Below are 70,854 nucleotides of genomic sequence, written 5' to 3' on the forward strand. Positions count from 1 at the left end.
GTCTGATACTCATCTCAGAATCACAATAACAGGCAATTGGAAACCCGTAAGTACTAAACAATACAATTACCCAAGACACAAGCAACAGCAACAACAATCACTAAATACACAAACGACACAATCACTAAGGGTAAGAAAAAAACAATAAGCACTAAAGTTACCTTTACCAAACTACTGTTTTTTCATTTTTCTCTTTTAATTACTGTTTTCTCGGTCTTCCTTTTTTTTTTTTTTTTTAATTTTTATTTTTATTTTTCTATTTTTCTTCTCTTTTTCTTTACTTTTTTAATTTTTGAAAGTCACCAAGGTAGCCAAGCACCCAAGCGCTGGTGTCCCCCCATGAGGCAGACAGTTCCACATGTCTCACTTGGGTCACAAGTATCGACACACCCAGTTCCAGAAACTACTACACACCCGCAGTGCTGGGGTCTCCACACATCCACGTGGGCAGCATGCAAACCAAACCAAACCAACGAAAAAGTGCCTTATCTCTATTGATGGGGTCTTACCCACATCCAGGGCTGGTCTAAGGATCTGTGGTCTCTCCCAGGAATTCCCTGGTGCTGGCGTAAGGTTCCAGAGATCCTGGGATCCATGGGACAACAGGAGATTGTCCCATCCTGAGTCGTCAGAAAATCATACCAGAAAGTCATCAAAATGACTCCTTAGCACAGTTTTGAAAGTGTTAAAAAGCAGGAATTTCTATTGCAGTGTCCCAGACGCTCGGAGGATGGTTCTTCTAACTGAGTGTGCGCAGGACTCGCACTTCTTGGTGTTTATTACACACACCTATTGCATATTCCTTTCATGCATTAAACATAAAAGATTTACATAACCCCACCCTTTGCCGGAAGTCCATCTTTGGCATTCCAGGGTCTTCATCGAGGGTCTCTGGTGTCCCCGGTGTCTTTGCAGCTGCTGCCCCCAGTGTCGGCTCCTGGGCCTGATCTCTTGAGCGTGCGTGGTGTCGTTTTGTGCTGCTACTCAGCAAAAGTCACGCAGCTCTTTCTTCATTCGGTGGAATATTCCGCTTTCCCAGCTTGCCAACCAAGGACATCCCGCTGTGCCTCACGTCCAGTCTCTACAGAGCTGGTGTTTCTCCATTCAGTTCCTGTTATGTCAGTGCGCTGGTTCGGGGCCCACACGCCCCTGGGGGTTCTCTTTGATTGGTTGCCTAAGGTGTCACTCTGCCAGGCACAGTGTCCACCCTTCCCTGAGGTGATGTTTCCTCTGATTGGCTGCCTGGGATTGCCCCCTTGCTCCTCCCATCAAATGATTGGTCAGAAATCCTGTCAATCACTCATGTCCCAATATCTTTCCAGGCGTGACTGGTGGAGCCAGCATGGCCCGCCCTTCACGGTGCCCACCTGTTCAACCCTTGCCACCATCCCTGCAGCCCAAAAGCTTTATTGGTTGGATACATATCCATCACGGACCTTCTCCTGCCTCCTCAAATGTGATTGGCCGTCCTGACTCCTCCACCAGCTTCTGGGCGGTTGTTGCCAGGCAACGAGCTCCATTGAAAAATGAAACTGGAGGCTCTAAACAAAGGCCACAGGTAATGAAAGACATGTCGGGACCCTAAACATGAGGATTTGGCCCCAAGAAGGAGGCTCTGGGCACTCAAAAGGATGGGCAGATGCTACAGATGGCGCTTTGGGCCCTGAACACGAGGGGACCCTCTTGGTTCCCACCCGAGCTGGGTTTGGTGCCCATGACCCCACGGAACAGACACCTGTGCTGCCCGGAGTGGCCACGGAACAGGCGGAGCCCAAAGCCACGGACTCCGTGAGCTCAACGGGCTGTTGTGACATTTCACAGACTTAGGAGGAACATGATGGGTGTTAGGCCAAAGCAAGGTCAGGCCTTGCTGATCCCAAACTGCTGTCGGTGTGTAGAAGGAGTCGGGGAGGCTCGGGATGTTTCTGTGGGCAGGACGCAGCAGTGCTGCATGGAGGAACTCCTGGGTCCCTTCCTGTGGCTTTTGTTCCCCTGCTTTCCTCTGGGATTAAAATCCCTGCCTGAAAGGGCGAGTATGTGGGAAGGGGCTAGCAGAAATGCTGGAGGGGACGGAGTGATTGAGGAGCAGAAGGTGTGCTAAGGAGGAGAGAAACAGTGGGGTGTTTGAATGCAGACACCTCAAGAGCAGAGATGACCATTGCATCCAGTTCTGGTCCTGGGCTGAGCTCTGCTGAGCATGGGACTGTCCTTAAAGCAGGTTTGGGTGAGGGTGCAAGGGACTGTCCCTGATGCAGACTCTCACATGCTGCCTTTTCCTTTGTCCTGGTGCAGTTCTGGAGCAATGGTCGAAAGGTATCACTATCTACTTGTGCCAGCGGGAGCAAGGGCCCTTCCCTCACAAGGGGCCAGCACAGTTCTGTGAAGCCATTTACCCCATCTTCTGCTATGCACTGACAAATTGGCTGGACTGCAAGGAGGAAGAGGTGAGAAGTGCTGCTTTCCACCCTGGGGCTGCAGCGGGAATGTTCACATTGGTGTGTTTGTCTGTTCCCAGGGGGTGCGAGCAGAGGGATGAGGGGAACGGGCTCCCTGGCGAGAAGCAGCTGAGTCCTGTGGCCCTTCTGCAGGGAGGGCTGGGGTGCCAGCGTGGGGAAATGCTCTCTGTTCTGCGGAGTGAAGGCCTCTCCTGTAGGGAAGAAGGGAAAGGGAACCCCCTCCCAGTGGGAAGGCCAGACTGGTGTCCAGGGGATGCTGAGTGCTAGGCAGACCTTCGGCCATCCAAGCAGAGCCTCTCCCTTCCCTCTCCAGGACAACCAGGCTGTGCTCAGGGCAGTGGCTGCCATGATGGGTGTCCTTCTGCATGAGGAGCAGCACCGAGAGCATGTCCAGGAGCAGCTCCTCCGGCCCCTGCACCAAGATCAGGAGGTCCCAGACACGTCCCGGGTCACCAAGGTGAGGTTTTGTGCAGAGCCTGGTATGGTTTCTGCGCTGGGTCTGTGCCAGTGCCATGAGGTGCTGGGGAGCTGCGGGGTGCCAGGAGGAGCTGGGAAGCCCTTAGAGAAGGAAGAGGAGACCTGAGGAGACCTGAGGTGACCTGGGTTCTTTGGGCAAGAAAAGAGCAACCCAGAGGAGGCCAGGGGGAGGCAACAGCTCCTGTGCATCATCTTCTCAGGAAGGGAGGCGCTGCCACCTCCCCGGCGCTCCGTGTGTGGGAAGAGCTTTGCACTAATGCCCAGGCCCATGTCCAGTGCCGTCCAGTGAGGGACTATGTCTGATGAGTGAGAAGTGCTGGGAAATGGAGTTGTCAACAGCGTGCCCTGTTCAAAGGAAAGAGCCCCTGATGCTGCTCTGAGGAGGAGCAAATGAGGACCCCCATGCAGGAGGGTTTGGGGATTTTCCTGGCAGCCAGTGCTAGGGACTCCCCTTCTCCCAGATTGCTGGGTTTCTCCTTTCCCTCATGCCTTTCAGTGGCTTTAGCCTCCTCTTCCTGCCCCATTCTCTTGCAGATCCTCAACCATGTCCTGGAGATGCTGGAGGGAGTTCAGACACAATTACCACAGGGCATGGACCTGTTTCCTCCGCACAAGATTTGCATGGTCTGGCAGCAAACACGCAGTGTTGGAGGAGGCCTCTACAACCTGGGCAATACCTGCTTCCACAATTCCGTCCTGCAGTGTTTGATGTGCACCCCACTGCTGGCCAACTACTTGCTCTCTTGCCAGCACAGCCAGTCCTGTGAGTCCTTTCTACGCATTCTTTTATACCTCTTGGGCAGCTCTAAATGATGAAAAAAACACTGTGACTCTGGGAAGACAGCTCTGACTTTTCCTCTAGAAGCTGCCTTCAAACATCACCCTCAGAGCGGGCTCAGCACCAAGTAGGGAGCCCGTCGGTTTGATGCCAAACACCGTGGTTGTACTCCCAGGGAAGATCATTGCTCACTTCCTGTGGTTAACAAAGTGCATTCAAAAGGCGTGCCTGTAGAAAGCCTTTGGCATTTGGCGTTCCTGCTGCTGCCCAAAGATACCAAAATGGAGCATGTGGGCACCTGGGATTCTCAGAGTTGCATCACAGCTTGTTTGTGCAGTGCCCTCCTGCTGTGGTAAATGGTACGGTCACTGGTGAAGCATGAGGAGGGAACAACCCCTAGCAAGGCGAATGAGGTGGCGTTGTATGAACATGATCAGAAATGTGTGTGGGATTGTATTAGAAGTGGGAATTTTATGGGGGAGAAAAATCATTCCTTGTTTGTCAAACCCTTTGAGTCTTCTTTCTTTTCCTCCCCGCTTAGGTGTGGAGAAAGGCTTCTGCATGATGTGTACCATGGAGGAGCACAATGAGGAGGTCCTGTCTTGCTCGGGCAGTGCCATCGCACCTGTGGCTGTTGTCAGTGAGCTGCCACGTGAGTCATTTCAGATGGTTTCATTTGGAGGTATTTTACATTTCTGAAGACCCCTGTGTGTAACTGCTTTCTGTGGGTTCATGTTAAGGAGGAGAGCTTTTAGAAGGGTCCGTTTTCTGTCTTTTTTCACTGAGATGAACATAAAAACCTTCTTCTTGCTCAGGAATAGGAGAACAGTTCCAGCTTGGCGCCCAGGAAGACACACATGAAGTCTTTGGCTGTGCCGTGGGTGCCATGCAGAGAGCTTGTTTGAGCAGCAGCAGCAGCGAGTAAGCATGAGCACATGACCATGGAAATGTTCTCTAGCCCTTTTGACTCCTTCCTTTAAATCATCAGTGAAACTCTCTCTCTGGGGGTCTCCTAACAAGGAAATTCTTGGAAGACCAAACTCTCTGCCTTCCACCTTCTGAGCCGTGATTACCATTTCTTTCCAGCCAGGTCACATCTTCTCAATCCAGCACAGTCATTGATCAGGTCTTTGGAGGGTTTCTAAGATCCAGAGGTAATTTTTTTAAAATATCACTGTCCTTAGAACGGTCTGTGGCTCTTTTGCTGTTTGTGTTAAACTGCTTTTGGCACACGGCAGCATCTCCAGAGTGTATTGGTCATTGAAATGGGCAGAGTCTCCTTCCCAACCTGAGAAGCTTTTCTCTTTGCCTTCCAGTAACGTCCTTGAGCTGCAAAGCCGTTTCAGACACCTACGAGGCATTCCTTGATATTCCTTTGGATATCAAGGTAAGATATTTGGAAATGGTGGTGCAAAAGGTTTCAAGGTCCTTGCAGGGGCCTCGTTTATCTCCAGCAAACTCTTTTGAATTCAAACTGTGGGCTGTTACCAGGCAAGAGCGTGGTGGTGGATGGGAAGGGAACTGGACTTGTGTGCTCCTTCCATAAAGGCCCTGTAAATGGGACTGTGTGCTGGGTGCCAGCTGGGCAAAGAGCAAGGACGGTATCGACAGCCATGATGACGCTGTCCTACCACCCCGCTTTGGACTCCTCAGGACGCATGTGATCACTGGACAGGTGGCTTTTGCTATTTTTGACCAGGCAGAGCATGGGACACTCTGGTGCTGCCCAGGGGTAGCTGTTTATTGGGATAACACTGGCACCACACGGGAAGCTGTTTCTTGAGATTTTGGGTTTCCAGGAGCTCAGTGCTCTCCCTTCTTTCTCGTCCAGGCAGCCTCATCTGTCACCAGAGCTCTGGAAGACTTTGTCAGATCTGAGCAGCTGGATGGCCAAAACAACTATCAATATAGCAAGTAAGATCTTTACTAATGGCAACTTCACAGTAGATACCGGCTTATGGTTTTGCATGTCTGGGAGCACTAGTTAGGTTTTGACTTCACTGAGAAACCCAATTGTGACACAGCTTGGGCATTTGTGTTTTTGTTTTTCTTCCCCGTACAACTAAACCACCTGAATCATCCACAACTTGGAAAATAATTGGGCAAAACAAGCCTTAACACAACCCTACCTGGATGGCGGGTGGAGCGTGGAGATGACAGGTCGCAAGTGTTGGGTCTGTGTTTGTTTTCAAGGTGTGAACAGCTGGTCAGTGCATCCAAGAGGCTTACAGTCCATCAGTCCTCCAATGTCCTGACAGTTTGCTTGAAGAGATTTAATCCTTTCTCTGGCAGAAAGATTGGCAAAGTATGTAAACAAGTGCGCGGCCACCTTGTCTGCTTGGAAGAAGTCCTTTCCCGAAGCAGAATGCTTGTTTTGGAAGTTGTTCGTGTCTGCACACGATGGCTCTGGAGTGCAGCTGCCTGAGAAAAAGCAATGCCATAGCTCTGCCTTGCACTTTCCCTTGTGGCAAGGGGAAAGTTCCAGGGTGAAGATAAGCATCTGGGTGCTTATAAAGAGTTGGTTTGGCCAAGAAGAGTTTTCTGACACTTTGGTGATGAAATGGCAACACCTGTTTCTGATGAACTGAGAAGATCTCTTTCTATTCCTCTGGCCATTGTTTGGCGACAAGATTTTCTCAGGCTGCTTCGTAAAGACTCTCAGGATTATTTTGAAATCCTCTTGATTTCTCCTTAGGTTGTGCAGTACCCGGAATATTTGGATCTTGGCACGCACACATCTCAAGCGGCTGGAGGAGCACTCCTCTATTCCTTGTATGCCGTCCTGGTCCATGGTGGTTACAGCAGGTCAGGTCAGGTCAGGCAGGACACTATTACTGCTTCATAAAGGTAAAGGCCAACTGTGTGATTTGTGTTGGTCTATTGTGTCCTTCAGTGACATCCTGCCTGTGTTTTTGTTTTTAAAACCCTGTTGTGCATCTGAAGATAGAATTGCCAAACTTGAAAAGCAAATGCTAGAAAGGGAAGAAGATAAAGAAATCCAAAGAGAACACTGGAGAGGAGGACTACAAAGGAAGCAGCACTTGCAGCCTCCCCTGGAAATGTTGCCGACCTCTCTGCCAGGTGTTCCAGGTGCACGGCTTATGGACAGAAGCCTTGTGACTGAAATTACCATCGCAACCAGCAAGGGGCCAACAAAGGCCACAGACAAACATGCTCAAGAGAATGCTGACCACTGAACTTGACATTTATGACAGAAATAATAAAAATACTGTCATAACCAAACCCAGTCCTCAGTGGTGCATCTAATTTCTGTAGAGACTGACCATGCAGCAAAGAACAGAGCAGCTTTGGGTTTGGCTTGTGTTTGGGGTTGGTTTGTTTGTTTCTTTCTTTAATTTATTTTTAACTTCAGACTTCCTCTATGAAAGCACCCTTGTGATCCATAAGGTGGAAGCTTTCTACAGGTGCTGAGCATCTTAAATTAGCATGTAGAGATCTCAAAGCAAAAATGCCCAGGAACAGAGCATCTCCAGAGTTGCTTGATTAGAGGCTCGGGTTGCATATGTGGGATTCATCGTGTCTTCTCCCATGTGCGACATTTGATACTAGAGAGACACAGCAACTTCAGTTCAACCCATGCTGATACTTTTTCTAATTCCTTAAATCAAACATCAGGTATCTGTGGCCTCAAGGTAAGAAATGCTAAACATCTTCCAGTTTCCAGACTTGAAACATTGCAGCTGCCTTACCTGTAGAAAATTTTACTGTTAGTGTACCAGGGATCTCAGTGCTACTGTCACATGGCATTTTCACTAAGAAATACACTGATTGTCAATTCACAAAACATTGAACAACTCCCTCTCCTAAAGATCCAATTCTAAGTAATTTGCAAAATATTTTAGTTATCGTATTTTTCAATTCCTTATCTGGACACAAAATTACAGCCACAAACTATTCAGTTTTATTTTTTTAACAGCCTTAGGATTTCTCTCGACAGCTGTCAGTGACATGAGAAATCACATTATTGTCAACTTCCATTCAAGCTGTACTGGAACTATTCCTACGGATGTGCTTTGGCCTATGAGAAAGACCTACAGATGTAAACATAATGGAATAAACTAAACAATCCTGCAAAACAAATATTTAATTTCTGAATGTTAATCGTCTGATACTTATGAGCACAAGCTGTTCAAGGCTTCTGTCTTCCCTTCACCATCAGGTGCTCCCTGTGTCAACAGACCAAAGGTTTTGATTGGCACTGACCAGCTGAAAGAGCTAGTACAAGGCATGTTTTATCTACCTTGCAAGTGATTGTCACACTTCCACAATTTATTGTTTCTCCTACAATTCTCTCCTATATTTGGCCAGTTTGCAAATTTCACTTTGGAAGGTAAAGTCTTGCTGGATTTTACACCCTTGTTCATCTCCCAGAGCAATATGAATTTGGCAGGCTACAATGTGTACTGCAATGAAAGCCTTCGAAGTCGCTCTGCTGTGATCGGTGAAAACACACTTGAATTTAAGAATATAAAGAATTGCGTTGAAGTCAATAGAATTGTCATGGGTCATGTCAGAGTATGTTGTGCTTGGTGCACACTCCTTTAAGGCAGTATAATATTCAAAATCTGCTCTGCAGATTCTCCTGGAGGGCAGAAGGAGTTGTGAGGATGTAAGAAGCACATTCTGTCCTTACAGTGGAAAGTCATGAATAAGCCTTCATCATGTATGAACAGCAACAACCTTTGAAGACATTGTTTTTGTCCAGAGGAAACAAACTGTGTCGTAAAAAACCCGAAGGTGCTTTTCGTGTATGTGTTCTTAAACTGAGTAAAGAGTCTTGGATGTTCACCTTACCTTCCCAAATGTCCTGTAAATTTTAATATTTAGTTCTGCCTAAGTGCCTTTTTCTTAGGAAATAAAAAGAGGAAAGAAGCAGCAGGACTTTCCTTGTATTTTAAGCATAATAGTTACACTCTCAGGTGCCTCAAATATTACATACCACAGTGGCATTTTTCTGTTCTTCTCACCTCTAAAAATAAAAAATAAAATGTGAAAAGCAAAGGCATTTAAAATTATCTGAAAGGTTTCCAGACTGGAAAGGTTAAAGGAGACTCTCAGTCTGGTAACAACTCTTTTCAAAGACTGTTCCCTGAGAAGAAGCTGTGGTGAGGTCTGCCCAGCTCAGGAGATAACGGAAATGCCTTTTGGAAAACGTAGGATGAGGGAGAATAGGGTTACCTCGTCACTGTGTTTGAAAAGACAAAGAATAGCTATTTAGCGATTTTGAATGTAGGCTGTTGTACCTCTTCCTTGAGTTGGCCATAAGGCAGCATAACAAGCCTACTGGGCTCCTTTCTCTTAATTTAAAGCTGCTACAGAACACTGCAGAGAGGCTTCGGCTCTGGAGAGCTGGAATGGAGTGCACTGTAATGAAGGTTCATTCCAGGGCGTTGTTCATGCCCTTTTCTGCGACTGCACTGACCCCTCGTGACTGCAGAGCCAGATAAATACTTTACAGACTCATTCGAAAACAAAGCAAATATATATATATTTACATAACATGTCAATGCTGGTTTTATCAGCAACTGTCGTAATGAGGAGGAAATTGTAAAAATCCTTTTTTAAGCAATTTCTACAATGCCTAGGGAAGTTACATTCAGTTTTTATTTAGCAACCACCATTTTTTTTTTATTTTATTTTTTTTTTTTTTTTTTATTCCAGTGTTGACTACAGATGAACTTTTCTACCATACTTATTAAACAGCTTATTTAAAATATCAGTGCTTCTAAGATTCTGGGAATTAGAGGTTTTAATTTAGCCATATAAGTTTGTTCAGGAATGCAGAATCTCAGGATGGAAGCTTTTCAAACTTATAATAAAACACAGGTGGTATCACTGTTAATCTGTTTACTATCTAATATGATTCACCTACACTAGATGTCTGATGTGCTTTTAGAAGTATTATCTGGAAAAATATTAGCATATTTTAATAGGTATGAGATGAAAGCAAAAAATCATTTCTATCCTCTGGGCCTTTCAATTCAGCTGGAAATTATGTATATGCAGATATAATACCAGGTCAAGTGCAACTCTCTTTCAGTAGTCCTCTGTCTCTGATGTTTGGCTCATTATTTCAGGGTTTATTTTCAAGCACTGTTGACTTAAAGTAGTGTGGGAGCTGTGTGCTGCAGCGAGCATGTGAAAACACAGAAATGTGATCTTCAGAGCCACGCTGCCTGAAATGCTGAATATCTGCAATTTCCTTTGACTCCTCTTTGACTGCCTAAGGACAGAGACAACCAGGCGTAAGGGGGTGAAATAATACAATAGGGGGTGCATCTGTGATCCAGAAGACATGCACACGGTTTTATTCTTTTCATGGATCTTAACGCCTTTGAAGCTGTGAAAGGGAAATCTGAAATAAGGATTTGATCACACAAAGCAGTGATCACTTTCCATTCCTCTTGTTTCAGTCAAAAGTAGATAACACCTCACAGGAACTATTCATAGCTCATTGAGCCATGTATCTGTCGTACCATGATGTGGTATTTCTCAGTATCTGTGGCTTGCTGGGTTGAGCAAGTGATGAGTAAGAGAACAGTAGTTGTCATTTTTCTAGAGGAAGCTCCAGTGAAAAGAGACAATATACCGAGGCCACAGTTCCACAACAATCCAGGATCAGCCAGGCATTGCCCTCATGGCTGTGGCCTTCTCCTCCTCCATTTCTTCTTCTTTCCCTTTAGCTGGGCCCAACACTTAGCCCGATCATCTGCTGGGAATATTGGCACGTTAAGATGCTAGACGACAATTTTGTTTCAGCTTTGGCTTGTTGGGTTGGCTTGTCAGGGTGGGGAGGTGGGAGGTGCTACTTCTTTATGATTCCAGTCAGAAAAGTGTTCAGATTCTATAAAGCATCTCTTAAGATGCAGTTTTTTTGAGATCACGCTAAAAAGAAAAGGATAATGTAGATAATCATGTGACCCTTCAAATGCTGCGAGTGAGAAGGCCCCCTGGAAGGTATCTGATCCCTTCGAATATTTAAACAGTCACAATGAAGAAAAGGCTCCAAGGCAGCAAAACACTTTTATATTCACAGTTACAGGTGCCTTTGAGATAATTCCTGGATCTGCACATTCAGAAAGAAGTCTGAAGGGCTCCTCCAAACTGCTTAGGTAAGCGACATCTCAGTAAGAGGTTTGTTTCTTCAGATATTAATAGTCAAGTATCCTTCCCATCAGTCTTCCTCTCTGTCTTTACCCAACCTTTTATGCTTTAAAGTGTGTGTAAAGCATATTTCAGTTAATTCTGAAAGTTTTGTTGCACAGTTCATTTTGTTCATCAAATAGTTCTGCTGCCCTGCTAAAGTGGCAAAACTCAGACGGAGCCCTCAAACATCCAGCAAACAGCTGAACCATCGTAGAATCTGGCTTTCACACTGAAACAATGACTTTCTAGAATGCATTAGTGTTGCTGTTGACATTAAAAGTCCTCTGAAAGTCCAAAGTAAAACTGATAGTATCTATTCCTTTTAGTAATTATACATTAAAAAATAGTCTGTAAAAATAATTTCAATTATCAAATTTTCATAACAGATAAAACTTAATGAATATATTGAAGACCTTTATATGTGACCATACAGAGCATACTTTTTAAATTTCCATTTCTATCAGTTTTGAAATGTTACAGTGTACTTCCCGCATCTTGTTTTTTGAATTTGCCACTTTTTCATCTTTAGATTTTCCAGTTGATTTTTCCTGTAAACTAACACACTCATTTCATCTCTTTCTCATGTCTACCTATCATTCTCCTTTGTTATTTGCTTCCAAGTCTTCTTGGCTCCGCTGTCAAAATAGATACACATGACATTTTGTGCATAATTTATTAGAGCAAAACTATATTCTTTTTCAGAAACATTTTAAAAATTAAACTTTCAGCAGTTCTAGAAGCAATAGGGAAAAAAAAAAAAAAATCATCCTACTATGATTCACCCATGCTTGAAAATGTCCTGCTCAAGTTTTTTTTCTCTAAAACCTTCCCAAGCAGATATGGTACTTGCACAAAGAACCCAAATACAGCAGCAAACCTGGTGGAGGGACTTCACAAGATGGTTTTAGGTTGTTTGTATCTATATGGTGCCTCAACAGAATTTGTATCTCAGACTGGAATCAGAAGGCCTAGTAGAGAATATGGAACTGCCCTGGGTAAACTCATCCTGACAGCTGGGTCACCTGGGCTTTGAAACACAAAGTCACAAAGCTGCACTTTTCTGAGCCATCTGCTTTGGACTGATCTCCTAGAGGAAGCTCATACTCTCCAAAAACTAATGGGACTATCCGAAAAAAAGTGCTACTGACCATCTGCTAGAGACCAGAGTACCAGCAAAACGATGAGCTCAAGAAAGGGCCGTGCTCAACAGTGTTCAAACTTCACCTCTTTTCCCTTGCAGGGGAGAACTTTCAGTGAAAGCTAGAAGGCTGAGCTTGCAAGAACTATAAGGACCTGCTGCTAGTCCACATTTCAAACTGTGCAACTGCAGAGCAAAGTCCCTGTAACATCTGTGGGGAACACGACCATGGGAGATAAGAAGGAAAGGTCTCAATGAAGCACAGACTGCAGACCAAGGCTCTGGCCATTCCTACAAGGGACATGAGATAGAGACTCTAATGCTTTGCTTTCATCTCAGTAATACTGTAAAACATCAGACATCACGGGTTAGTTATACGGTCAAAATTACATGTCTGCAAACAAACGGAACTATTCTCTGTTCTTTCAAATGACTCAGCATTGCTTAGAATCTTGTGAATTCTGGCAGCAAAAGCTTTAAGATCAATTTTACATTTTCTAGGTGGGGAGAGATGTTGCTTTTGCAAAAAAAGAATTAATTGTAAAAATATCTATCAAACAGTTACCTGAATGGTTGTTTTAAACTTACAGTATGTATTTTCATGTGGATTTCTTTTCCTCCAACGTGGTGCATTGTAAAATCCTGAAGTATATTTGTCTGCCGAATAAACATAAACATTTTTTCTTAATTTCAGCTACAACTTCAGGAAAGACTCTCTACGTCTAATATGTGAATTAAATACTATATCAGTTGAAGTATCAATGAAAGCATCAAGTGAATCATACATCATTTCTGAAATACAAGCCAGTGTTAAATACAGACTGTATTCTGTATTCTGTGAAATTTGGCTAAAAATATTAATTATCTTGTTTTCTATTAATTCCATCTTAATTACATTAATTCAAATCATTAATTACAAAACAATCCTACGATTTTCAGTTTAAACACAACATGTAAGCATTACCATAGTTTTCCGTTTGGGTCGAAAATCTTCTATTTGTGTCAAGCTGATTCTTTGGTTTGGAGTATTTCCGACCATATGGTGCTGCTGAAAAGCAAATTGGCAACAACGGTAATGGTGGTTGTTATGACAAAAATTAAGAATGTTTTCTCTGTAATCTCTATACCAATTTGTCCACATTTAGCCAAAACAAACATTAAAAGAAAACAAACAAACAAAGAGACAAATGAACAAACCCAAACCAAACACACACAATTATTAATGCCAAGATGTGGCAGTGATGTTGAGATTCATTTAACTTAACTGTATTCACATTAACATAGCAGATAACCTCTCATAAGGAGGTTCCTTTTATTGAAAATTCGAGATAGGGAGGCATTTCAAGATGGAGATTCAACTCAAGCGAGATGACTGAAACTGGTAAGATGAAATAACTTTATTCACTTATGATTATTGAAATTATTTACCACTAAATTTCTACATGAACTGACAGATTAGACAGTTAAAAATAAAGTGAAATACGTAAAATTATGGTTACATCTGAAACAGGTTTCCAAAAAGAAAGATAAAGGACTTGGAATCCCACCTGTAGGCTCTTGTCAAATTTATGACATAATACATCCTATCAAGAGGACAGTAGAAAGACGGAAAAAAGATGAATTAAAATATCACCATAAATGAATGGAAATAGAATTAATTCAGTCCCCTGTCCAACATAAAAAATATAATAATGATAAAAATAACAAAAATTGACACTAAATAGATATCAAGTTTGGATAAGACCAAACTCCATTATTTTCCAAGATAAAAATAATAATAAATGTTCAAAATAATAAATCTGTCACAATCAAACCCACCTGTAGATCCATTGAACTTTGGTTCTTGGGTGACATTCACAGTGTGGTAGAAAACATATGTTGATCTTCGAGGTTCCAAAGAATCAAAATCAGTCTTTCTGCTAGTAGCTTTCACATAAGGAACAGAAGAAGCAGTTTCACCATCCTTATTTTTACGCCTTTGTTGGTAACTTGGTTTTCCGTTGGGATCTGAAGGGTGAATTTCTGAAAGTGAAAAAGCAAACAGAAATACAGAAATGTTGTGCTGTTACTCAGAATTTGACATATTACGAGGTCCTAGAGGCTGAAAACAAGATTGACCAAAAAAAAAATTGTTTTTTTGTGGACAGCCCAATTCAAATCTATTCAGTTATTTTATTACAATACGGTGTTCAGCAATGAGAAGCTGATGCCAAAGTATATTACCTCCATTGTCAAAGGATCGACAATTTCTTCTGGGAATACGCTCCGTTGGAACTCTCCTTCCTGAACTCTCTCCTCCTTTCTTTGTATTGTTAAGTGTTGCAGAAGTATTACCATCCCCTGGAAAGGCAACAGAAAGAATGTGTGCCCTGCTGGTGTGTAAGCACAGGGAATGGCACTGCGTTTCTCTTCCTCCCGCCTCTGTGAGATAGTGATACTAAAATGTCCTTTAACCTCTCGTTTTATGTTCTTCTTTCTCTTTTGTTAGTTGTTTGGGTCCTGTCTAGTGTAACTTGAGCACCTGACGTATAACTCTGATGATCTCTAAGAAAATTAAATAATAGGTTAAGGACGACTATGGCTCCAAAGGAAAGAACCAGCTACAAATTACCTGCTCTAGCTTCTTACTTTTCGTTAATGATATTGGTGAATCCTATCTGATCAAATTGATGGTGTTTTCAAGACGCATGTCATCATAGTACCTAAAACCTCAAAGAACTCAATGGAAGAGTTGCTTTGGGAAAACATCTCTATCCTTTTCTCTGAATGGATCTCTATTTTCAGATTGTCTGGAGTGCAGCTGTGAACACAACCCCCTTATCCACCACTGTCCTCTAAGTGCTGACTACCTGCCCTTTCTCGCAGAGTTTTTGGCTCATTCCTGAGTGAGCAAGGTGCTTGTTACCTGCACCTCGGCAGGTACCAAGAGACACACAGAGATGGTTGAACGTCTAAATGGGTATGTTTGAAAAATCTTCCTCCCCTTTACCCAGGTGTGTTTTCCACCTCATCAGCTGGGGTGGGTGGAGGGTGGACAGGAGAGGAACACGAGGGCAGCCTGAGAGCTCGGTCTGGAGCTGCTGGAAGGCAGCAGCCGCCTTTCAGTCTCTTCATGAACGCAAGGGCTGGGCCCAGAAAGCCTTTGATCTCTGCAGAATGAGGGACAGCTCCATTTTGGATCACATAGAGGGAGTCCCAGGGAGTGACCCAGATACAGCCTGCCATAGTAATTGTGAAGTGTGGCCAAAGCTCTTGTTGCAACTCCTGCTCTTAGTCCGGAGTCAATCTTGCACCCTTTGTCCCTAAGGAAATAATCGCTGCCATGACAAATTCCCCACTGGTGCAGCTGGTGACAACTCCAACAGTGACTCGAGCTGGTGCAGGACCAAGCCAATGCACACACCAGGAATGCCAGGCTCAAGGGCTGCAGTCCCTGGTGCTGCTCTCCAGTCTGCTGCTGATCTGCACGGGTACCGCCAGCTTCACCAGCCTTTTCCTTTATCTGCTCTGCAGGAAGATGAAGACGCTGAAGGCAACGATGCTGGTGCTGCTTCTTGGTCTATTCTCTTTCGGTAAGTCTCTGTAGAGCTCCGACCTGAGGATGGTGCTTTAGGAGGTACTCAGGGCTCCATCCTGCCCTTTTCCACTTCCCCCGCTGTGACCAGAGGAGCTCAGCTAAGAGCAGAAAGTCCCTGACAGAGCTGTGCCAGTCCCTGTTCCAGCGGGATGGGTGGGGGGTGAGGAAGGGCTGAGTTGCCTTCCCCAGGAGGGCTGAGCCAGTTCTCTTCAGCTGAGGGAGAGGCCGTGGCTGAGCTCTCCTGCCCCAGGGAGCTGAGAATCTTCTGCAGGACAAGGAGCACAGTCCAGGGCAGGGAACGTCTGTTGCAGAGCCCGTAGGCCATGATGGCCACTGTCAAAGACAACAAGATGAGAGACAACTGCAGCACCTGGGAGAGACACATAAAGGGGAATGGACAGCCCGAGGCATAACCCAGCCTTAGACCAAGTTCTAATCCCTGGTGTGTGTCTTACAGGTGTTTACCACGTGGGAGGACTTGGCACCTTAACCTGGAGCACCACAGGAGAGTTAGGAGAGCTGAGCGAAACCCTGTCCCTGCCCGTCCAGCTCCGCAAGCTCCAGGAACAACTTTACCATCTGCGCTGGAGCGCAAAGGATGTTGCTGAGCTGGCTTTGCAGGAAGGAGTGAAGCAGGCAAAGCTCCCAGGCTTTACCGGACAGATAAGGGCACGAGGCAGAAGGATCTACTCAGGGGTTTTATCCTCCCTCCAGCATGTATCCTACTTCATTCCCTGTCATAGCCAACAGGGTGGTGCTGCTGGAACAAGTGCTGTCATGGCCACGCTTCATTTTCCTGTTGCTCCACACTTCCTTATGGGGAAGAGAGAGCGTGATGACAGCTGTCTGAATCATACCTTCCTCTGCGTCCAGATCTCAGGTCCTCCTCAAGCAGGGACTGGAAAGAAAGAATAGTCTCAGAGGTCCAAAGTTAAGCCTGTCCTATCTCATGCCCAGAAAGCTTGTCTGTCTGTGCTGTCTGGCCTGGGGCCTCTCCACAGGAAAAGCCCCTTCCCGCAGCTCCAGCATTCAGAGCAGTGGAGTGAGCAGCCCCCTCTTTCTGATCCCATCAATTACAGCAGAGCAAACTTGGGAGGCTTCCAGGCAATTTGGGTGTTCCTTCCATCTGAGATGGGCCTTGTCCCCATTCAACTTGGCTGGCCTTGCAGAGGAGCTGCTTGCCTCATTCCTTTTCCTTCTAACAGGCTTTCCTTTGTGTTCCTTCCCAGGCTGTTCAGGAGATCATCAATCAAGCCCTGGAGAAGCTGGAAGAAATCCAGGCCCTGATGCCGGATTACGCCCTCAAATCAGCAGGTGCCATGACATTGTGCATACAAACCAGTTCAAAAGCACTTCCTGTCCAGATTGATAAGATGGGCATTGGAACATGCCGAGGGACCGGAGAGAAGGGGAGAGAAGTCAAGGGTCAATTTGTGCCACTGGCAGAGCCTGTAATTGGCCAGACCCCATGGGAAGCACAGAAAGGCTGCTTCACAGTCTTGTCTTTTGCCATGGCCAAATATGACAATTTGATGAGTCCCCGCAACGTGTTCCAGAGGGGTCGAGCCAGTAAGAATAAGGGGAACACACTAGGACATGGATGACAACAAAGAAGCTTTTTTCAAGTCAAGAGTGTAATATTCCTCCTGACACTGGCTGATGACCATGCTCATGTTTTAATTTCCAGGGGCAGCTGCCATTCGTTCCAAGACTTCTCCATCCTTCTGTTAGCAATCAGGACACATAACCATGGGTGTAGTTATATGCGGTGCTTTATTTCAGCACTGGGAAACCAGGGGTTAGCACCCAAAGCTGGCTTCGCTCGTCAGTTTAAGTTGCACAGTATTTATGCAGTCCATTCACATACATATTCATATATTAATTAAGATACATAACGGTTACTCAATATTGATTGCAACATCGATTGCAACATCTTGGAACTATTTTGATCATGTGCAGTGTCCTCTGGTGGACTTTCAGGGGGTCTTCAGGATGAAGTAAGTAGTCATCATCACTTCTGTCCATTTCACCTTTGGGTACTGCACAGGCGTACTACTTCTGTAGCTAGACACTGCTGACTTGCTCAACCTCCGGAGACACTGCATGTACTTCTCCTCACTCTATGCGTATTTAGGCTAAGATAAAAGCTAGGTTGTTAAGATAAGAGTATACTTGAACACGATATGCTTGAACATCCTTTCAGGGACAGTTTACAAAACTGATTAATCCTTTCAGGAACATTTTGTAAAACTGGTTCTGTTACTAACACTTCCGGACTGGCAAAGCAAAGGTGTTCTTGTATTCGCTGCCAGTGATGGATTACATGAGGTCCCCTGAGCTTATTCTGGAGGTTGGAGCACCAAGAAGCAGTAAAACAAGTGTCGGGAGAATGAACCACACACACTGCTCCGAGTGTCCTTCCCCTCTTTGTTCCTCGAAGCTTCTTTTCCTGCCCCCTTCTCACACGGACCTGCTCTCCTCCTGTGTCTCCCTGCTGAGTATTTCTTGTCCTTGCAGCCAGAAAATCATCCTGGAAACTGCTGGCCCTTCCCAGGAAGTAAGGATCACGTCTTCATCAAGTTGCCTGTGCCAGTCAATCCCAGAGCCATCACCATGGACCATGGCTCAGGGACAGCGTTCTATGGAGAAAGTATCTCTGGACCTCCAAAGGACTTTGCTCTCTATGTAAGTGACTTCTCAAGAGTGGTAGGCAGGGGGTTGCACAGCATTTCTAAGCAGGGAGTGAAGATAGGTCAAAGATTCTGGTGGCCTGAAGCTTCCTCCTGTCTCTCAGAAGAAACAGGCTCCTTGGTGTTGCTTCCTTCCCATTGTATTTCACTTTTATTCAATGTATCACTCAAAAACAAAAAAAAAACCTTTTGGAGTAAGATGCTACTCCAGGAGCCACAAGGAAAAGGAGCTGGACAGTGCATGGTCCTAAATCTTCTTGGCTTCAAACCCCAGTGGCATTTGTGATCCTCAGGTTACCTCCCTCTCACTGGGAGTGTCTGCTCCTTTGCTGACTGCCAGCTTGGACTCATTGAGTAGGCAAGTGTGTCATGCTGTCCACCTGCAGCTTCAAGTTTTTTCCTTGTGCTCATCATCCTTGGACTACGTAGCTGAAATAACCCCGTACTTCACCGACTGAAGTTCAGTCTTCCATGGTGCACCAGACGCTCTTGTTTTCTCCACCCCTGTTTTTTTGTAGGGCTTCAAGGAAGAACATGAGGAGCAGGGACAGTTCACTTTCCTGGCGGCGCTGAATCCCAGTCAGACCTTCCAGCTGAAGGTATGGGGACAAAGAGGGAGGAGAACTGTGGGAGAGGAGGAGAAATGCGGTTGGATGGGGAGAGGCTTCCCTGCCAATGGGCTACAGGCAGCCCTGTCCTTGAGTGTGTGCCACACTGGCCTTTCTTCTGCTTTAACTTCCTGGTGGCAGATGCCTGGACTGCCAGTCATCTCTTTCATTTTGGGTTTAAACTTACAAGCGCCACATTTGAAGCTGGAATCAGCTTGACTGTCTAGACCCCAAGTGCACACAAGCGGCCACATCTGGTAGGATGCAGGACTGCTGTTCTGCCAGTTGAAGAGCAGAAATACTCGGTGTCGAGGGTTAAGATTGCGGGGTGACAATAAAACCCTGGCAGATGTATTGTTAACCCCCTCTCCCCCCCTCCCCACACTTCCCCCTCCCTCTCCCCCCTTTTCACTAAGGAGAGGCGATTGGGAGGAAAAGAAGCACAGAGTGAAGAGAGTTGGAAAAAATTAAAGATGTTTTACTAATGCTACTAATAAGAATAGAGAAAATAATACAAAATATACAAAACCAATCTTGAAATTCTCAGCAACTGCAGAGCCGGCAACCAAAGTCCTGGATTAGACTCCGCAGCCAATAGGAGCTGGATTCAGTCTGTCACTGGCCTCAGTTCGCAGGGACGACTAGCAAGGTCCTCTCCTAATGTCAGCCATAAGCAGAAGGGAAAAGGGAAAAGCACACGAGATCCTCGTGATCTCCCACTTTTATATGAAGTATTCACGTGAATGGAATGTTATACACAGTTGGTCAGTTTCTTGCTCACTTGCTTCTCGTCGCCCCTCTCGCGAGATGTCCATCCGTGCTTATCAATAAGTTTGCATTCCATTGCTAGGTTTACCAAAACATGTGTCTGGTGCTCCAGGAAAATGCAGTTAATATGAAGGCTTTAGCTGACAGGCAAAATTCACTGAAAGAGAAACTTGTTTTTAGCAAAACCAGGACACTGGGCTTCCTGAGGATTTTGTTGGTGCTGGCAGTGAGTAGTGACAGGGAGGCCATTCTGTTTCTGTGGCTTCCTAGAGAAGGGAACGAGACATTATACTGACACCAGTACTGGGTCTTCTGACTGTGGAATCCTGTGCAGGCGAGAACTTTCCAGTGTATTTGCTGAGGCATCTGGTCACTGCTTCTTCCTTTGCTGTTCTCATGGCCCAATGAGGGAACATCTTGACCATGACAGGTCAAAAGTCCCCGCAGGGCAGCAGGAAGGAAGCTGTTGAATGAGGCCATTGCTGTGGCACGTCTGTCAGCGCTCACGTGCCAGAGAGGAAAAAGCAACTAATTTCTTCTTGTCATTGCAGAATGAGCTCCCTGGGGTCGTGAATTACATCAGGCTGCAAGTGCTGAGCAACTGGGGCCACCCGGACTACACCTGCCTGTATCGGTTCAGGGTGCACGGTGATCCGCCCAAAGATGGGGGAGACGTTCTTGCTTCATCTGTCAATTAATTCCATTAATGTTCACCAAGTCGAGTTCCAGTCTGCTTTGCCTGTGATGCTGCCTGGTCCTCCCTGAGCTCACTGGAGCTCCCCGTCCTTCTCTAAACCCACCAGCTTATGGGAGACTCCAGGAGTACACAGCAAGATTTTCCTTATTAAGAGAAACAGGAAAACTCAGCTACAAATCTGCAGAAAGCCTGACATCCACACACTTGCTGCCTACTCAGGAACATCAGCAAGGCCCTGCCTGGACACCAAAGATTAAATTAATCGACACGTTTCCTGTGCAGGAAGCAACCAAGGATCAACTGAGTGTTTTCAGAAGAGGCAGATGCTGCTTCAGCTTACACCTGTCAGTCTGTTGCCAATGAGAAAATGGAAGGCTGTTTGTTTTGGTTTTTTTTTTTGTGAGATGGAAACCTTAACTGGAAAGTTGGTTCATGAACTTATTTGGCTCTCTGGGCACATATCGTGTTTATATCCCAGGAAACATTACAGAGTGATTAGCAAAGCAATCCCAGGACACTTAAGAGATCCCATAACCACACGAGTCTGTCTTTCTTTTTCACCACATGATGCTGAAAGCAGAAGTTGCGTGTGTGTGTGTGTGTGTGTGTGTGTGTCTGGGAAGCCTCGTGCTGTGAAAGCTGTCAGACACCCATGTGTTCTCTTAGGTCGAGGATGGGCAAGGGACTGGAGATACAGCAGAGGAAGGGAGAAAATGACAGACAGACACAGACAGGAGGGCCTGAGCTCCACAGCTTGCCTGGCTGTGCAGAGAGCAGGAGCTCTGGTGAGTCCTGGGCCCTTGGGGTCATGTCACCTCTTCTGTGTCCCCATCCCTCCCTGCCCCCTCCCCTTTCCTCCTGCTCCCTCTCCCTCTTTCTGCCTTTCTTCCTCTTTCCCGGCTGATTCTTCTTCCATCTCTTTCCACATCCCTGTCCCTATTTCCCTCTTGCTGTTCTGTCCTTTTTTTTTATTGTCTGTCTTTCTATCCTATTCTCAGTCCTGTCCTTTCTCACTACATCCCCCTGTCCAGCTGGCAGCCCCTTCTTCCCTCATTCTCTTACTCTTTTTTCCTCTCACCATCTCTTTGTCCTGCTGCCCACCACAGCTGTTTTATTCCCTTCAGTGCTGTCCTGCCCCCTGTTCCTTTGCCTGTCCCCGTTCCTTGTTCTGTCACTCTGTCCCAGTCACAGTGTATTTTAAATATTTTTTTCATTTAATTTTCTTCTTCTTCAAACCCTTTTGTCCTGCTCCCTGCCCCCGTCTTTCTCTCCTTCTCTTTGTTCTTCTGCCCATCTCATTTTCCCTTCTTCCTCCAGCTCTCTGTCCTGCTCCCTGCCCCTCTCATTCCCTCTCTGTTTCTCTGCCCTTCTCCCTGTCTGTTCCCCACTCTGGTTTTCTGTCCTGCTCCCTCTGTAGTTTTTCCACTCTCTCTGTCACTCTCTCCTGCTCCCTGTCACTTTCATTTCTCACTCCATCTCTGTCCTGCAGCCCAGCCCAGGCTTTTTAACTTCTACCTGTGCCCTGCTGCCTGTCTCTCACTTTTACCTCTCTTTCCCTATGTGCTGCCTCCCTGACCATTTTTCTCTGTCTGTTTGTGTTTCTCTGACAATTCATGTCCTGCTCCCTTTCCTTCTCTCTTAGTCTCTCCCAAGTCCTTCATCCAATCAATTTTCTTTCACAGTCACAGATGTCACAGAGTCACAGTCATAGCCACAGAGTCAGAGTCACAGAGTCACAATCACAATCACAGAGACACATAGTCACAGTCACAGAGTCACAGTCACAGAGTCACAGTCACAGTGTCACAAAGTCACAGTCACACAGTCTGATTCACAGGCACAGAGTCACAGAGTCACAATCACAGAGTAACAGTCACAGAGACACAAACACACAAAGTCACAGAGTCACAGTCACATAGTCATAGGGTCACAGTCAGAATCACAGAGTCACAGAATCACAGTCACAGCCACAGAGTCACAGTCACATAGTCAAAGAGTCACAATCACAGAGTCACAGTCACATACTCTCAGAGTCATAGAGTCAGGGTCACAGTCACATAGTCACAGAGTCAAAGATGTCACAGAGTCACAGTCATAGTCACATAGTCACAGCCACAGAGTCACAGTCAGAGAATCACATAGTCAGAGTCGCATAGTCACAGAGTCACAGTCACTTAGTTACAGAGTCACAAAGTCTCAGGTGTCACAGAGTCACGTCACAGCCACAGAGTCATAGAGTCACAGACACTGAATCACAGTCACAGCCACATAATCACAGAGTCATAGAGTCACAGTCATAGTCACAGAGTCACAGTCACAGTCACAGAGTCACAGTCACATAGACACAGAGTCACAGTAACACAGTCATAGTCACAGAGTGACAGATGTCACAGAATCACAGAAGCAAAGACACGAAGTCACAGAGTCACAGTCACATAGTCAAAGAGTCACCATCACAGAATCAAAGTCACAGAGTCCCAGTCACAGATTAACGGTCACATAGTCTCAGAGTCACACAGTCAGGGTCACAGTTACAGAGTCACAGTGTCACAGAGTCAGAGTCACATACTCACAGAGTCACAGTCACAGAGTCACATGGTCACACAGTCACGGTCACAGAGGCATAGTCACAATCAAAGAGTCACAGTCACTTAGTTACAAAGAGTCTCAGATGTCACAGAGTCACGTCACAGACACAGAGTCATAGAGTCACAGACACTGAATCACAGTCACAGCCACATAATCACAGAGTCACAGAGTCACAGTCACAGTCACAGAATCACAGTCACAATCACAGAGTCACAGTCATATAGACACAGAGTCACAGTAACACAGTCATAGTCACAGAGTGACAGATGTCACAGAATTGCAGAAGCAAAGACAAGGAGTCACAGAGTCACAGTCACATAGTCAAAGAGTCACCATCACAGAGTCAGAGTCACAGAGTCCCAGTCACAGAGTAACGGTCACATAGTCTCAGAGTCACACAGTCAGGGTCACAGAATCACAGTCAAAGAGTCACAGTCACAGAGTCACAGCTGACACAGAGTTACAAAGTCACGGAGTCACAGAGTCACAGAGTCACAGTCACAGAGTTACAAAATCAGAGTCACACAGTCACACAGTCACACAGTCACACAGTCACACTGTCAGAGTCACAAAGATATGGAGTCACAGATGTCACAGAGGCAGAGTCACAGTCAAAGAGTCACAGTGTCACAGTAACACAGTCATAGTCACAGAGTTACAGATGTCACAGAATCACAGAAGCAAAGACACAGAGTCACAGAGTCACAAAGTCACAGAATCACAGTCACAGAGACACAGTCATAATCACAGAGTCACACAGTCACATAGTCAGAGAGCCACAGTCACACAGTCTCATTCACACAATCACAGTCACACAGTCACAGAGTCACAGGCACAGAGTCACAGAGTCAGGGTCACAGTCAGGGTCACAGAGTCACAGTTACAGTCACAGAGTCACAGTGTCACAGTCACAGAGTCACAGTCACACAGTCATAGTCAAAGAGTCATAGATGTGACAGAGTCACAGTCATAACAACAGAGTTACAAACACGGAGTCACAGTCACAGCCACAGAGTCACAGAGTCCAAGTCACAGAGTCACAATCAGAGAGCCACATTGTCACATAATCACAGAGTCACAGACACACAGTCACAGAGTTACAATCAGATAGCCATAGATTCACAGTCACAATCACAGAGTCGTAGAGTCACAGAGTCGTAGAGTCACAGAGTCACAGTCACAGAGTCACAGTGTCAAAGTCACAGTGTCACAGAGTCACAGTCATAACCACAGAGTCACAGAGTCACAGAGTCACAGAATCACGGAGTCACAGAGTCACAGAGTCACAGTCATGGAGTCACAGATGTCATGGAGTCACAGATGTCACAGAGTCACAGTCACAGTCACAGAGTCACAGAGTCACAATCACAGATTCACAGAGTCAGAGTCACAGAGGCAGAGTCACAGTGTCACAGTCACAGAGTCCAGAGTCACAGAGTAACAGGCATAGCCACAGAATCACATAGTCACAAAATCAGAGTCACATAGGCACAGTCACAGAGTCACAGAGTCACAGAGTCACCAAGTCACAGAGTCACAGAGTCATAGTCACAATCACATAGTCATACAGTCACAGTCACAGAGTCACACACACAGTCACAGACTGACAGTCACATAGTCGTGGAGTCACAGTCACGGTCACAGAGTCACACATTCACAGAATCAGTCACAGAGTCACAGTAACAATCACAGAGTCAGAGTCACAGAGTCAGATTCACAGAGTCAAAGCGTCACAGAGACTGTGTCATAGTCACAGAGTCACAGTCACACAATCACAGTCACATACAGAGTCACAGTCACAGAGTCACGGATTCACTGTCACAGAGTCACAGAGTCACTGTCATAGCCACAGAGTCACAGACAGAGTAACAATGTCACTGTCACAGTCACAGTGTCACAGTCACAGAGTTACAGTAATAGCTACAGAGTCACAGAGTCACAGAGTCACAGAGTCACAGTGTCACAGTCACAGTGTCACAGAGTCACAGTCATAGCCACAGAGTCACAGTCACAGCCACAGAGTCAGTGTCACAATCACAGTCACAGAGTCACAGAGTCACAATCACAATCACATGTTCGCAGAGTCAGACTCACAGAGTCACAGTGTCACAGTCACAGAGTTACAGTCATAGTCACAGAGTCACATTCACAGAGTCACTGAGTCACAGTGACAGAGGCACAGTATCGCAGTCACAGAATCACAGAGTCACAGTCACAGAGTCACAGAGTCACAGAGTCACGGAGTCACAAAGTCACAGCTACAGACTCTCAGTGTCATACAGTCAAAGTCTCACAGTCACAGAGTTAGATTCAGAGAATCTCATTCTCTGAGTTACAGGGTCTAAGTCACAGAGTCACTGTCACAGTCATATTCACAATGTCACAGATTCACAGAGTCAGAGTCACAGAGTCTCTGTCACTGTCACAGTCACAATGTCACAGATTCACAGAGTCAGAGTCACAGTTACAGAGTCACAGAATCACAATTACAGTCACAGAGTTAGTGTCATAGTCACAGAGTCACGGTCGGAGATATAGAGTCAGAGTCACAGTCACAAAGTCACAGTCACAGAATCACAGAGTCACAGATTCACAGAGAGTCTCAGTCACAAAGTCACAGAGTCACAGTCACAGAGTCAGAGAATCACAATGTCACAGAATCACAATGTCCCAGTCATAGAGTCTCAGTCAGAGATTCATAGAGTCACAGGGTAACATAGTCACAGTCACAGAATCACATTCACAAAGTCACACAGTCACAGAGTCAGGGTCACAGAATCACAATCATCATTTTGTAGACTCACAGAGTCAGAGTAACAGTCAGAGTGTCACAGTCTCAGAGTCACAGAGTCACAGCACCGAGGTGCTCCCTTCTGCAGGACTGGCTGTTCCGTGTGACTGGAGTTACACGAGGGTTTACACTGAGTATATATTCTTAATTTAATTTACTTTGATTTTTTATATTTCATTTTAGTTTTTTAATTTCGTTTCATTTTATTATATACAAAGTAGTAGTAGCATGTTAGTAGTAGTAGTATATTATACTATACTATTTTTATTGTCTTATTAAAATGCTTTTTCTGAACCCACAGGTTTCTCCCTTCCCATCGGTTATCCCACTTCATAGGTTGAGGGAGTACGTGAGCAACTATTGTGATCTTAGTTGCTGGCTGGGGTAAAACATTGACAGGGAAGAATAGCAGTGGCTCAAGAATTCTTGAAAATCGCTTTCCAAGACGATGGCACTTTTTTTTTTTTGGTAGAGGGAAACAGCATGAGAAAGGAAAACCATGAGAAACTGCAGCTCTGGAGTTCCAGAGTGCAGCTCAGGATCAATAAATGTCATTCTGAGCACAGTGCTGTGGTCATTCAGAAGGACTATGGATCAGCCATGACTTTGTGTTTCAAGGAACAGCAGATGAGGATGGAGAGACAGCAGCACAGGTGGGGACACACTGGGGTGAGAACAAGGTGGGGAAGTGCATGGGGTGTCTGCAGCCTGTAGGGAAACAGCCGCAGGCCTGGGACAGTTTAGGACAGCCTGTGGTGGAGATGGCCAAGGTGTTGGGAAGGGCAAACGTCCAGACAGTCTGCTGGAAGTTGTCCTTTGACATGGACATATAATCAGGAGAGGTGGAAACTCCTGAATTACAAGAGAGATGAAATAATAAAGTGTTGGTAATAGAAGTACAGGGGAAGACCAATATTTCTTCTCCTATCCTTAGTAAACTTCCCAGTAATTCACTTTTTGGCTTTTTTTTTATTTAATTTTAATATGTTAAAAAAAACAACCAAACAAAATTCTCCAATCAAACAAACAAACCGAACAAACAAAAGAAACAAAAAACCACACAAAACCAAAGCAAAAAACAAACAAACAAACCCGGACCAACCAAACAACAACCAAAACCAAACACAAACAAACAAAACCCCAAACAAAACAAAACAAAAACAAAACAAAACAAAACAAAACCCAAAAACAAACAAACAAAACAAAACAAAAAAAAACAACAACAACAAAAGAAAACAAAACCCACACAACAAAAAGTGCACCTTTCCCGGCAGACATCAGTTGTGTCACCATAAACAGCCAGTGCCATTTTAAGGGACCCAGTGTACCTGAGGTGCTGGCCTGGGATTGGCATCTGTTACACAGGACCTGGGGGAGACCAGAGCACCTTGCAGTGCAGATGGAGACTGGGCAGGGGTTCCCAGGGCATCTACACTGGCACCAGGGGTTTGTATCCCTGGAGCTGAAGACATTTGTGTCCTAAATCCATGCCCAGTTCTGGAAAACTCCTTCGTTTTCAAAGAAAACAACCCTCCCCAAAGAAAAATAAAGAAAAGTACGTTGACACCTTCCTTTGCTTTGGATCTTTGTCTTCAGTTCTTCTTATTTTAATTTTCATTGACATTAACTGACATCTGATGGGCCTACAGGCATTAAGCCACGATCATTTTGTGTCTTGCATAGCGCCCCATGCCCTCTAAACCTTCCCTGCCCAGGACTCCTCGCACTTTGCCCAGAGCGAGTCACACTGAGGTGTTGGCTGACTCACTGAAATGTTGGTTTAGGTGGTCACCTACAGCACAGGTGGATTCATGTCCCATAATCGTCTGCTCTGCTCCAGTTAGAAACAGAGCCCAACATCACAATGGGATCATAAGAGAACTGAGGTTAAAGGGAGCTCAGGAGTCTGCAGTCCAACCTGTCACAAACTGGATCACACCAAGGTGTTCAAGCTTTGATTCAATCAGAGACTGACAACCTGCAAAGACAGAGACTGTGCAGCCTCTCTGGGTGACCTGAGACAGCACTTGGCTGAGCTCCTGGGGAAAAAGCTTTTCCTTGTGTCCTGGCTGAACCTTTCCTTTTTCACCTTCCACCCATTCTCTTTTGCTCTTCTACCACACATCATGGTGAAGAGCCTGGCTGTGTGTTCTCCATGACCTCCTCGCTGGTACTGACAGGCTGTGATGAGGTCCCTGTCAGCCTTCCCTTCTTTGGGCTGGACAAGACCAGCTCCCTCAGCCTCTCCCCACAGGCAAAGTGCTTCAGTCCCTGGCTGCCCTGAGGCCTTTTGCTCAACCCACTCCAGCTTGCCAATATCTTTCCTGAATTGGGATCTGAGATCTCAATGGAGTATTCCAGAGAATCCCTTCCCTCCATCTCCTGGCCGTGCTCCTGATGGCACAGCCCAGGGTACTCCTGGCCTCCCTTGCACCAGGGCACACACTGCCTCCTGTCCAGCTCCCTGCCCACCCAGACCTTTCCCACAGCAGCTCCCAGCCAGGCAGCCCCAGCCTGTGCCATTGCCAGGGTGAGGCCCCTGCAGGGACAGACACTGGTGTTTGTCCTGCTGGGGTTTCCTGAGGGTCCTGCCAAGATGTGCTCTCCTCCTTGAACCCCTTCATTAAGCACAGAGGCCTGGGAGGGTGTTTCAGTAAAGACCGAGGCACAGAAGGCATTGAGTTGCTCAACACTAGCATCACTGCTGTTATTAAATTCCCCTCAGCAGCACCCCCACATTTCCCTTGTACAGTCGTGGTCTCTGACGAAGTTGTTGAAGCTCTTGGTTTTGCTCTTGACTTTTCTCACAGCCACCAACTCCATGTGAGCTTTGCCTTTCCTGAAGTCACACCTGCACAGCAAAGGTGATGCACATGGACTCCTTGTCTGCACCTGTCCTTGCTGTCACCCCTGACAGCTGCTTTGTGGCCCCTGTCTGCACTTTGCGCTGTGACAGCCCAGCCCTGCTGCCCCTTCAGATGATCCCACAGCCCCACGGTGCAGGCTCAGCACAGGACAGGGTGCATTCAGGGTGGCGAATGGTCTCCCGACATGATGCCCACATCAGTCCTTGGTGCTTTGTCACCCCATGGCCTTCCTGTTAGGCAGCCTCTCCAAGCTCCTGGAGAGGCTGTGTCAGCTGTGGGGTCACAGACAGCCCTGCTCCAGGCTCTGCCAGGATCTCGGCCAGGAGAGAGGCTGGGCAGGGCTGGCCATTCCCTGAGACAGGCCCTGAGCCCAGCAGGAGGTTGGACATGGCCTCACAGGGAACCTCACCCATAAACCTGGGCTGAGCGGCCAGTGCTGGAAATGGCCCATGAGAGATGGTGAGTGGTTGGATGGTGACAAAGGCCCTGGGCCACCTTCCCAGTCTTCCCATGTCACCAAGGGCACAGAGCAGCCTCCTCTCTCCTGCACCTGCATGTCTTTGATCTGTTCCACAAGCCCTGGCTCTGCACCACAAACCCCTGGTGTGAGTCTTCACCCTGCATGGCCATGCAGCATGAAATACACACTGATGTTTTTCTCTCCCAGGTCCTTTCCAGCCCAGCCCAAGTCGTCGAGTCTCTCCCACCTCCCCTGCCCTCTCTCCACCCCCAATGCCCCCTCTCCAGCAAAGCCCAGTTGGGGCTGGTCCCACAGCAGTGCCCATTGCAGGTGCTCTGGGCAGTCACCCCACAGCCTCTGCTCCTCTAAAGGGCACAGCAGCTCCTGGGGCTCAGAAAGGAGTCACCCCAGAGGTGGGTGAACATGCATAGTGAAAGGAAAGAAGGTGCTCTGTGTGTCCTTTGCTCTCCTCTCCAGGTGATCCTGAGAGGTCCTCAGCCGCTCCATGCCATCCTGTGTCCCCAGGCCAGCACAAAAACCCTGGCCCTTGAGGTCCTCAAGAACTCTTACTGCTCCCACCACAGAGCAGCCTTCCCAGAGCTGGTGCAGGCAAGAAAGTGTTTTCATTTCCCATTCATTCTAACTGTGCTGAGGATGGATCTCAGACTGAAAAAGAAAAGCTATTCTAGATTCATTTATTTCACTTAAATACGAGAAACTGCTCATTTACACGGAGTGTCTTGGTTACACAAGATGTGAGGATACTTAATGGGATGAATAGTGACATTACTTTGAAGACGTCATCACATGGAGAAAAGAAAAAAAAATGCAGAGAAGGAAAGACAAACTTGGCCTGTCATGATGTACATTGGAGCCCTTTGCAGAGGAAAGCAGGCAGCCTATGACTGTTGAAAACACCCAGTCATCAGCTTCCTCAGAGCATCCTTGATCTCTTGGTTCCTCATGCTGTAAATGAGAGGGTTCAATGTTGGAGGTACCACTGAGTACAGAACAGACATCACCAGATCCAGGGATGGCGAAGAGATGGAAGGGGGCTTTAGGTAGGCAAATGCACCAGTGCTAATAAACAGGGAGACCACGGCCAGGTGTGGGAGGCACGTGGAAAAGGCTTTGTGCCGTCCCTGTTGAGAGGGGATCCTCAGCACAGCCCTGAAGATCTGCACATAGGACAGCACAATGAACACAAAACATCCCAAAACAAGAAGACCACTGAAAGCAAGAAGCCAAATTTCCCAGAGGTAGGAGTGTGAGCAGGAGAGCTTGAGGATCTGGGGGATTTCACAGAAGAACTGGTCCACAACATTGCCCTTGCAGAGTGGCAGTGAAAAGGTATTGCATGTGTGCATCCCAGCATAGAGAAACCCAGTGGCCCAGGCAGCTGCTGCCATGTGGACACAAGCTCTGCTGCCCATGAGGGTCCCATAGTGCAGGGGTTTGCAGATGGCAACATAGCGGTCATAGGACATGACTGTGAGAAGGGCACACTCTGCTGATATTGCAAATAAAAGGAGAAAGACCTGAGAAACACAACCTTGGTAAGAGATGTTCCTGGTGTTCCAGAGGTAATTGGCCATGGCTTTGGGGACAGTGGTGGAGATAGATCCTAGGTCGAAGAGGGAGAGGTTGAGAAGGAAAAAGTACATGGGGGTGTGGAGGTGCTGCTCACAGGCTATGGTGGTGATGATGAGGCCGTTGCCCAGGAGGGCAGCCAGGTAGATGCCCAGGAAGAGCCAGAAGTGCAAGAGCTGCAGCTCCCGTGTGTCTGTGAATGCCAGGAGGAGGAACTGGGTGATGGAGCTGCTGTTGGACATTTGCTGCCTGTGGGCATGAGGAACCTGTGCAAGGAGGAAAAGACAGTGACAAGTTAGGGGAGACTTCTCTGAGGAAAATCAAAGCCATTTCCCACATACTCTTCCCTGTCCACACCCCCTTATCCTTTCCCCGACCTTCCTTCAGCTCCGTGTCTGAGCCCTGGGTGGCACTGGCTGGAGGTGCAGTGAGGAGCAGGGCCTGTGCCTGCTGGCTGCTGAGGAGTCAGCCCTGATCTGCAGCATGGGGTCATGGGAACGGGGAGCAGGGGCCAGACCTGGGGTTCAAAGTTGTCATCTGAAACTGCTGCTAGTGAAGAATGGTCTGTCAGCACCCAAAATATCACAGAAAATGAAACAGGATGGTAAAATAAAGTTTGAGAGGATTGAGTTTTTTACAGCTTCCTGCATATTCCCAGGAGAGTGTTGCTGGGTGTCAGAAACCCTCAGCATTTCTGCTGCACTCAGGGAGAACAGAGCGAGTCCTGTGAGACCAGAGGATGCCTGTGGGTCAGTGCAGAGTGAGGCAGCTGGTCTGTCCCTCTGTCTTGCTCCAGCTGCCCTGGGCTGGCACCTCTCTGAGATGGAGGCTGATCACACTCCCATGTTACCCTGAAAAGCCCCCAGGTGCTGCTGAGAGTAGAGGCATCCAGCTCAGACCATGACATGTGTAACCCTTTCCCAAGGTCTCAACACCCCACGTTTAGCCCAGGACACACACGGCTCATTTCACAAACCCAACAGCATTTCCTCTATCATAGCACCTCAGGACTTCTCCATGGGGAATTCAGATAATGCTAAAGTGCTATAGAATAGTTTTGCATCCTGGAGGGAAGCTCACGGCTTGGAAGGAAACCTCAAGGACATAGTAAAGTGTTCTAATGATGGCATTTGATTAAGGGAGACTCAGCTCATTCCCCAGCCCCACAGACTGCATTGCCCACAGCCCCACAGGTCAGAGCAAAGCTGGGACACATGTTCCCATGGACACACCTGCAGGAAAGGACCCACAAGATCAGGCTGTGACTCTGCAGCTGAAACTCCCATCCCCAGAGAGCCTGACAGCAAGAGCAAGATCACAACAACAGTGACCCAGAGCAGTGGAGCAAGAAGGAAAATGCAGTGAGGATGGGTGTGAGAGAGGCCAGGGCAGAGGCAGCCGGGCACTCAGACAGCGTCACCCTTCCCCAGCTGTGCAGCCACCTCCCAGACACCAACACTGCCGGGCAGCTGCTCTCAGCCCCTGTGCTCTGCAGAGGAACTGGAGCTCTGGCTGCACAGGAGCTGCTTCATGCCTTGGAGCCCCCAGCCCTGAGGGCAGAGGCTTTGCTGGGTGGGAGAGGAGGCCAGGGGGCTGCTCACAGGAGGGATCTGCACTGCAGGGGATCATACAGCGTTTTCTCTGTCCTCTCTCCCATAGCAATTCAGGGTTTAATTTCATCTCATTTCTGATAATTTCCCAGCTGCCTGGAGATTCTCCTCCTGGAAGGTGTTTCCCTGTCCATGCCTCTTCCCTGTCAGCACACACAGACCATCCCACCCTCTGTGCCCTCCCCCTGGCCCTACAGATCCTGCCTGTTCACAGGGCACTGCCTGGGGGCATCTTCCTGTTTGCACGTTGGAAAACAGGACAGGTCAGAGTAAGGCTGACGGGTCCAGCCAAGGTGATGCAGGTGCTGTCCACAGGCAGAGGGGTGGTGAAGGGATGTTCTGAGCCTTCTGGCAGATGTACTGATCACTCAAAGTTGCAGTTCAGGAGTGTCAGTGACTTGTTTAAGCATGAGAGCTCATTTTCATTTTATCCTTTCCTGCATCCCCCACCCCTTGAGAAAGAAAACGGAATAGACAGACTCAGGAAAGCTCCTTATCTGTCTGCTGATCCTTGCATTGATCTTGTCCTTGCGGCATCCCCTTGGAAAAATTGTGGGGGTGATCTGGAACTGTGAGCACCACTGAGCCACACAGCACCCACTGCACAGCACAAGCACCTTTCCTGCCCTGACTGGGGTCACTCCTTCCCCCCACAGCTTCTCCCCACAGCACCGTGGGGATCTCCCTGGGCAAGCTGAGCACTGACCCTGGCAGGCGGCAGAGTCCCTGCCCCAGCACAGCCCTGGGGTGCAGGAACCCTGCTCTGCAGGACAGCCCTGGGCAACCCTGGCTGCAGAAACAGCTTCACACACCTGGAGTCATCCTCAGCAGGAGGCACCTACCATGTGTTATCCCTCTGATGCTTTGAGAAGGAAATCCCTGCGCTGCTGCATGTCCTCCTTATCTAGACAAGAAGGTCTCTGATAGTTTTACTTACGTATCTTGTTTATTGTCCAAGTGCTAGGAAATCCCACCACGATTTGTAGATGCAATGATGTGCAGCCAGAGACAGACTGTCTTTGAAGATTTCTCTCCTTGTGAACTCACAGCAAATCTCCCACCTTACATCGCCTTTCCCCTCTCTCTGCCTGGCTCCTCTGCCCTCAGCCCTGCTGCGCTTTGCAGAGGAGCTGCTCCTGGGCAGAGCTGTCTCTCTGCAGCGCTGCCACTTGCCATGAGCTCCCTCTGTCCCAGGAGCCCAGCCCAGCTCAACAGCACAGGAGCAGCACATGATGACCCTTTCTCTGTCCCCTCTGGGCTCCCTTGTGTTCTTCCTGGATCTCCAGGGGAATGGCCCATGAAAAAGTCTGAAATAATCAGTGATGTTTCTTCTCTCACCACTACAGAGACAATTCTTTCCTGCAGTAGTTTTTTTCATATTAAGAAATAATTTTGGCATGAGAAACATATTTTCTTGCCCCATCATTAGACAGGACACCAGGAAGGTTACAGCAAAGGATCTAATTCCTCCAAGCTGGGGGAGGAGTATCTTCAGTTGAATGAATTTAGGCATTTTATTCTGGTTTTATAGTCCTAGGTGTAGAGAGACATTCAACAATCTGTGCTCTGTGGCAAAATCATGTCTGTGCTCTGAGCAAAGCCTACGCACACATGGGGTCTTGGACACTTGGTACCAGGTTTCTTGTGGCAGGTCAGAGCCGGGCTGGTGCCACAGCTGGGGTGGTTCAGCCCAAATGTGAGGCAATGTCCTCAGCCAGGGACCTGACGGGGTGGGCTGGAGCTGTCAGTGCTGCAGACAGAGCTGTGACACGGATGGAATAAACTGCCAGGCAGGGTGGCAGGAGTGAGTTCATCTGGTGCTCAAGGACAGCAGCCTCCAAGCACAGCAGCAGTCCAGATCAGAACTCAGTCTAGACCTGTAAGGCAATTGAAGGTCCCCATAATGAGCTGTTACTACTGCAGGAACAGTTAAAGGAGAAACAAAGACACTGTGTGGTGACTGATGACTTTCATAAGAGAAAGAGGTGAGAATTTCTGTGTCCTCTTGTTCTCCATCTTGACCAGCAAGTTCTCCCAAGCATCTGTGACTTGAGACAGGAATCTGGAGAACAAGCAGCAGTGAATGGGGATCAAGTCAGGGATCACTGGAACTAACACAATCCTTTCCAGTCTATGGGACAGGAGGGGCAGCACCCCAGGAGCTGAGACAGCAGGACGATGTCACAGTGAGGCCACTCTCCACCATCTTGGAAAGTTCATGGACCAGTGGCAGCTCTCACACAGTGTGTGCACTTCTCAAAAATGGCCAATGGGTGAGCAGGGGAACCAAGGGCTGTGCCCCAGAACGTGTCCACTGGAACCCCATTTCTGGGTGTCTGAAAGAGCAAGTGACAGGGTTTACCCAGAGGTGGTTGTGCCTGTCCGTCGTCTTTGCTTTCTGTGAGGAAAGGACAGGGTTGCTGTGCATGGGGAGAACATTGATGGTCTGTTACCTGAAAGTCGTCAAGACATTAGGTGTCACCCTCTGTAATGTTCTTGTGTTCAAGGTGGGATATTATGGTCTGTGTCAGTGTGTAAGTAGATGAGTAAAAAACAATCTCAATGATTGGGCTTGGAAAGGTTCTATAGAAGGGGAGAAACTTTCCCATCATGAGGACAGTCAAGCACTGGAAGCTGTTTCCCAGGAGTGTGCACCCACTCTGGCCCAGAAAGTGACCAAGATGTGTTTGGATAAAGTCCTGAGTAATCTGGTCTGACCCTGATTTGAGCAGGATGTTGGTCAAGACACCTCCCAAGCTCCCTTTGAGCCTGAATGACACTGTCCTTTTATCCTCCTCATGTTTTCAATTTAGAGAAAGCTCTCAAGTTCTCTCTGACCACGGGAATAATTAACATGAGGTGCAGGGCTGCTTTACAAGTACCTCTAAACAGCTCTGACGGCAACTTTTGCATCCCTTTTCTTTTGCCCCAACCCAGGGTCTTCTTTTTTTGCTATGCTAATACCCTTTCAGAAAGAACTGCTCATCTTGTTAGCCCTTTCAGAGCGGGTTGTTCAACAAGTGTGAGTATCCATGTACAGAGTCTGCACATCAGTCAGGCATCAAAGCCACCATTACAGAAATGGAGACAAGGCTCTTGACCAGCTCTTTGAAGCCAGGAATCAGCATGCCATGTCTGCTGAGATGCTCCTGAACACCTGAACTTGAAGAGCAGAGCATGTGAGTCCTCATTGAATGTCCTGGCTTGTCTCCTGACCCATGTGGTGCTTCAGGCTTTGAAGAGAATCAAAACCAACCATTTGTCTGGGGTGGTTCCATTTTACATGCTGTCATGCTGGGCAGATGAAGGGAGCTCAGAACTCCAGACTCTGCTGCACAGTTGAATCTTCAGAGACTGGAAATGCAGGTAACAGTGTGTGTCAGTGCACACCTCATAAATATTCCGGCTTCCTTTGTGCCTTTGTACTGACCTGGGATCTGGACCCTTTTTGTCCCCAGGTGCACGGACACTGCTCATGTGCCTCTGCAGAGAGTGGCAGATGCTGGATCCCCTTCTCGGGACAGACTCCTTCCGGAAGAGACACAGACACAGGGATAACTCGTCAGGTCTTTACGGCATTTCACTCAGCATCAGTTTTGACATATTGGGTGCTTTCCTGTGACTACCCTTTCTGCACAAACGATCATAAAAAGACAACCATTTAGTAAGACATGGTCATAAAGGGGCTGTTATGGACAAGAAAGCTCACCATGAACTCTGGAGAGGGTGAGGAAGTTTGTGATAAGCACCAGGAAGAACCAAGAACATCAAGGCCTCTTCTGAAGAGCAGAAGGCCCTGAGCAGCTGTGATTGCCATGTGTAGGTGTGCGAGAGGATCAGGGCATGTCAGGGAGAAGCAATGAGATGGCTGATGGCTTCAGTGAACTGTTACAGCCATGTCTGAGCCCAGAAGTGGAAAGCAGTTGATGTCTGCAGGTTGAGGAGGAATAGGAGGAAGATTTTTCCTTGGAATATGGAAGGAAGAAAGGCCTCTATTGGGCTAATCATATATGGCAGTGACATTTCCATGTTGTGGGCACGGCTGTGCCTGGGAGATGGGAAATGGCTGCTGCTGGGGGTGGCTGTGCTCAGTCATGGCCCATGAGCTGACCCTGCTCTGCTCTTCTCTTACACTGCCCACACTTGGATGGACCTCAGGAAATATCCATAAACCTGGTGGATGCATGAACCTCCTGGAGTGATGTTGTATGGATCCAAACAGGATTTATGCAAGTTTGGGACTGGGACATTGAGGTGACTGGTGACCATTACCAGAGGTATGAAAGAAGCTGGATGAGTTGTGAGGAAACTCACAGGCATTTCCAGCTCCACAGAAAACCAGAGCCTTGCAGTTACAGCACTTGACATAAAACCCACCCCCAAAACACAAAAGATTCACACAGTCAGCGGGCAAATCCTTGAAAAATATTTGAGAAAAATCTACCAGGTCCCAGGGGTTAGGGCTCAGCCATTCTGGGAATAAACAAGCATCAAGGGCTGACATGGCATCAAAGCCACCACCACATTGCCCTCACCACCTGTAACCAGTGTCTCCAAGTCTTTCCTTCACCAGCCTCCAGGGACAGGGACCTGGACTAGTTGACTCCTTCACAGCTTTGTCAGCTATGGCCCTTCATGGGGTCCCAAACTCCCTTAGGAATTTGGGTTTTGCTTATGCCTTTCACTTCATTAGAGGTTTGTTCATTCTTTCAGTAGCTGCAGTTCAGGATCATGGCAGCAGAGGGCTCATTAACATCTAAAATGCTCTTACAAGACAAGGCTTTGTGCATCATTTTTCTAGAGGCTTCAAGTCTGCTGTGGATGATTAGGGGGATTTCAGGAACAGCCAAACAGAGAGCATTTCCATACTAAAGATCAATAAAGCCAAATTTCTTCTATTTCCTTCCCCCCATCCCTCCTCCACATTTCCAGAAGAGGTGGTATCAGCAATCTCCAATTTTGATTTATTGGAGTATTTATTGATGAAGGTGAAACAATATTTCAGAAAAGTGGGTACCTGACGCACCACTTGATACAGGAGATAGGCCAGGACACCTCAAGAGGAATCACACTCCTCTGGACCAAGAAGTAGGTGTTCCTGGGAATCTCAGGTGTCACAGCACAGTGATACTTGTGTTTGAGGAGCTGGTCAAATGACCCATCTCCTTTTCTGTAATGGTGTCTGAGTTTGCTCAAATCACCCCTGACATCAGCCCCATCCACTCCTGGGTGTTCTCCAGATTCCTGACTTCAGGAACAAAGTCCTGGGAGACATTGATGGTGAAGATGGAGGCAAAAAAGCCATGAAGTATCTCAGTCCTGTCTGATTCTAGTCTTATGAAGTTCAGCAGCAGGCCCACGATTGCCCTGTGTATTCGTTTTCTGTAAGGAAGCTATATCAGCTCATCTTGCTGCCCTTACCCTCCCCCTCAGGTATCAAGTCCAGGGCAGCTTTGGCATCATCTCTACATTCATGGCCAAGGTTTCTAAATTCCTCCTTTGCAGCTTCCCCTGCTTCCACCTCCTGTGTGCTGCCTTTTTGCCCTGGAGCTCCATCAGTTCAGACGAGCAGCCTCACAAGACAAATGCTTCTTTTCATGGGTACTTGGAGAGATCATTCTTGTGCTTGGAGCAGGCTGTCCTGTAAGGCTTCTCAGATTCCCTGAGCTCCTTCACCCCTCAGACCTACTTCCATGTCACTACCTTACCTGTCATCCCCCAGTATGTCAAAGTCTTCTCCTCTGGAGCCCACCAGCCTGTACTATGCTGCTGGCCTTCCTCCCTCCCCTCTTGTGCCTGGAACCACACTGTGTCCTGGTCACAACAGACAAGGTGGACACTGATGTTCACATCACTCACCAGCTCTTCCTTGTTTCCCAGTTCCAGAACCAGGTGAACATCACCCTTGTTGTCCCACCAGACAGCCACATTAAGAAGTTGTCCCAAGATCCTCTAGACTGTTGGCACCTGATAGTTTGTCTGGCCAGTGAGTGTCAGGGCAATTACAGTTCCCTATAAGAAGCTGCTCATTGACTGGAGTCTTCCTCAGGTTGCTGACAGAAGATTTTCTTCATTTCTTCTCCATGATCAAGTAGAACATATCACCCAAAATGTTGTCACCCTGTATTTGGTTTACATGGCAAATTCTTGGAACTTGGGGTGAAGGTGGGTGTAATACAGCTGTTGACTCTCAGAGAAGACAACAGGAGTTTGACTGACATCAGAATGGAATTCATATGACTCCAAGATGGACGCACTCCTTGCCAAATCTGACACACTCAGTGATGCTGGCAGCACCTCTGTGATATTGTATTTGAGAAAGGGTAAAAAATGCTGCACAACAGCAGGTGGGAGAGAGGAGGGAGGAAATGCGAGAGAAAAACCGCTGCAGACACCAAGGTGATATCCCATAGGACCCAAGTAGGTCCCTCAGCAGGCCAAAGCTTGCTCTCCTGAAATCCTGCTCTTTGCCTTGTTACTATCTTTCAGGAGCCTCAACTGTACTTTCCCATCCCTGACTGTTCCTTCCCTGACCAACTCTTTCTGGTTTGTAAGTGTGAAGTCCCACAGGGTACCACACCTCACTGACTCCTCAGTCACCCATGTCAGGAAGATATTGTCAATTGGCTCCAAACCCTCCTGGATGGCTGGTACCTTGCAGATATTGGGATATCTTAGGTCTCCCACGAGGACACTGCCCTGGAAACATAAGGCTTCTTTCATATGTCTAAAGGAGGCCTCATCTAATTCCTTTTCCTCATCAGTGAGTCTGTATCTGATGTCCAGTCACCACAATATTGCCCATGTTGTTCTGCCCTCTCATGCTGACTCCTCAGCCTTCAGCTGACATTGTCTGTCCCCAGGCAGAGCTCCACACATTCCTGCTGCTCTCCCACATGAAGGGAAACGTCCCCTCTGAGTCCAGATCTCTGGCGTTATAAATAACAGACCCCCAAGACCTCACAGGTTCTCCAGGAGATGGTATGTGAAGTGCCCTGCAACTCCTTATGCTGTTATCTTGGGAGAGACACTCTGATCAGGATAAGCCACCTGCATGCAAACATTAACAGTTGAACAAACTGAGCTTCAGTCCAGGGAGAGTCACAACTTTGAGGAAATCTGGGATTCACCCATCAGAAAACATTGAAAAGTGGGAATTGACCAGTTCTGTGTTAGGGCAGAAGAATAACTCCATACATGAGGACAGACCAGGACCTGATGCGCTGAGCAGTGACCCTGAGGAGAAGGGCCTGGGCACTACAAGGGCCGCCACACAAGCCCATGGTGCACACTCACCATGAGCAAGGCAGCTGCACACGGGGCTGCATGAGGAGGAATGTGGGAACCCAGACACCTGGAGTTCTCATCCCATTCGGTTCAGCACTGGTGTGACCCCACACACACGGGTGTGTGCCAGTGTGTGACTTCCCAGTTTGGAGAAGCAGGGAGGAACTGGAGAGTGCAGGGCTCTGCTGAGGCAGGTTCAGCACCTTGTGCACATGGTGTGGGGTGCTGAGGGACCTGGGCTGCTTTGGCCCAGCAGTGCTGGGGAGGCTGCAGCAGTGCAGGAGTAGCCTGAGTGCTTGAAGGGTGCTTTCAGAGATGGTGGATGTTTTCTCCATAGTGGGAAACAGCATGAGAAAGAAACAACGGCCCAAAGTGCAGCTGGGGAGGTCCAGGCTGGACATAAGCAGAACGGATTGTGAGTAGAAGGGCAGTGCTGTGGTGGAGCAGGTCAGCAGAGGGAGTCTGCATCAGCCCAAGGCTTTGTGCTTCAAGTAACAGCTGGGGAGGATGGACAGATATCAGCAAAGGAAGGAAGATGCTCAGACAAGAGCAAGGTGGGGCAGCAGGGGGGATGTCTCCAGCCTGCAGGGAAAGAGGTGCAGGGGATGCCACAGCAGAGGACAGGCTGTCGTGGAGATGATCAAGGAATGTAAAGAGGCTGAAAGCCCCCAACAAACATGAGCTCCTTCTCCCCTTAGATATGGCTGTAGTATCCACCTCTGATGCCTGTGAGGAGACACCTTGTCCTTACAGCACAAGGGCCTCATGGCCTCCTTGTCCCCACCCAGGAATCTGGGAGGTGTTGAACCACAGTCCTTCCCTTGCACAGGCCCACATCACACTGTCCCAGGAAGAGACCTGGAAAATGTGGGAGGGACAGGATCTGCCTTCCCAGGGTTGGGGGTCAGGGATTGGCCCTTTGGTTAATGAAACACATCCAGCATCAGAGACACCTTTATTGTGCTTATTCTTTCATCACATTCTCAATTTTTCTTCTGAAACTGACTCTAGGGATGGTTCCTCAGCAGTTTTCACCAGTGGGACCCATTAACATTACAAGAAACTTTTGAGTTTAAATCTGACTTTGACTTCTTGAGAGGTTTCTTCAACTGCCTCCAGGGTCTGAGGTCCATGGACTCAGCACCAAAGCCACCAGAGGGGTGGACCAGGCTGAGCCTCTTCCTTCAGATCCCAAGTCTCAGGGCCCAAACAAGGGGGTTATTTACCCCTGGGGGGCTCAGCAGCACCTCCTGACGCAGAGCAAGAGGTGGTGGGTGAACCATCCCTGGAGACATCCCAGGCCAGGCTGGAGGGGGCTCTGAGGAACCTGAGCTGGTGAAGATGTCCCTGTCATGGCAGGGGTGGCACTATGGAGCTGGGGAGGTCTCAACCCAAATCATTCTATGATTTTATGCTTCACAGCAGCAGTTCACTGCTCTGCCAGGTACCACTGCCATGTCAGGTGCCAGTAGCTCTGTCTCCGCCCCTCCACCTGCTCTGGGTCACCACAGGCGGGCCTGACTGCTCTTGGGCTCAGATGGGGCTGTTTAAGCCCTGACAGGTCTCACCTGGAGCCTGGTGGGTCCATAAGCACCCACCTGGGCTCTTTATGGGCAGCTCCCGTTAGAAACCAGCAGCCTGCTTGTCCTGAGGGCTTTTTCTTTCTTCCTTTGTTTCTTTCTTCCTTTGTTTCTTTCTTCCTTTGTTTCTTTCTTTCTTTCTTTCCTTCTTTCTTTCTTTCTTTCTTCTTTCTTTCTTTCTATTTTTCTTTCTATTCTCTTTCTTTCTTTCTTTCTTTCTTTCTCTCTTTCTTTCTTTCTTTCTCTCTTTCTTTCTTTCTTTCTTTCTTTCTTTCTTTCTTTCTTTCTTTCTTTCTTTCTTTTTCTTTCTTTCTTCTTTTTTCTTCCTTTCTTCTTTTTTCTTTCTTTCTTTTTTCTTTCTTTCTTTTTTCTTTCTTTTTTTTTTCTTTCTTTCTTTTTTAATCTCTTTCTTTCTTCTTTCTCTCTTTATTTCTTCCTCTCTTTCTTTCTCTCTTTATTTCTTTCTTTCTTCCTTCTTTCTTTTTTCATTCTATCTTTATTCTTTATTTCTCTCTTTCTTTCTCTCTTTCTTTCTTTTTTAATCTCTTTCTTTCTTTTTTCTTTCTTTCTTCTTTCTTTCTTTCTCTCTTTTTCCTTTCTTCTTTCTTTCCTTCTTTCTTTCTTTCCTTCTTTCTTTCTTTCCTTCTTTCTTTCTTTCTTTTTTCTTTCTTTCTTTTTTCTTTCTTTCTTTTTTCTTTCTTTCTTTTTTCTTTCTTTCTTACTTTCTTTCTTTATTTCTTTCTTTTTTTCTTTATTCTTTCTTTGTTTCTATTTTTCTTTGTTTCTATTTTTCATTGTTTTTTCTTTCTTTGTCTTTTCTTTCTTTGTTTTTTCTTTGTTTTTTCTTTCTTTCTTTCTTTCTATTTTCTTTCTTTCTTTTTTCTTTCTTTTTGAGTTTCTTTCTTTCTTTCTTTTTTAATTTCTTTCTTTCTTTCTTTCTTTCTTTTTTCTTTCTTTATTTCCTTCTTTTTTCTTTCGTTCCTACTTTCTTTCTTTTTTCTTTCTTTCTTTTTTCTTTCCTACTTTCTCTTTCTTTCTTTCTTTCTCTCTTTTTCCTTTTTTCTTTCTTTCTTTCTTTCTCTTTTTCCTTTTTCCTTTCTTTCTTTCTTTCTCTCTTTTTCCTTTTTCCTTTCTTTTTTCTTTCTTTCTTTTTTCTTTCTTTCTTCTTTCCCTTTTCTTTCTTTCTTTACTCTTTTATTCTTTCTTTCTTTGTTTCTATTTTTTCTTTCTTTCTTTCTTTCTTTCTTTCTTTCTTTCTTTCTTTCTTTCTTTCTTTCTTTCTTTCTTTCTTTCTTTCTTTCTTTCTTTCTTTCTTTCTTTCTTTCTTTCCTACTTTCTTTCTTTCCTTCTTTCTTTCTTACTTTGTCTCTTTCTTTCTTTCTTTTTTCTTTCTTTCTTTTTTCTTTCTTTCTTTTTTCTTTCTTTCTTTCTTTCTTTCTTCCTTTTTCTTTCTTTCTTTCTTCCTTTTTTTTAATTTCTTTCTTTCTTTCTTTTTTCTTTCTTTCCTTCTTTCTTTAATTCTTTCTTTCTTACTTTCTTTCTTTCATTCTTTCTATCTTTTTTCTTTCTTTCTTTCCTACTTTCTTTCTTTCTTTCTATTTTCTTTCTATTTTCTTTCTATTTTCTTTCTATTTTCTTTCTATTTTCTTTCTATTTTCTTTCTATTTTCTTTCTATTTTCTTTTTTCTTTCTTTATTCTTTTTTTTTCTTTCTTTTTTCCTTCTTTTTTTCTTTTTTCTTTCTTTTCTTTCTTTATTTCTTTTTTTTTCTTTCTTTTTTCTTTCTTTTTTCGTTCTCTTTTCTTTCGTTCTCTTTTCTTTCGTTCTCTTTTCTTTCGTTCTCTTTTCTTTCGTTCTCTTTTCTTTCGTTCTCTTTTCTTTCGTTCTTTTTTCTTTCGATCTTTTTTCTTCCGTTCTTTTTTCTTTCGTTCTTTTTCCTTACTTTCTTCTTTCTTTTTTCTTTCATTCTTCTTTCTTTTTTCTTTCTTTCTTTCTTTCTTTTTTTTTTCTTTCTTTTTTCTTTCTTTCTTTCTTTCCTACTTTCTTTCTTCTTTCTTTCTTTCTTCGTTCTTTTTCTTTTTTTTTCTTTATTCTTTGTTTTTTCTTTGTTATTCTTTCTTTTTTCTTTCTTTTTTTCTTTCTCTCTTTCTTTCTTTTAAAATTTTTTCTTTTTCCTTTTCTTTCTTTTATCTTTCTTTTTCTTTAATGTCTTTCTTTCTTTTTTCTTTCTTTCTTTATTTTTCTTTCTTCTTTCTTTCTTTCGTTTTTAGTTTCTTTCTTTCTTTCTTTTTTCTTCATTTTTCTTTCTTTCTTTCTTTTTTCTTTGTTTCTTTCTTTTTCTTTCTTTCTTTCTTTCTTTCCTTCTTTCCTTCTTTCCTTCTTTCCTTCTTTCCTTCTTTCCTTCTTTCCTTCTTTCCTGCTTTCCTTCTTTCTTTCTTTCTTTCTTTCTTCCTTCTTTCTTCCTATTTCTTTCTTTCTTTCTTTCTTTTTTTTCTTTCTTTCCTTCTTTCTTTAATTCTTTCTTTCTTACTTTCTTTCTTTCTTTCGTTCTTTCTATCTTTTTTCTTTCTTTCTTTCCTACTTTCTTTCTTTCTATTTTCTTTCTATTTTCTTTCTATTTTCTTTCTATTTTCTTTCTATTTTCTTTCTATTTTCTTTCTATTTTCTTTCTATTTTCTTTCTATTTTCTTTCTATTTTCTTTCTATTTTCTTTCTTTTTTTCTTTTTTCTTTCTTTTTTTCTTTCTTTATTTCTTTCTTTTTCTTTCTTCTTTCTTTCTTTTTTCTTTCTCTTTTCTTCGTTCTATTTTCTTCCGTTCTTTTTTCTTCCGTTCTTTTTTCTTCCGTTCTTTTTTCTATCTTCTTTTTTTCTTTCGTTCTTTTTTTCGTTCTTTTTTCTTTTGTCCTTTTCCCTTTCATTCTTCTTTCTTTGTTTTTCTTTCTTCTTTCTTTTTTTCTTTCTTTCTTTTTTCTTTCTTTCTTTCTTTTTTCTTTCTTTCTATTCTCTTTTCTTTCTTTCTTTCTCTTTTCTTTCTTTTTTTCTTTCTTTCCTACTTTCTTCTTTCTTTCTTTCTTTCTGTATTTTTTCTTTCTTTCTTTCTTCTTTCTTTTTTTTAATTTTCTTTCTTTCCTTCTTTCTTTCATTCTTTCTTTCTTTCTCTCTATTTCTTCTTTCTCTCTATTTCTTTCTTTCTTTCTTTCTTTCTTTCTTTCTTTCTTTCTTTCTTTCTTCTTTCTTCTTTCGTTTTTCTTCCTTTTTTTCTTTTTATTTTTTTTTTAATTTCTTTCTTTCTTTTTTCTTTTTTTTCTTCTTTTTTCTTTCTTTCTTGCTTTTCAAATATTCTTTCTTTCTTTCTATTTTCATTCTTTCTATTTTCATTCTTTCCATTTTCTTTCTTTCTGTTTTCTTTATTTCTATTTCCTTTCTATTTTCTTTCTTTCTATTTTCTTTCTTTCTATTTTCTTTCATTCTTTTTTATTTCTCTTTTCGTTCTTTTTTCGTTCCTTTTTCATTCTTTTTTAATTTCTTTCTTTCATTCTTCTTTCTTTCTTTTTTTCTTTCTTCTTTCTTTCTTTTTTTTTTCTTTTTTCTTTCTTTCCTAATTTTCTCTTTTTTTTTCTTTCTTTCTTTTTTTAAATTCTTTCGTTTTTCTTTCTTTCTTTTTTCATTCTTTCTTTTTTCTTTTCTTTCTTTTTTCTTTCTTTTTTGTTTCTTTTTTCTTCTTTCTTTTTTTCTTTCTCTCTTTCTTTTTTTCTTTCTCTCTTTTCTTTATTTCTTTCTTTTTTCTTTCTTTTTTTCTTTCTTTCCTTCTTTCATTTTTAATTTCTTTCTTTCTTTATTTTTTGTTTCTTCTTTTTTTCTTTCTTCTTTTTTTCTTTCTTCCTTTTTTTCTTTCTTCCTTTCTTTTTCTTCATTTTTTCTTTCTTTCTTTCTTTTCCTTCATTTTTCTTTCTTTCTTTCTTTCCTTCTTTCTTTCTTTCTTTATTTCTTTCTTGCTTTTTGTTTCTTTCTTTCTCCTTTCTTCCTTTTTCTTTCTTTCTTTCTTTCTTTTTTTGAATTTCTTTCTTTCTTTCTTTCTTTTTCGTTCTTTCCTTTTTTCTTTAATTCTTTCTTACTTTTGTTCTTTCTTTCAGTCTTTCTATCTTTTTTCTTTCTTTCTTTCCTACTTTCTTTCTTTCTTTCTTTTTTCTTTCTATTTTCTTTCTATTTTCTTTCTATTTTCTTTCTATTTCTTTCTATTTTCTTTCTATTTTCTTTCTATTTTTCTTTCTTTCTTTTTCTTTCTTTTTTTTTCTTTTTTTTTCTTTTTCCTTCTTTTTTTTTTTTCTTTTTCTTTCTTTTTTCTTTATTTCTTTTTTCTCTCTTTTTTCTCTCTTTTTTCTTTCTTTTTTTCTTTCGTTCTTTTTTCTTTCGTTCTTTTTTCTTTCGTTCTTTTTTCTTCCGTTCTTTTTTCTTCCGTTCTTTTTTCTTCCGTTCTTTTTTCTTCCATTCTTTTTTCTATCGTTCTTTTTTCTTTATTTCTTCTTTCTTTTTTCTTTCTTTTTTCTTTCTTTCATTCTTTCTTTCTTACTTTCTCTCTATTTCTTTCTTTCTTTCATTCTTTGTTTTTCTTTCTTCCTTTTTTTCTTTCTTTCTTTTATCTTTCTTTCTTTCTTTTTTTTTCTTTTTCTTTCTTTCTTTATTTTTTAATTTCTTTCTTTCTTTCTTTTTTCTTTCTTTCTTTCTTTGTTCTTTCTTACTTTTTTCTATCTTTCTTTCTTTTTTTTCTTTCTTTATTTTTTCTTTCCTTCTTTTTCCTTTCTTTCTTTTCCTTTCTTTCTTTTTCCTTTCTTTCTTTTTCCTTTCTTTCTTTTTCCTTTCTTTCTTTTTTTATTTCATTCTTTTTTCTTTCTTTCTTTCTTTCTTTCTTTTTTGTTTCTTTCTTTTTTTCTTTCTTTTTTCTTTCTTTCTTTCTTTCTTTTTTTCCTTTTTTCTTTTTTCATTTTTTTTTTTTAATTTCTTTCTTTTTTCTTTCTTTTTTCTTTCTTTTTTCTTTCTTTTTTCTTTCTTTTTTCTTTCTTTTTTCTTTCTTTCTTTCTTTCTTTCTTTCTTTCTTTCTTTCTTTCTTTCTTTCTTTCTTTCTTCTTTCTTTCATTCTTCTTTCTTTTCTTTCTTTCTTTCTTTCTTTCTTTCTTTCTTTCTTCTTTCTTTCTTTCTTTCTTTCTTTCTTTTCTTTCTTTCTTTCTTCTTTCTTCTTCTTTTCTTTCTTTCTTTCTTTCTTTCTTTCTTTCTTTCTTTCTTTCTTCCATGCCTTCCTACTTTCTTTCTTCCCTGCTTTCTTTCTTTTTTCTTTCTTTTTTCTTTTTTTCCTTCTTTCTTCTTTCTTTCTTTCTTTTTTCTTTCTGTCTTTGTTTTTCTTTCTTTCTTTCTTATTCTTTCTTCCTTTTTTTCTTTCTTGCTTTGTTTTTCTTTCTTTTCTTTTTTCTTTCTTTCTTTTTTTCTTTCTTTCTTTTTTCTTTCTTCTTTTTTCTTTCTTTCTTTTTTCTTTCTTTCTTTTTTTTTTCTTTCTTTCTTTTGTCTTTCTGTCTTTGTTTTTTCTTTCTTTGTTCTATTTTCTTTCTTTCTTTTTTCTTTCTTTTTTTCTTTTTTTTCTTTCTTTCTCCTTTTCTTTTCTTTATTTCTTTTTTTTCTTTCTTTCTCTTTTCTTTCTTTATTTCTTTTTTCTTTATTTCTTTCTATTAATTTCTTTCTTGCTTCTGCTTTTTTCTTCTTTCTTTTTTCTCTTCTTTTTTTTCTTTCACTCTTACTTTTTTCTTTCTTTCCTTTCATTTTTCTTTCTTTCTTTCGTTTTCCTTTTCTTTCTTTCTTTTTTTCTATCTTTCTTTCTTTTTTCTTTCTTTTATCTTTCTTTCTTTATTTTTAATTTCTTTCTTTCTTTTTTTCTTTTTTCTTTCTTTCTGTCTTTGTTCTTTCTTTCTTTTTTCTCTCTTTCTTTCTTTTTCCTTTCTTTCTTACTTTTTTAATTTTTCTTCTTTCTTTCTTTCTTTCCTCCTTTCATTTTTTCTTTCTTTCTATTTTTTTTCATTCTTTTTTCTTTCTTTCTTTCTAAATTTCTTTCTTTCTTGCTTTCTTTCTTTTTTTTTTTCTTTCTTTCATTTTTCTTTCTTTCTTTTTTCACTCTTTCTTTTTTAGTTTCTTTCTTTCTTTTGTTTTCCTTTCTTTCTTTCTTTTTTCTATCTTTCTTTCTTTTTTCTTTCTTTTATCTTTCTTTCTTTATTTTTACTTTATTTATTTCTTTCTTTCTTTTTTCTTTCTTTCTGTCTTTGCTCTTTCTTTCTTTTTCTCTCTTTCTTTCTTTTTCTCTCTTTCTTTCTTTTTTCTTTCTTTCTTTATTTTTTTCTTTCTTTCTTTCTTTTTTCTTTCTTTCTTTCTTTTTCTTTCTTTCTCACTTTTTAATTTCTTCTTTCTTTCTTTCTTTCCTCCTTTCTTTTTTTCTTTCTTTCTTTTCTCTTTCTTTCTTTTTTCTTTCTTTCTTTCTTAATTTCTTTCTTTCTTTCTTTCTTTCTTTCTTTCTTTCTTTCATTTTTCTTTCATCTTTCTTCTTTCTTTCTTTCTTTCTTTCTTTCTTTCTTTCTTTCTTTCTTTCTTTCTTTCTTTCTTTCTTTCTTTCTTTCTTCTTTCTTCTTTCTTTCTTTCTTTCTTTCTTTTTGCTTTCTTTCTTTTTTCGTTCTTTCTTCTTTCTTTCTTTCTTTTTTCTTTCTTTTTTTTAAATTTCTTTCTTTCTTTCTTTATTCTTTCTTTTTTGTTTCTTTTTTCTTTCTTTCTTTTTTTCTTTCTCTCTTTCATTTTCATTCTCTCTTTTTTCTTTATTTCTTTCTTTTTTCTTTCTTTTTTCTTTTTTCCTTCTTTATTTATTTTTCTTTCTTTTTTAATTTCTTTCTTTCTTTGTTTTTTCTTTCTTTCCTTATTTCTTTCTTTCTTTTTTCTTTCTTTCTTTCTTTTTTCTTTCTTTCTTTCTTTTTTCTTTCTTCCTTTTTTCTTTCTCCTTTTTTCTTTCTTCCTTTTTTCTTTCTTCCTTTTTTCTTTCTTCCTTTTTTCTTTCTTCCTTTTTTCTTTCTTCTTTTTTTCTTTCTTCCTTTTTTCTTTCTTCCTTTTTTCTTTCTTCCTTTTTTCTTTCTTCCTTTTTTCTTTCTTCCTTTTTTCTTTCTTCCTTTTTTCTTTCTTCCTTTTTTCTGTCATCCTTTTTTCTTTCTTCCTTTTTTCTGTCATCCTTTCTTTTTTCTTTTTTAATTTCTTTCTTTCTTTTTTCTTTCTTTCTTTTTTCTTTCTTTCTTTTTTCTTTCTTTCTTTTTTCTTTCTTTCCTTTTTCTTTCTTTCCTTTTTCTTTCTTTCCTTTTTCTTTCTTTCCTTTTTCTTTCTTTCCTTTTTCTTTCTTTCCTTTTCTTTCTTTCTTTTTTCTTTATTACTTCTTTCTTTCTCACTTCTTTCTTTCTCACTTCTTTCTTTCTCACTTCTTTCTTTCTCACTTCTTTCTTTCTCACTTCTTTCTTTCTCACTTCTTTCTTTCTCACTTCTTTCTTTCTCACTTCTTTCTTTCTCACTTCTTTCTTTCTCACTTCTTTCTTTCTCACTTCTTTCTTTCTCACTTCTTTCTTTCTCACTTCTTTCTTTCTCACTTCTTTCTTTCTCACTTCTTTCTTTCTTACTTCTTTCTTTCTTACTTCTTTCTTTCTTACTTCTTTCTTTCTTATTTTCTTTCTCTCTTTTTTCTTTCTCTCTTTTTTTCTTTCTTTTTTCTTTCTTTCTCTTTTCTTTCTTTTTTTGATTCTGCTTTCTTTCTCTCTTTCTTTTTTAGTTTCTTTCTTTCTTTCTTTTTTCTTTCTTTCTTTTTTCTTTCTTTCTTTCTTTCTTTTTTATTTTTCTTTCAATTTCTTTCTTTCTTTTATTCTTTTGTTCTTTCTCTCTTTTTTCTTTCTCTCTTTTTTCTTTCTCTCTTTTTTCTTTCTCTCTTTTTTCTTTCTCTCTTTTTTCTTTCTCTCTTTTTTCTTTCTCTCTTTTTTCTTTCTCTCTTTTTTCTTTCTCTCTTTTTTCTTTCTCTCTTTTTTCTTTTTCTTTTTTCTTTCTTTCTTTTTTCTTTCTTTCTTTCTTTCTTTCTTTTTCTTTCTATTTTCTTTCTTTCTTTATTCTTTCTTTCTTTCTTTTTGCTTTCTTTCTTTTTTCTTTCTTTCTTTTTTCTTTCTTCCATTTTTCTTTCTTTCTTCTTTCTTCCTTTCTTTCTTTTTTTTTTTGATTTCTTTCTTTCTTTCTTTCTTTTTTCTTTCTTTCTTTATTTTTTCTTTCTTTATTTCTTTTTTCTTTCTTTCTTTCTTTTTTCTTTCTTTCTTTCTTTTTTCTTTTTTTTTCTTTCTTTCTCTCTTTCTTTTTTCTTTCTTTCTTTTTTTTTTCTTTCTTTCTTTTTTCTTTCTTTCTTTTTTCTTTCTTTCTTTCTTTTTTCTTTCTTTCTTTCTTTTTTTTCTTTCTTTCTTTTTTTCTTTCTTTCTTTTTTTCTTTCTTTCTTTTTTTCTTTCTTTCTTTTTTTCTTTCTTTCTTTTTTTCTTTCTTTCTTTTTTTCTTTCTTTCTTTTTGCTTTCTTTCTTTTTGCTTTCTTTCTTACTTTCTTTCTTTCTTTCTTTCTTTTTTCTTTCTTTTCGTTTTTTCTTTCTTTTCTTTTTTTTTCTTTTTTCTTTTTTTCTTTCTTTTTTTCTTTCTTTTCTTTTTTCTTTCTGGCCAGTGCTGACATCCCAAAGGCCACGAGCACACTCCTGTGTCCCTGCTGCTCTGCCAGGAGCTTCTGCAACATGAGCGATGCGTTGGGGACTGATCTCTTGGACTGCTGCTACTCCATCCCTGACCCACAGCTGGTCTGGAGGATCATGTCCCAGTTGGAGTTCTACCTTTCCGGTGAGAACCTGGCCAAGGACGCTTTCCTGCTGAAACACGTCCAGAAGAACAAGGTGGGCTTTCTCAGCATCAAACTGCTGACCTCTTTCAAGAAGGTAGGTGGCTCCCGGTGCCGGCCAGCGGGGCTGGGAAGTGGTCTTCATGTGGAGGGTGTCCATGTGTCTGGGTGTCCTCTGGCTGTTTCTGCTGGGGTCTATGGGGAGGTCCAGATTGCCATTTCCAGAGGCCATTGGGAACGTTCTTATGCAAACCCCAAAGATGCTCATGTGGCATTGAGACGTTGCTTTGCTGTGGTTTCAGGTTGATGGTGCCGCAGCCTGCCTGGACAGCAGGCTTAGGCTGGTCCATGCCGAGACGCTCATGGGGACGTGGTGACCCCCGTCTCTTCCACAGGTGAAAATACCTGACGAGCGACTGGCAGCTCACGCTCTATGCCCTGCGGTTCTTGGAGCTGCTGGAGGTGAACAAGGAGGAGACCATAGTGCTGCGGCGTGTCCCCATCCCCGAGTCCCGGCTCAGCATCCCCCCCAGCAAACTGCTGCTGGCCTGGGAGCTGCTGCCCCTTGAGCAGGATGCGCTGTCGCCACTGCAGGAGGACTTCCTGGAGACCATCACGAGGATGTTCAGCCCCTTCTGCGCCATCGCCTCCATCCGCATCCTGCGCCCGGGCCGCAAGCTGCCCTCGGATGCGCGCAAATACGCGTCGCACTTCCCCGAGCTGCTGAGCCAGTGCTGCGTGCCGGTAGAGTACGAGAGCCTGGGGAGCGCCCGCAGAGCACTGGAGGAGCTCGGCCACCCGGGCGGCCGGAGCATTCAGGGTGGTCCCACTCAGCGGAAGGGCTCCAAGAAGAAACCAGGGGCGGTAGAGGAGCTGGTGGATCAGCTGGGTTGGAAAGCGCAGGCGACGGCCGCGACATTCCCCTACGGCCTCGGGGGCTCCCTGCTCAGCAGCGCTTGGGAGCTGAACGGTGCCTCGGCATTGCCATAGCTCCTCCTGAACAAGGAGCCCTCGGAACCCACCTGGCCCAGCAGCGACTTCAGTCTCAGCGACTGGAGAGACACCTTCACCGGATCGCTCCTCTCCAGCGACCTCTTCCCTCCCTTTGACGCCAGCATGGGCACCGGCAGCTGCTCCGGCCCCGAGAGCCCCTGTGGTGCCTGGGGCAGCAGGGCGCCCGCCTGGGCCCCCTGGGCCGGCAGCTCCTCTCGGGATCCCAAACCCCGCCCCGGGATCTTCCCAGCAACAACCAGGGTTTCCGAGCTCCTCGGGCTCTGTGACGGGGTCCTGCGCCTGCCCCGCAGCCACAATGGCACCGGCAGCTTCTCCAGCAGCATCGGGAGGGGAGAGCTCGTCCTGCAGCGCTGAGGCTTCTCTACATTTGGGTTTGGGGATTCTTTTTTTCTTCTTTTCTCTGTGCCCCCCCAGAGCTGTGGTGGGTTCTGCAGCTGCTCCATGGACACGAGTTTTGGGCCAGGATGAAGCTCGGGGTGCTGAGCAGCAGGAGGGGCTGCACCGTCATCATCGTCCGGGATGGGGACTCAATGCACCTGCTGCCACCCAGACCCACGAAGCTGGGGTCGCCGGGTGCTCCATGTGGAGCTGGGGTGGGAAATGAGCAATAAAGGGAGATGAGATTTCCAGGCAATTTCTGGCCAGTGTCGTGATTGTTTAGTTGGTTGCAGGACCAGGGAGTGGAAAAACAGCTGCCCAAGGTGCAGACAGACAAGGGCAGGAGGGTCCCTGCCCTGCAGTGCCTCCCTTGCCATTCTGGGGGTGATTTGGGTTTATTTTGCTGCAGCAGGGAGGCGACGCCGGGTCTGTGGTTCCCAGTGCCCCTTTACCCCACCCCACACAGGCATAGAGCAGATCCAGAAAAACAGCATTTAATGGAAAACTAAAAAGAAAAAAGGTCCCATGAAAGCCACTCCAGCCCCCCTCCCCCCTAATGCAGCATCCCATCCTCCAAATCCCCTCCAGCCCCCTCCCTAATGCAGCATCCCATCCTCCCAAACTTCTCCAGATCAGACCCCAATGCAGAATCGCGTTCCCATAACTCCTCCACCCCCCTCCTTAACGGAGAATCACGTCCTCCCTAACTCCTCCACCCCCCTCCCTAACGTAGCATCGCGTTCTCCCAAACCCCTCCACCCCCCACCCCGCCCAGAACCCCATCCCTTGCTCTTGGTCTAATCCCCCCCTCCCACCCCCACCCTGCGCTTGCTGGGGGGCTCAGACTCGGGGCTTTGCCCCCATTCGTGCCTCCGTTTGCGGCCCCGCTGCTCTGCTGGGGCAGCCTGGGACTGCGGCAGCTCCATCTCTGCACTGCGCTTGCTGGGGGGCTCAGACTCGGGGCTGTGCCCCAGTTCGTGCCTCTGTTTGCGACCCCGCTGCTCTGCCGGGGCAGCCTGGGACTGCGGCAGCTCCGTCTCTGTGCTGCGCTTGCTGGGGGGCTCAGGGCTGTGCCCCTCTTCGTGCCTGCGTTTGCGCCCCCGCTCTTCAGGCTTGGGGACACTGCTGACATCTTTCTAGCCCCGGGCATCTTGTGGAATGGTCTTCTTGGGGACCGCAAGGTGGCTTGTGGGGTCCACAGCAGCTTTGTTGGGGGCAGCCGAGCAGCTGGGGCGGACATGGCTGCCTGGAGGTGTCCCTGCAGCGGTGGCCTTGCTGGAGATGCTCAGTAGTGCGAATTTTTCCTCCAGGCTCTGGTAGCCAGAGGGGATGTGAGTTGGCAGCACTGGAGTGGCTGCGGCCACCGCTGTGCCTTAGTGGTTATAGGGCACAGTCCATTGAATGCGGAACACCCTGGGGTCAAAGCAGCACCCACATGGTGCCCTCAGAAGCCCTGTGAGGGGGAGAGGGAGTTGTCATCACCAGTGTCCCCTGGGTCTGCTGGTGGCCGGGACATCCCCATGGGGTGAGCTTCTGTGCGGGGAACGGGGCTGCAAAGTGGGAGGAGGCTCGGTTCTGGGAGGGGAAACGGGAGAGATGGCCCCGGGTACTGGGGAAATGCTCAGAAAACGGGATTTTCTGGGCACATATGACCCAGGGCAGGGCCGCTTGGCCGTGTTGGCTGAATCCCTGTGCCGGGGACAGGGATGGTGGGTGCTGGAAGTGCCCAGGGTCGGGGATAGCAAAGGGGCCGAAGGTGCCGGGGTGTCCGAGCAGACGGGGTGCAAGGGCTGCCGTACCTGCTGGTGGGGCCTGAGGGGGCGCCCAGGCTGCAGGGAAGGGCTGCTGCTGCATGTGCGGTGGGCGCAGCGGGGCTGAGCCTGCAAGAGAGACAGGAGCAATGACCAGCGCTCGCCTCCGCTCTTGCCCCCATGAGCGTCCCAGGCTGCAGGGGTCGGGGTGGGTTCCTACCTGGGGGAAAGAAGTTTTGGGGGAGCACGAATGGCTGTAGCAGCCGCAGGACCGGGGGAACCCGGGAGCCGTGTGCTGGGAACATCGTGGTCGCTCTGACCGTTGGTAACTAAGGACTCTTTGGGGTGTCCCAGCAAGGAATGTTGGGGCTCCTAGTGTTCCGCCCCAGCCCGAGAGCCTCCCCAGCTCCTCCTGGGCAGGGAAAGGGTTCAGGGGGTTCGGTGGGTGGTGGGTACAAATGCTTTTTGCTTTAAATATTATTTTTCTAGGGGAAAAGGAACAAGTCGATGCAGCCATGCTGTGTGTGGAGACCAAGCTGCACCTTGTGCCACACAGTGAACATGTTGGTGACCATTGCCTGTGTTTCTGTGTGCTGGAGTGATGCAGAGACAGGAAAAAGGGACGTGACGGGGTGTCACACAGCACGTGTTGCCCAGACTTCACTCCACCAGTCCCCTGATCAGGAAATCCGAGCAGCCCTGTCTCCCCCTCGGAGGGGCTGATCTTTCCCAGGCAGGTGACACTTGGGAGGAGACAGAACCCACCACTGTGTGCTCCCCAAAAAAAGGGCTGGATGCTGCACATCTGCCCCCAGGTTGAAGTTGGATCTGGGGAACCATTTCTTCCCCAAAGGGCTGTAGGGCATTGGAACAGGCTGCCCAGGGCAGTGCTGGAGTCACCATCCCTTGAGTGTTGGACAGACGGACATGAGGTTCTCAGGACTTGGGGCAGTGCGAGGGCTGGGTTATGGTTGGACTTGATGATCTTGAGTGTCTCTTCCAACCAAAATGATTCTGTGATTCTGTTCGCCAGAGCTGTGCCTTCATCCTCCTTCAGCAGCACTCAAGCAGTTTTGAGGAAGCCAATCCTCAAGAACTCGCTGGGAAAGGCCAAGCCAGGAAAAAGGAAAGGTTGACTGCAGGAAAGTATGAAATATATATGCAGGGTGCACTAAGTCAGAAAAGGCTTCCCATGGATGCGCGAGTGAGACGCCCTGGAGCTGTGCAGCACTGTGCGAGGAGGACACCCCATCCGATGCACCCAATTCCCGGCTAAACCTGAATAGCAATAAACATGTATCAAATGCTCAGGCCTGTACAAGGATTGTTGTGGTCCCATTTCTTCTTTAATCACTAAAAGGTGTCGGGCGGATGCTGCAGCACTGGGGGGAGATGCAGGGTCTGGTCTGATTGAAGTGATTTTGGCCGGGGATCCGGGGCGTGCAGGGAGGTGGATTCACTGCAAAACGGCGGCTGTTTTGGGGGGTGAGACCAGAATCCACGGAGTGGGAGATGGGGCTGCAAGAAGCACCTTGTAATGATGCTTCCAGACTGATTGTGGAGGATGGGAGCAGGACACAGGGATGTGACCAGAGACGGGTCCTTCCTGCTGGGAGCCCTCCGGAGGGGGAAGGTGTAGCCTCAGCTTCTCCCTCTGCATCCTTTTTCGCTCTCCCTCTGCATTGTGCCCAGTCGTGCAGGGGTGGCTGGACCTTGTGCTGCTCCTGTGCTGCTGTAGAAAAGACGCTGATACTCCTGAACTGCAACTTTGAGTGATCAATACATCTCTCAGAATGCTTAAAATATCCCTTCACCACCACTCTTTCTGTGGACAGCACCAGCATCACCTTTGCTGAACCCGTCAACTTTAATATGAGCTGACCTCTTTTCCAACCTGGCCTCTCTCACACCCACCCTCACCGCATTTTCCTTCTTGCTCCACTGCTCTGGGTCACTGTTGTTGTGATCTTGTTCTTGCTGTCAGGCTCTCTGGGGATGGGAGTTTCAGCTACAGAGTCACAGCCTGATCTTGTGGGTCCTTTCCTGCAGGTGTGTCCATGGGAACACGTGTCCCAGCTTTGCTCTGACCTGTGGGGCTGTGGGCAATGCAGTCTGTGCGGCTGGGGAATGAGCTGAGTCTCCCTGAATCAAACGCCATCTTTGGGACACTTGGATATCTTTTTGGGTTTTCATTAGAAGCTCTGTACTACCCTCCAGGATGCAAACCTGTCCTCCAGCATCTGTGTGTTATCTGAAAGCCTCATGGAGAAAGAAGCACAGAGATACTGCAACAGAGAAAATGCTGTTTGGTTTGTGAGAGGAGCGGTTTCCGGGATAAATGTGGGGTGCTGAGACCTTAGGAAAGACCATGTCATGGTCTCAGGTGGGTCCCACTTCTTTCAGCAGTACCTGGTGGCTTTTCAGTGTAACGTGGGAGCATGATCAGCCTCCATCTCAGAAAGGTGCCAGCCCATGGCAGCTGGAGCAAGACAGAGGGACAGACCAGCTGCCCTCACTCTGCACTGACCCACAGGCATCCTCTGGTCTCACAGGACTCTTTCTCTGTTCTCTCTGAGTGCAGCAGAAATGCTGAGGGTTTCTGACATCCAAGAACACTCCCCAGGGTGGGAAGGGGGAAGGAGCTGTAGAAACACCAAACCTCTCAAACTCAGTATCTCAGGCCTAGGGGTGCAGGTGCTGACAGTCCCTTCTGCACCAGGAGCGGTTCCATCTGACAAAGCTGAACCCCAGGACTCGCCCCTGCCCCACCCAATCACACAGGGTCACGGTGACTCCTCAAGAGCCCCTGGGCACAGACCCTGCTCTTCTTGCACACTCATCAAACACCGACGAGGCTCCAGCCAGGACGTTCTACTGGAAATATAAAAATGTCTGTTTGTGGAAGGGTCTGTGGGAAATGGCTTTGGTTTTTCCCAGAGAAGTCACATCTAAACTGTCACTGTCTATTCCTCCATGCACAGGTCCATGGCCAGTTCCCTCTAGGACATTTGGGACATCTCATATGTAGGATGTGCTGCACAAATCTTTTTGTTTCTCTTTTTCATTTCAGCAGAGTATTGTCTCTTCACAGTCATGTCCTATGGCTGCTACGTTGCCATCTGCAAACCCCTGAACTATGGGACCCTCCTGGGCAGCAGAGCTTGTGTCCACATGGCAGCAGCTGCCTGGGCCACTGGGTTTCTCATTGCTCTGCTGCACACGGCCAATACATTTTCACTGCTGCTGTGCAAGGGCAATGCCCTGGACCAGTTCTTCTGTGAAATCCCCCAGATCCTCAAGCTCTCCTGTTCAAACTGCTACCTCAGGGAACTTGAGCTTATGGTGGTCAGTGCCTGTTTATCTTTTATGTGTTTTGTGTTCATTGTGCTGTCCTATGTGCAGATCTTCAGGGCGGTGCTGAGGATCCCCTCTGAGCAGGGACGGCACAAAGCCTTTTCCACGTGCCTCCCTCACCTGGCCGTGGTCTCCATGTTTGTCATCACTGGCACATCGGCCTCCCTGAAACCCCCCTCCATCTCCTCCCCATGGCTGGACCTGGTCATGGCTGTTCTGTACTCAGTGTTGCCTCCAGCAGTGTATCCCCTCATCTACAGCATGAGGAACCAGGAGCTCAAGCATTCAGTGTGGAAACTGATAACTGGACATTTTAAATAACAAACAGCAATAAACTGTCATCCTCTGCAGAGCAGCTATAGTGTAATGCATTGCAGGCTCATCCATTCCTGTTTTGTTGTTGTTGTGTTGGTGTTTTGTGATAATGTTGTCATCCCTTTCCTAATTCAATATCTGCCTTTTTTTCTGACCAAGTGTCTATGGAAATGAGGAGCCATTTCCTCTGTGTTTTGTTTTGTTTTGTTTTTAATAAAGGGCTCTGCACTGTTTTGTTTTGTTTTTCCCCTGAGATATTTTTAAGGCCTTTTTGGAGCTGCAGTGACAGTTTCTGTCTGCATTGGTGGAGGGGAACAAAGTCCCAGCCTGGCAGCTGTGACAGGAAGCACCAGCGCTTGGTCTTCCAGAGCTGTTCTCATTCCACTCCCACACTCTCCTTCTCATCCCTTGTGTTGGTGCAAGGCCTGAGTGCTCTGGCAGCTTGGTCACCGTCCTGCTGTGTGTCAGTCCTGTGAGCGCAGGCAGGTGTGGATGTGTTTCTATTAGATGGAGATTTGTTACTGAACTGGCCAGGCCCAAAGGAATTTCAAGGCCACCTCAGAAAGCTGAAAATAGGACCTGCTGTGGCAGTGAGGCAGTTCTGCAATAACAGGGCCTCAACATGATGTAAAACAATGGACCTATCTGCAGTGAGATTCCAGCACGTGGACAGCTCGTGAGCATAGATGATATCCAATTAGTGAATGCGTGATTGGAGCATGGACACGTGATCAGAGAATATTGCATATATAAGGAGGCTTGTTTCTGTAATAAATGGCTTTGCATGATTCACATTGAATTGGAATGCTGAGTCCTTTATTCGCTCCAACAGGCAGGGACAGGCAATGGGCATTTCTGTGACAGAGTTGAACTCAGAACAGCCTTTCCACAGAGAAAGGTGATCTCCTCAGGGCAGTGCATGGTGGTTTATATCTTCTTGCAAAGTTTCTCTCAAGCATATTCCTACAAAAGTTGCCCACAGATGCAAGCCCCAGGGTACAGCTGAACAGTGTGTGTGTGCAGGGCTGGGACACAGCAGTGTCCTCTCACAGCCAGGCTCCTGCCAGAGACCTGCAGGACCAGCAGAGCAGGGGCTGGGCTGTGCCCGTGTGCACCGGACACCCCTTCAGAAGGAACCTCAGGTCAGTCATCATGTACTGGCCCCTCACAACCACCATTTCCAGCACTGACCTCTCGCCCCAGCTCAGAGTTCTTTTTCCCTCCATGGGATTACACTGAATGAGTAGGTCAGAAATCCATGTTTGCTTTGTACAGATGAGATGTGAGCATGCACATCATGTATGTGAGGTGACACGAACCTGAGTCAGCACAAACAACATCAGCTATTTCTTGGGGTTCCATGAAGGCCTGTGAGAAAAAGGGTTTATTGAGGTCACATCATGTTGGGACTAATATCACTTAGGAAAGCACCAGAATGCAGCACTGAGATGTGCTTCCTTGAACCAATGTCCACTCCTAATGATGACGGACATCAAAGATGAATGCAGAACATGGGGACACACCATGCAGCTGAGGTGCCTCCCAACCTTTGGGTATAGGAACAGGAGCGCAGAGAGATACTGTGACTGCTGCCTCTGTGCGTAAAAGGGAATGCGTCTGACCCTGATTATCTCAATGTGTTTTAAGAGTCCACAAGGCAAGCTCAGATGTGGACACCCGACTGAAACCTGATATTTCTGTGTGTTACTCCAAGGACAAACCCCAGTGGCCCATTGAGATTCATCTCATCTCCCTTGGACAGGCTCCTTGCAAGTGTCCCTGTTTGCTACATCACCTTTGCCACCTCCATCACATGCAGTTCTACACAGTCCTACACCTGCCCCTCTTTCCCTGTGGGAAATTCTGGATTGTGGTCTCAAAAGTGCCAGAGTAATCAGAGAGGTTCAGAGGCTCCTCAGAAAGGCAGATGTCAAACCCATCTTCAAGAATGACAGGAAGGAGAACTGGGAGAGTGACAGGCTGGTCAGTCTGCATCTGTCCCTGGGAAGGGAATGGGCCACTTTATCCTGCAGCCATCTCCAGGCGGTCGAAGATCAAGGAAGGGATTGCTGAACCCAATGGGCAGGGGAAAGAAAGGCATGTTGTGTACATGGAGTTTTGCAAGGCCCCAGACATGGTCTCCTGTGATGGCCTTAGAGCAGATTGGTGAGATCTGGGATGAAGATGTGGATGTTATGATGGGTGGGAAGTTGGCTGGATGACCAAGCCCAAGTATCATCAGTGGTACAGATTCTTACATTTAGCCAGTTTCTAGCAGCAACCCTCAGTGAAGAGTACTGGGGCCAACACTGTTGAACGTCTTTATTCTCCCCCTGCATCACGTCATGGAGCACATTTTCAGCTCCTTTGTGGATGATGCAAAGCTGGGCAGAGGCCTAGAACAACCTCACCTGGTGGACCTTGCCTTGAGCAGGAGAGTGAGATAAGATGATGTTCAGGGCTCTCTTCAAACCTGAGTTATTCTATGATTCAATTCATCTTTACCTTGGAGAGATGGTTGAAGACAGAATATGTGGTCCTTACCAGTTAAAAGAGTGAAACCTGCCTGAAATTGCTAGCCTAAAATATGTAAATCCTCTCAGTTTTGGTCAGTCTGCTCCTCTAACAAAGATAAAAGTGACTTTTAAAACACCCAATGAGAACTTGCAAAGAATACTGTCCTTGCAGTGCAGACACTCTAGAACCTGCACAATTAGTTGAGTCTTGTTTTAACATCCGTCTCAAGACTGTTACGTAAAGTGTCCTTTAGCTGAACTTTTCTCCTTATACACTCATTATAATACTAAAATGCAGATCCCGAGGATGGGAGACCCAGGCTCAGCCTGGGATCCTTCCTCAAGAACCATGCATGGTGATAAAATAATTATCCAACCAAGATGCTGAGATGTAAACACTTGGCTCTTTAGGACTGTAGTGAGGGTCTGAATGTAGGGTTAAGATTTTTGTATATATTAGCTGTTTCTTTTCTGTCTGATGTACTGGCTTTGTTCCAGCATCCAGACTTGCACAACTCTGTAATAAACAGTATCTTATTTCTGGGTGTGGGATTGGCTTTGCACTTCAAGTAGTGAATTCACAATTAGCGACCAGGAAGAAGGAAAACAATAAAAAAATAAAAGAAGCAGAGGAGGACACAGAAAAGGTGTCAACATTTCACATTCCTGCAAAGAATGCTTCTCCAGTCAGGTCCTTGATAGGAAATAGATTTGATCAATTTGATAAAACAAGCATAATGTTACCTAGTCAGGTCCTGGTCCATAAGGAGGGGGATGTATGGGTATGGGATTATGAGGTCAATTGTGTCTCAAAAATTCATAATTGAGTTGGAGGACTTTGGCTGTGAAATGGACTGTGACATCAGTCCTGTCTCTGAAGCTGAGAGGCCAGCAGCAGGAATACAGCTGGGAAGGTATCTCTGCCTAAGTACCCAGAGGTCCTACCCAGGAAGAGGCCTTGGAGACACGTTGTCATGTCCATCCCACCTGAGCACATGACGGGACAGCAATACGGACATGGTCATGTCTGTCAGAGAAGCTGAAAGGCCAGCAGCAGTCCTGGGATTTAGACTATCATGGTGAGGTTACTTCTCTCTGGTCAGATAAAAAACCACAAGAAGCCTAACGGGTTGGGTTCCCTGCATGAAGAGCAGTTTTCGAGACAGTTGAGTTTTCCTTAGTACTGGGAAGAGTCAGGAAAGAGAAAAAAAAAAGATTGCAAAGTGCAGCTGGGAAGGTGGAGAATGGATATCAGGAGGAAGAAAAGTCACTGGAAGGGCAGTGTTGTGGTGCAAGAGGTCACCCAGAGGGAGCCGGATTAGCCCATGATTTGTGTTCCAAAGAACAGCCAGTGAGGGTGCAGACACATCAGTGAAGGTGCAGAAATGGTGGTGTGAGAGCAGGTGGGGAAGCGAGATGGGTGTCTGCAGCCTGCAGAGAAAGAGGGGCAGGGGTAGGACTGTGTAGAACAGCCTGTGATGGAGATGGCAAAGGGCGCTATAAGGTTGGAAGGGACCAACAGAACCCAGGTCTCTGTCCCCTTGGTCATGGCAGCTGTCTCTGCCACTGAGGCATATGGGAAGACATGTTGTCCTCATGGCACTGGGGCCTCGTTGCCTCCTTGCAGCTCCATGGGGAAGTTGGAAGTTGTTGTACCAGTGTTGTCCTTCCCTCGGCCTTGCACACCCACATCCCACAGTCCCAGGAAGAGTCCTGAGCCGTGTGTGAGGGACAGGATCCCCCTTCCCATTGCCTGGAGGACACGGCTTCTCCTTTCTGCTTCAGAAAGCAAACCAAGGGGTTTCTAACAATCAGAAGAAAAGACTCAAAGGAGACCTTATGGTGGCTACAGCTTCCTGACAAGGGGAGAGGGAAGGGTAGGAACTGATCTATTCTCTCTGGTGACCAATGACAGAACCCAAGGAAATGGAAGAAAATGTGCCAGGAGAGGTTTAGGTTGGACATGAGGAAAAGGTTCTTCAGCCAGAGACTATTAGACACTGGAACAGGCTCCCCAGGGAGGTGTCAGGGCCTCAAGCCTGACAGTGTTCAAGAAGAAACTGAACAATGTCCTCAGACAAACGGTGTGAACTGTGGGGTGTCCTGTGCAGGGACAGGAGTTGGACTCCGTGATCCTTGTGTGCCCTTCCCAACCCAAGAAATTCTATGATTCTATGAAATACTAGGTCAAAAGTCCATGTTTTCACTGTACGGATGAGTTGCAAATATACACATCATGTGCATGTCCATTTTGTGCATGTGGTAAGATGAACCCACGGGAGCACAAATGCCATCAGCTATTCCTTGGGGTGCCATAAAAATCAGTGAGACAGAGATGGTGTTCAGGGGTCTCTTCCAACCTCCGTTATTGTAGGATTCCATGAATCTTTTCCTTGGAGAGCTCTTTCATGTCAGAAAAGACAGAGGAAGAAGGAAAAAAAAAAAAAAAAGAGGCAGAAGCAGAGATATAAAATGCCCCAGTGTAAATACAGCAGCTCCTTTGAGGAACGTTTCTCCGCTCAAACCCTTGATAGGAAATCTGTTAGATAAATTTGATGAAACCAGCTTAGTTTTATCTGCTCACACACTGGACCATAAGGAGGGTGATGGTTGGGTACGATGTCATGTGGTCACTCGTGTCTCAGGAACTCATAGTCCAGTAGGAAGCCAAAGGTTGTGGAGGGGACTGTGAGGTCACTTCTGCCTCTGCAGAGGATAGGCCAACAGCAGGAACATGAGTGGGAAAGGACTGTGAGGTCACACATACGAGACAAGCGATCAGGCCCAATCAGCATGGCTTTATGAAAGGCAGGTCCTGCTTGACCAACCTGACCTCCTTCTATGACAAATTGAGTGGCTTAGCAGATGAGGGAAAGTCTCTGTCATGAGGAGTGAATCCACCACACAGGATGTGAATGTTGTGCACTTAGACTTCAGTAAATCCTTTGACACCGTATCCCACAGCATCTCCTGGAGAAGCTGCAGTTCATGGCCTGGATGATGTATATGCGATGGGTAAACAACTGGCTGGAGGGCTGGGCTCAAAGAGTTGTGAACGGAGCCAAATCCAGTTGATGGCCGGTCATGAGTGATATTCCCCAGGACTCAGTATTGGAGCCAGTTCTGTTTAATGATCTGGACGAGGGGATCGAGTGCACCCTCAGTAACTTTGCAGATGACACCAAGTTGGGTGGGAGTGTTGATCTGCTGGAGTGTAGGAAGGCCCTACAGAGGGATCTGGAGCTACTGGTTCATTAGGCTGAGGCCAGTTGTCCGAGGTTTAACAAGGCCAGGTGCCGGGTCCTGTGCTTGGGTCGTAACAACCCCGTGCAACACTACAGGCTTGGAGAAGAGTGGCTGGAAGTCTGCTTGGCAGAAAAAGACCATCCCTTTGTAGTTGGTGCTGGTGAGGTCACAACTCGAATCCTCAGTACAGTTTTGGGCCCCTCACTATAGGAAAAACCTTGAGGTGCTAGAGTGAGTGCAGAAAAGGGGGACAAGGCTGTTGAGGGTCTGGAGCACAAGTCTTCTGAGGAGCAGCTGAGGGACCCAGAGGTGTTTAGCCTGGAGAAAAGGAGACTGAGGGGAGACCTTTTTGCCCTCTACAACTATCTGAAAAGAGGTTGTAGCATGGAGGGTGTTGGTCTTCTCCTGAGTTGCAAGTGATAGGATGAGAGGAAATGGCCTCAGCTTGTTGCAGAGAAAGTTCAGAATTGATATTAGGAAACATTTCTTCATGGAAAAGGTTGGGAAGCAGTGGAACAGGCTGTCCAGGGAAGTGGTTGAGTCACCATTTTTGGAATTGTCTAAAAGATGTATAGATGAGGTTCTTAGAGACATGCTTTAGTGCTAGAGTTAGGTTATGGTTGGAGTCAATGATCTTAATGGTCTCTTCCAACTCAATTATTCTATGATTCTGTGATTCTATGATTCTATGCTTGAAGGGTTATTTCCCAGATGGTGGAGCTTTCCTTGGAGGTAGGAATCATAGAATCAAAGAGAGTGTTGGAAAGGGGCTTCAAAGGTCATCTAGTCCAACTTGTCTGCCTTGAGCAGGGCCATCTTTAAGCAGATCAGGCTGCTCAGAGTCCCATCCACCCTGGCCTGGGATGTCTTCAGGGATGGGGCATCCACCACCTCTCTGGGCAAACAGTGGTTGTGTTTCATCACCCGCATTGTAAAAAATATCTTCCACGTGTCTGGTCTCAATCTCCCCTCTTCTAGTTCAAAACCATCACCCCTTGTCCTATCACAACAAGCCCTGCTAAAAAGTCTGTCTCCATCATTCTTATCGGTCTCTTTTAAGTACAGAAACATGGCAATAAAGTCTCCCTGGAGCCTTCTCTTCTCCAGGCTGAACTACACCAACTCTCCCAGCCTGTCCTCCCAGCAGAGCTCTTCCATCCCTCTGATCATCTTGGTGGCCCTGCTCTGGACCCTCTCCAACAGGTCCACATCTTTCCTATGCTGAGGGCTCCAGAGCTGGGTGTGAGACTCCAGGCGGGGTCTCACCAGAGAATTCCCTCCCTTGACCTGCTGGTCATGCTCCTTTGGATGCAGCCCAAGATATCTTTGACCTTCTGGGCTGCAAGTGCACATTGCCGGCTCCTGTCCAGTCTTTCACCCACCAAGTCCCCCCAAGTCCTTTTCGTCAGGGCTGCTCTCAATCCCTTCATCCCCCAGTCTGTACTGATAGCGCAGGTTGCCCCAACTCAGGTGCAAGACCTTGTGTTTGGCCTTGTTAAACCTCAGGAAATTCACGTAGGTCCACGTCTTGAGCTTATCCATGTCCCTCTGGATGGCCTTCTGTCCCTCAGGTGTGTCAGCAACACCACTCAGTTTGGTGTCATCTGCAAACTTGCTGAGGGTGCACTTAATCCCGCTATGTCATTGATGAAGATATTAAACAGTACTGATCCTAGTATGTGGCCATCCAGATACTGTGCCACTGACCACCACTCTCCGGGTGTGAACATTGAGCCAGCTCCTCACATACCAAACAGTCCAGCCATCAAATCCATATCTCTCCAATTCAGAGAGAAGGATGTTGTGAGGAACCACGTCAAAGGCTTTACAGAAGTCCAGACAGATGACATCCATAGCCCTTACTTTGTCCACTGAGGTAGTTACTCCATCATAGTAGGCCACTAGGTTAGTCAGGCAGGACTTGCCCTTGATGAAGCTGTGCTGGCTGTCTCAAATCACCTCCCTGTCCTCCTTGTACCTTAGCACAGCTTCTAGAAAGTTCTGTTCCATGATCTTCCCAGGCAAGAGGCTGATAGGTCAGTAGTTTTCAGGATTCTCCTTTCTACAGCAGAGTGAAACACTGCCACACAGAGCAGCTTGGAATGTGGAGACTGGACATGAGGAGGAAGAAATATCACTCAAAGGGCAGTGCTGTGGTACAAGAAATCATCCAGAAGGAGCATGAGATTCGTCCATGTCCTTGTGTTTCAAGGAACAGAGCATGAGAGTGGAGACACATCAGTCAATGTATGGAAATACCAGGGTGAGAGCAAGGGGAGGAAGTGAGATGGGTGTCTACAGCCTACAGGGAAACAGAAGCAGCTGTGGGACAGTGTAGGACAACCTGTGGTGGAGATGGCAAAGGGCACTGGTGAGACTGGATGTCATGAAGAGAAACCAAATCTTTCTCCCCTTGGCTATGGTGATTGTCTCTGCCATCAAGGCCTACAAGGAGACATGTTGTCCTCAGGCACTGGGGCACCTCATGGCCTCCTTGCACACACCCAGTAAGGCTGAGAGCTGTCACACCATTGTCCTTCACTCAACATCACACAGCCCACATCCCCCTGCCCCAGGAAGAGCCCTGAGCAATGTGTGAGGGACAGGATCTGCCTTCCCAGGGGCTGAGGGTCAGGCCTTGGCCTGTCTGCTTCATCCAACAAAACCAGGGTTTTCTCAGCACCTCAGCTGCCTGCACATTTCCCTTTGTTTATCTGCTATCATGGCTTCCAATTATCTGCTTTAACGAGTCTCTGGGGAGGCTTTGCTGGTACTTGCCCTCAATGGAACTCATTAATACTTAAAGGAACTTAGTACTTTTTTCTTCTGACTTTGACTTCTGGAAAGGTTTGTGCAATCTCCTCTCAGCACCTGAGGTTCAAGGACTTAGGACCAAATGCACCATGGGGCTCATTACACTGAAGAAGGCTCTAAGAAACCATGTCTCTTCTTGTAATTTCCTTCTAGTCTTGTACAGTTAATTAGAGAGGTTTCATACTGTAGTTACAGAGAGTGATTTCAAAAACCTTTTAATAAAAATTACTCTTTTTTTTTTTTTTTTTTTTTTTTGGTAAAGGGTATAGGTTTGTTGTTTTTTTTTTCAGTGTGGAGAAGAAGTGATTGCAGCATTATCTGATGTTGATCCAGGGTCTCTCCTAAGGAGGTCTAGACTGGTTGGAGAAGCTGTCCCTTGAGGTCTGACACCATGTGGACAACCTTGATCCTCACCTCCCCAACCCCGTCGTTTCTCTCATTGGCCACCTGAGACCTGCATCCCTTTTCCTTACACCAGACTTCTCCACTGCAGACTGCAGCTGGATGTTCCAGCTCCTTTGCACCACCTCCCACCTGCTCTCATTGGAGCTTTGGCTGCACACAGGAAAGAGGGACTTCTCTTTACTTTTAAGTAAACAAAATAAAACTGATAAGATTCATTATTAAAAGAAAAGACACTCCTCAACTGTATGCCAAGGACAAACTGCCACCAGTGAGGTTCACCTCCAAGGCATAACCATTCAAGAAATGTTTTAGAGAGAAAGGAAATTATAAAAACAAACAAACAAACAAAAAAAAACAACAACAACAACAAAACCCCACACAGTGAAAGAGCTGCCTAAAGACAGAATTAGACAGACTACTGAAAGACAAGGAAGCTTTTAACTCCTTGAAGCTGAAAGCAGCAACTGGATTGTTGACAAGTGTGTGAGTGATCAAACAGTAAGAGGAAGGGAAATCCAGAGAGCAATCACAAGTGCTTGTGTGCGGATCAGCTGCTGGAAATGGTACGTCAGACATGGTCAGTTTAGTTAGGGCAGGAGGAAATACATGGAGGATGAGGGAGATCAGATGCACAGCCTAACAGAGAGAGTGCTGAGAAGGCAAATCTTGTGGAAGATCAGAAGTTCTCCTCTTGCTCTTAATGCACATCCTGAAAAGTCTCAATTTGATCTCATGGGAAAACACTGATATTTAAAGTATTCAAAACAAAAAAAGAGAATTACAACACCAAGAATGTTCGATGCTTAAAGTTGCAATAAGACATTTCCTTCATTCAACATCTTTCATTTGGTTTCTTTTCCCCCCATTTTTAAAAAATGTTCTCTAGATTTGTCTCCTACCAAAGCCTACAGCATTAAGAAAGGTAATCCTTGTGTCTTTCACAGAGTTGAAGACACCAAAAAATGCACTGCCATGGACTGTCAATGCCACTTTTTACTCTTGGCACAGAGTAAGTCATGCTCGAAGCTCTTGGCCACTCTTGCCTGATGGAGGAAAGAAGGATAAAAACGTTAATTGAACTGTGCTCTTTTTAGATGGCCATGTTGACATTGTTCTTACCAGATCTGTGTTATCTGTCTTTCTATGCGATCACAAGGAAAAAAAAAAAAAATCATGTGTTGCAAAATACATAGGAAATTATACAATTGTGTCCAGTTACTCAGCAAAATACATTTTCTACCAACACTCTCAGAGGAAGAACCTTTCATCTGAGAAACTGCTGCCTCCCAAGCATCTGTGACTTGAGACAGGAATCTGGAGAACAAGCAGCAGTGAATGGGGATCAAGTCAGGGATCACTGGAACTAACACAATCCTTTCCAGTCTATGGGACAGGAGGGGCAGCACCCCAGGAGATGAGACAGCAGGACGATGTCACAGTGAGGCCACTCTCCACCATCTTGGAAAGCTCATGGAGACTGGGGGGACTCCCTGACCACTGGCAGCTCTCACACAGTGTGTGCACTTCTCAAAAATGGCCAATGGGTGAGCAGGGGAACCAAGGGCTGTGCCCCAGAACATGTCCACTGGAACCCCATTTCCGGGTGTCTGAAAGAGAAGGTGATGGGTTTTACCCAGGGCAGGTTGTGTCTGTCCATCCTCTTTGTTCTCTGTGAGGAAAGGACAGGGTTGCTGGACGTGGGCAGAGCAGTGGTGGTCTGTTACCTGGAAGTCAGCAAGGCATTCAGCATCATATCCCACAATATTCTTGTGTCCAAGGGAGGACATTATGGTCTGTGTCAGTGTGCAAGTAGATGGGTAGAAAACAGCCTGGATGGTTGGGCTTGGAAAGGTGCTATAGAAAGGGAGAAACTTTCCAGTCATGAGGACAGTCAAGCACTGGAAGCTGTTTCCCAGGAGTGTGCACCCACTCTGGCCCAGAAAGGGACCAAGATGTGTTTGGATAAAGCCCTGAGTAATCTGGTCTGACCCTGATTTGAGCAGGAAGTTTGGTCAAGACACCTCCCAAGGTCTCATCCAGCCTTTCATCCCCTTCATGTTTTCAATTTAGAGAAAGCTCTCAAGTTCTCCCTGACCACAGGAATAATTCACAGAGGGTGCAGGGCTGCTTTACAAGTGCCCCCAAGCAGCCCTGAGCACATCTTGTGCATTCCTTTTCATTTGCTCCCACACAGGTTCTTCTGTTTTGCTACATCCTCATGCCCACCTTGTTAATCCTATCAGAGCAGGTTGCTCAACAGGTGTCAGCATTCATGTACAGAGTCTGCACATTAGCCAGGCAGCAAAGCCACCGTTACAGAAATGGAGATGAGGCTCTTGACCGGGTCCTTGCACCCAGCAATCAGCACGCCTTGTCACCTGAGACTCCCGGGAACACCTGAAATTGAAGTGCAGGGCATGTGAGTCCTCGTTGGGTATCCTGGCTTGTCTCCTGACCCACGTGGTGCTTCAGGCTGTGAAAAGAATCAAAACCAACTTTTTGACTGGGTTAGTTTTATTTTACATGTGTCACACAGGACAGATGAAGGCAGCTCAGAACTCCAGACTCTGCTGCACAGTTGGGACTGCAGAGACTAGAAAAGCACGTGAAGGTGTGTGCAAGTGGACACCACGTAAAAATTATGGCTTCCTTTATTCCTTTGAAGTGCTGGAGCGGGTCCAGAGAAGAGCAACACGACTGGTGAAGGGACTTGAACATAAGACCTATGAGGAGAGGCTGAGGAAGCTGGGGTTGTTTAGTCTAGAGAAGAGGAGGCTTAGAGGTGACCTCATCACTCTCTATAACTACCTGAAGGGAAGTTATAGCCAGGTGGGGATTGGTCTCTTCTCCCAGGCAGTTAGCAATAGGACAAGGGGGCATGGGCTTAAACTCTACCAGGGGAAATTTAGGCTGGATATTAGAAAGAAATTCTTTACAGAGAGAGTGATCAGGCATTGGAATGGCCTGCCCAGGGAGGTAGTGGACTCGCCGTCCCTGGAGGTTTTTAAACTGAGATTGGACATGGCACTTAGTGCCATGATCTAGTAAACGGACTAGAGTTGGACCAAGGGTTGGACTTGATGATCTCTGAGGTCTCTTCCAACCCAGTCGATTCTGTGATTCTGTGATTTGCACCAACCTGGCATGTGTTCGATGGCTTTCTTTGGCTAAAAAGAAACAACTCCCCTTTTGAGAAGCTAGAATAACTGTTGACAATGAAATTAAAAAGCTGTAGTTCACCACTGTCATTGGGAATAAAGAGTTTCCTGCGACTGTTATTAGTCATAGTACCACTACTCAAAAACATCCTTGAGAGCATCTCTGTTGTCCCTCAGCTCCAAAGCTCAGTCTACGACACAAGGAGCTAGGGAAAGAGATGAGTAAAAACACAAAGGAAAAGTTGAAAAAGTGTTGACTTTTTCCATTGTTGGCAAGGGTCCTTCCCTGGGACGTGGAGAGGGGTTTCACAGTTGGCTGTGGCTCTGAGATCAGCCCAGAGTGATGCTGGAAGTGGGGACATCTGAGGCACTGTCCCTGGGGACCTTTTCTAACCGAGGGACCTTTTCCACAGTCACTATAGACAGGAACCTGTTTTCTGGGGCATCAAGGGCCAGTGGGCACTCAGAGAAATGAGGTCAAGATCTGAATGTCCCTGTGAGAGAAAGGAGAGGATGAGAGTGCAGCCAGGGCCGGGACGGATCAGGGAAGCTCTGCTGGGCTGGACTTTTGACTTCCACATGGGGGAGAGCCAGGGAGTATTTATCTACCACATTAGCCAATTTCTATCCCATTTCTAGCTTTGCTTATGCAAACCTCCAGGAAGCTCTGCCATTTGGCCACCCCACGTGCCCCCTGTACTGACTGAAGGCCCGTCTCCAGTCCCAGCACTACGGCACTCGTGTCCCCTGCTGCTACCCAGCATTTTCCTCCTTGCCCAAATCCATTCTATTCCACCCAGGAACCAAACTGGCCTTGATGGGAAGCTTCTGCTTAGGACCCCTTTCAGCATGTGGGCAGAGGGACCACTCTGAGGCCACCCTAAAAATTCCAGCCCTGACCTTGAGCAAAGCTTGTTCCTGAGGACGCTGCTGCGAGTGTTGGGGGGTTACAAAGCTGAATTTCATGTTGCAGGGGAAGGTCTTTCTGCACTATTTTCAGGAGATCTCAGGCTGCCAGGCTGGGAACTTCACATCTTGTTGAAGTGCTGGGAGTTGCAGTCCTGGGGCTGCCAGGCCACCATGTTTCAGGCCCGGTTTCTGCTTCAGTGGGTCCTTCCCCCTGCTCAGAGTCATTTTGAATCTTCAGACCATGCCCAGAAATACTGAAATTTGTCCCCAGCTGGTGAGGGTTTTGCCCCTTTGAAGCCCTGTTGAGATGTTTCACTCAGGTTTGAGCTTGGACTGTTCCTTGCGATGGACAGAGACACTGCAGGAAGGTGAGGAAAGGAAGAAACAAGAGACACAAGTAGGGACAGGATTCCTTCATGGATGAATTGCACCAAACCTTCACCCTGCTGAATGGCTTCTGAACAGACAGAAAAGGGTGCACTGAGCCAAAATGGTGACTTTCCAGAAAACCTTTGCCTTGCCTCGCCTCGCCTCGCCTTGCCTTGCCTTGCCAGCCAGGCCCGGGGCTGACAGGCTCCCCCTCCCCTAGGGGGCGCTCGGCTGGCACACCCAGCTGACATTGAACCTTTGTCACAATGCCCGCTACCGTGGCGAGGATGCGGTGACTCTGCAGGTGACAGGGACACTGCAGGACTTGGTGTCAGCTCAGCAGTTTCTCATTTCCCTGATGTCATGGAGGCACCCCAAGGTCAGTTTAAGGGACAAGAGGGTAAACCGGTGAGAAACGGGGTTTTAGCACTCCAGAAGTGACTTAAATATAGGTTCGGATAACAGTTGAGGAAAATTATTAGGGGGCAGCAACTAATACAACAAGAGGTCCACAGTGTCCATACACATGGCATCACCAAAAATAATGCCGGAGCTGCCCCTGAGTCTGGGAAGAGTACA

The 70,854-nt window shown here is 45.7% G+C and overlaps 1 protein-coding gene and 1 pseudogene across 1 annotated transcript; one reads left to right on the forward strand and one right to left on the reverse strand.

Moving 5' to 3' along the window:
• Positions 1-29,962: 29,962 nt before the first annotated feature.
• On the reverse strand, positions 29,963-30,895 carry LOC135575987 (olfactory receptor 14A16-like). Its single transcript, XM_065038222.1, has one exon. It carries the CDS (start codon positions 30,893-30,895, stop codon positions 29,963-29,965), a length of 933 nt encoding a protein of 310 aa, XP_064894294.1.
• A 3,630-nt stretch (positions 30,896-34,525) lies between these two features.
• LOC135575988 (la-related protein 6-like) lies at positions 34,526-51,036 on the forward strand (annotated as a pseudogene).
• Positions 51,037-70,854: the final 19,818 nt, after the last annotated feature.

Source organism: Columba livia, chromosome 21, assembly GCF_036013475.1.
Source record: "Columba livia isolate bColLiv1 breed racing homer chromosome 21, bColLiv1.pat.W.v2, whole genome shotgun sequence".
In the NCBI taxonomy this organism is placed as follows: domain Eukaryota; kingdom Metazoa; phylum Chordata; class Aves; order Columbiformes; family Columbidae; genus Columba; species Columba livia.

Excerpts from the sequence above, each read along its gene's own strand:
- LOC135575987 (XM_065038222.1), bottom strand. The coding sequence starts at position 30,895 with ATGTCCAACAGCAGCTCCATCACCCAGTTCCTCCTCCTGGCATTCACA.